The sequence below is a fragment of the Lepidochelys kempii genome, chromosome 1 (assembly GCF_965140285.1).
Source record: "Lepidochelys kempii isolate rLepKem1 chromosome 1, rLepKem1.hap1, whole genome shotgun sequence".
In the NCBI taxonomy this organism is placed as follows: Eukaryota; Metazoa; Chordata; order Testudines; family Cheloniidae; genus Lepidochelys; species Lepidochelys kempii.
Window position 1 is genome coordinate 214,478,065 of NC_136380.1, and position 69,951 is coordinate 214,548,015.

At 45.7% G+C, this 69,951-nt stretch overlaps 1 protein-coding gene across 2 annotated transcripts; it reads left to right on the plus strand.

The window, feature by feature from the left end:
• Positions 1–20,874: 20,874 nt before the first annotated feature.
• On the plus strand, positions 20,875–57,899 carry YBX3 (Y-box binding protein 3). 2 transcript variants are annotated; one of them, XM_073312907.2, is made up of 10 exons: positions 20,875–21,236; positions 27,248–27,311; positions 30,058–30,091; positions 39,775–39,864; positions 40,693–40,815; positions 48,833–49,033; positions 50,935–51,029; positions 54,078–54,249; positions 54,987–55,087; positions 57,332–57,899. In XM_073312907.2, exons 1-9 carry the CDS (start codon positions 21,011–21,013, stop codon positions 55,050–55,052), a joined length of 1,071 nt encoding a protein of 356 aa, XP_073169008.1. In that variant the 5' UTR covers positions 20,875–21,010; the 3' UTR covers positions 55,053–55,087; positions 57,332–57,899. The 2 variants fall into 2 exon arrangements, with proteins under 2 accessions (XP_073169008.1, XP_073169014.1); XM_073312913.2 differs by lacking the exon at positions 48,833–49,033 and having other exon boundaries at positions 20,876–21,236.
• The last annotated feature ends 12,052 nt before the right edge of the window (positions 57,900–69,951 follow it).

Sequence of the window (69,951 nt, forward strand, 5' to 3'; positions counted from 1 at the left end):
CTAGTGAAGATTAGAAAGAAAAAAAAAACGCACTCGTGATGAAATGTTCTCTGAGCTCATGCTGTCCTCCCACACTGAGAGCACAGACGAATGCGTGGAGGCAAATAATGTCAGAGTGCAGGAAAGTACAAAATGACCGGGAGGAGAGGTGGCGGGCTGAAGAGAGTAAGTGGCGGGCTGAAGAGAGTAAGTGGTGGGCTGAAGACAGGGCTAAAGCTCAAATGTGGCGGCAGCATAATGAGAGGAGGCAGGATTCAATGCTGAGGCTGCTGGAGGATCAAACCAGTATGCTCCAGTGTATGGTTGAGCTGCAGCAAAGGCAGCTGGAGCACAGACTGCGACTACAGCCCCTGTGTAACCAACCGCCCTGCTCCCTAAGTTCCATAGCCTCCTCACCCAGACGCCCAAGAACGCGGTGGGGGGGCCTCCGGCCAACCAGCCACTCCACCACAGAGGGTTGCCCAAAAAACAGAAGGCTGGCATTCAATAATTTTTAAAGTTGTAAACTTTTAAAGTGCTGTGTGGCATTTTCCTTCCCTCCTCCACCACCCCTCCTGGGCTACCTTGGTAGTCATCCCCCTATTTGTGTGATGAATGAATAAAGAATGCATGAATGTGAAGCAACAATGACTTTATTGCCTCTGCAAGCGGTGATCGAAGGGAGGAGGGGAGGGTGGTTAGCTTACAGGGAAGTACAGTGAACCAAGGGGCAGGGGGTTTCATCAAGGAGAAACAAACAGAACTTTCACACTGTAGCCTGGCCAGTCATGAAACTGGTTTTCAAAGCTTCTCTGATGCGTACCGCGCCCTCCTGTGCTCTTCTAACCGCCCTTGTAACCAGCAGCCAGGTGATTTGCCTCAACCTCCCACCCCGCCACAAACGTCTTCCCCCTTACTCTCACAGATATTGTGGAGCGCACAGCAAGCAGTAATAACAGTGGGAATATTGGTTTTGCTGAGGTCTAAGCGAGTCAGTAAACTGCACCAGCGCGCTTTTAAATGTCCAAATGCACTTTCTGCCACCATTCTGCACTTGCTCAGCCTGTAGCTGAACAGCTCCTGACTACTGTCCAGGCTGCGTGTGTACGGCTTCATGAGCCATGGCATTAAGGGGTAGGCTGGGTCCCCAAGGAAAACTATAGGCATTTCAACATCCCCAACAGTTATTTTCTGGTCTGGGAATAAAGTCCCTTCCCGCAGCTTTTGAAACAGACCAGAGTTCCTGAAGATGCGAGCATCATGTACCTTTCCCGGCCATCCCACGTTGATGTTGGTGAAACGTCCCTTGTGATCCACCAGAGCTTGCAGCACTATTGAAAAGTACCCCTTGCAGTTTATGTACTCGCCGGCTTGGTGCTCCGGTGCCAAGATAGGGGTATGGGTTCCATCTATGGCCCCACCACAGTTAGGGAATCCCATTGCAGCAAAGCCATCCACTATGACCTGCACATTTCCCAGGATCACTACCCTTGATATCAGCAGATCTTTGATTGCGTGGGCTACTTGCATCACAGCAGCCCCCACAGTAGATTTGCCCACTCCAAATTGATTCCCAACTGACCGGTAGCTGTCTGGCGTTGCAAGCTTCCACAGGGCTATTGCCACTCACTTCTCAACTGTGAGGGCTGCTCTCATCTTGGTATTCATGCGCTTCAGGGCAGGGGAAAGCAAGTCACAAAGTTCCATGAAAGTGCCCTTACGCATGTGAAAGTTTCGCAGCCACTGGGAATCGTCCCAGACCTGCAACACTATGTGCTCCCTCCAGTCTGTGCTTGTTTCCCAAACCCAGAATCAGCGTTCCACAGCATGAACCTGCCCCATTAGCACCATGATGCATGCATTGGCAGGGCCCATGCTTTGAGAGAAATCTGTGTCCATGTCCTGATCACTCATGTGACCGCGCTGACGTCGCCTCCTCGCTCGGTATCGCTTTGCCAGGTTCTGGTGCTGCATATACTGCTGGATAATGCGTGTGGTGTTTAATGTGCTCCTAATTGCCAAAGTGAGCTGAGCGGCCTCCATGCTTGCCTTGGCATGGCGTCCACACAGAAAAAAGGTGCGGAACGATTGTCTGCCATTTCTGTGATGGAGGGAGGGGCGACTGACAACATGGCTTACAGGGTTGGCTTACAGGGAATTAAAATCAACGAAGGGGGTGGCTTTACATCAATGAATATTTCAGGCAGGACTTCACGGAGGGTTCCAATAAGAAATGGTGCACCTAAGTAATTGTTCTTATTGGAATAAGCAGGTTGGTCTGTCCTCTGATTGATACATGGCTAGATTTACCTCACTGCACCTTCTCTGTGAGTGACTGGAGTGTGACATAGAGGTATGAGTCCTCTAGATAGGGGAGGGGGGGAAGCAAATGAGTACAAAACAAATCTGGTCTATGTCTTGTTTTGATCCACTCCATCTATCTTTTACATCTTTGGCTGGCAGCAGACGGTGCAGAAGGACTGCTAGCCATCCTCATCTCTTGCCTGCCTGGCAGAAGATGGTACAGTAGGACTGCTAGCAATCTGTATTGCCTGCCTGCTCACCATAAGATGGTTCAATAGGACTGACTGCAGGACTAAAGAGAATGACCTGGTCAAGTCACTCCAAATTTAGTCCCTGCGCCCATGTCTGCCGAGGTGCTCCTGATAGACCTCACAGAGGCGACCAGGAGCACCTCAGACATGACGATGATGGCTACCAGTCCTACTGTACCATCTGCTGCCACAAAGCAATGGGTTACTGCTGCTGTGTAGCAATGCAGTACCACGTCTGCCAGCACCCAGGAGACATATGGTGACGGTTACCTTAGCGGGCTCCATGCTTGCCGTGGTATAGCGTCTGCACAGGTAACTCAAGAAAAAAGGTGCGAAACGATTGTCTGCTGCTGCTTTCATGGAGAGAGAGAGGGAACGAGAGCCTGACGATATGTACCCAGAACCACCTGCGACAATGTTTTAGCCCCATCAGGCATTGGGATCTCAACCCAGAATTCCAATGGGCAGTGGAGACTGCGGGAACTGTGGGATAGCTACCCACAGTGCAACATTCAGGAAGTCGACGCTTGCCTCGGTACTGTGGAAGCAGTCTGCCGAGTTAATGCACTTAATGCCCTTAGAGCATTTTCTGTGGGGACACACATGCTCGAATATATAAAAATGATTTCTAAAAAACCGACTTCTATAAATTCAACCTAATTTCATAGTGTAGACATACCCTTAGAGACTAACACATTTATCTGGGCATAAGCTTTTGTGGGCTAAAACCCACTTCATCAGATGCATGGAGTGGAAAATACAGTAGGCAGGTATATATATACAATCTATTAAAAGATTGGAGTTGCCTTACCAAGTGGGGGTCAGTGCTAACAAGACAATTTAATTAAAGTGGAAGTGGGCTATTCTCAACAGTAGAATACCAAGGGAGGAAAGATCACTTTTGTAGTGGTAATGAGGCCAATGTAATCAGGGTGGCCCATTTCAGACAGTTGACAAGAAGGTGTGAGTAACAGTATGGGGAAATTAGTTTTTGTAGTGACCCATCCACTCCCAGTCTTTATTCAGGCCTAATTTGATGGTGTCCTGTTTGAAAATTAATTCCAGTTCGGCAGTTTCTCATTGGAGTCTGTTTTTGAAGTTTTTTTGTTGAGGAATTGCCACTTTTAAGTCTGTTATTGAGTGTCCTAACAGACTTAAAAGTGGCAATTCTTCAACAGAGTGAAGCAGCAGGGTTGGCCTCGGGATGGAGCAGGGATGGGGCCATGGGAGGCATGGCAGAGCATGGGATGAGCTTCAGGGGGAGGGGCAGAGTGGGGGTGTGGCCACAGTCCAGGCACCGGTGGCCCCTCCACTTCTAGGGAGCTTCCGGTGATCCTGGGCATAGCATCCCCAAATGAAAGACTCACATGCCACCTATACACCCCCTCCAGGGGCCCTAGAACCAGAACCCTCATGTTCAAGGGGACCCGAGGCTACAGAGGATGACATACACCAAAGGGTCTGGGCTTACATCCCGACTCACAAACCAACAGCACCTCAGACCTGATGACAGGCGGAGAAACCAGACCCCCATCCAGTACAAGAGAGGAAGCCCATGAATGAGCTCAGCCAACATGATAAGAAAGGGGGAGCCTAGTTGTCCTGAGGGTGACCATGCCATTTCTGCCAAGACTGCCCCTTCATGGATTGTTTGTATGAGCAGGCATGGACAGCAGACACTTGGGCCAGGAAGAAAAGAGCCGTCAAGCTGACCATCCCGGTGTGGGTCAACGGGGTGGCCATGACAGTACTAGTAGACTCTGAGTGTAGCCAGACCATGGTCTGGAGGCAGCTGGTAGGTGAGGGAGGTGACGTGGATACTGTGTCCCTACGATGTGCTCATGGGGATGTGTGCCCGTACTGTATGAAGGCTATAGAACGCAAGATAGGGGATGCATCAGGATGGTACGGGTTGGGGACACACAGACCCTTGCATACCCAATGAATCTGGGACAGGACCTAGAAGTAAAGGCTTGGGGGTGACGAACCCTTTCAGAAAGGAGAAGGTCCCAGAGGGAGGACCCAGACCACCAGAGGTGAGGAACTTGGATCAGGTAGGGGGCAACGATGACCTTGGAGAAGCCATCAGAAGGGAAGCAGGAAGATTGCAAACCCCAAGACTGGGAGGAACTGACCACAGAGGTGGAATTTATTAGTGCCCAGAAGGAGGACCTGATGCTCAGCCAGGCTTAAAAACAACTTGCCAGCATGAATGGGGAGACAGTTTCCTGTTTGGAGAAGTTATGGCCCTATTTTGAGTTGCGGGAAGAAAGGTTGTATAGGATGACCCAAGATGTACAGATGGGTGAGACCTGAGCCCCACTACTGGTGCTAAAGGCTGGCCTGCTTGCCGGGGTGCACCAGGTTCCCAGCTGCCTAGCACGAAGGGGTCCGGCTGCCTGCCGCCCAGTGCAGCGGGGTCGGCAGCGGGGCTCCTGGCCCACCTTGCGTGGTAGGAGTCCAGAGTCAGGGCTGCTGGCTGGTTCCACGGGATCGGGGCAGCTGGCCCACCCCGTGAGCTCTGAGGTCCTGGGCAGCCGCCCGGCCCCACAAGCTCCGGGCAGCCACCTGGCCCTGTGAGCTCTGGAGTCCGGCGCAGCCACCCAGCCCCAGTCTGGGGCAGCCGCACGACAGGAGTCCAGCCCACCCCACATGGTGGGGGTTTGGGGTCGGGGCAACCAGCCTGCCCTGAGCGGCAGAGATCCAGGGTTGGGGCAGCTGCCCAGTCCCGTGAGCTCTGGGATCTGGGGCAGCCGCGCAGCAGGGGTTCGGCAGGCAGCTGGCTGGCCCTGCATGGCAGGGGTCCAGGGTTGGGGTCCATGCTGCCACTTCCCTGCCACCTGGCCCCTGCTGCCCAGGTAATACACTGTGGGCCAGATATACAGCCACAATGTGTAATAAGTTGAGAACCACTGACTTAGAGTGTCTTCATTAAAGCACCACAGCGGTGCAGCTGCGCCGATGCAGCATTTTGTGTAGATTTGCTCTTAGATTGCAGCTTTGGTTGTAAATTCTTTGTGGGCAGGGACTGTCTTTTGTTCTGTGTTTGTAAAGTGCCTAGCACAATGAGGTCCTGGGCCCTGACTGGGGTTCCTAGGCACTATGGTAATACAAATAAATGAAATCTAATAATGAAGAAGAAGGCATGATGACTATCTACAAGTGTCTGATGTGTGTAAAAGCCAAAGAAAGAGAGGAAAACTTTAGATGGGAGTGAGGGGGCTAATTAGGGGTAAACGGGATGAAATTGAACTCAGTTACACATCAGAGGACACTTCCTAATGGTTATATTTCTTAAACAGTGGAATAGTCTCTTTAAGGGACATAGTGAAACTCCAGTTTGAGATGTTTGTAACTAAGACTGCTCAGTGTTAACATTACACACACAAAATAAATAAATAAATAAATAGAAGAAGCAAAGTTGAAAGAATATTATTTAGGTGGCAAACTCAAACTCTCAAAACTCAGTAAACCCTGGATTTACAGTTGCCTGTGAAACCTTAATCCTATCCCTGGTACATCCATCTTCTGCACTGGATAAATCAGGAGTCTTGTAAAAAAAAAAATACTATGTGATCATGTAATTAGTCTGTATCATAATGTATAAAAGATGAGAGTTAAGGTTGCATGGGTGTCAGGCTGGGTGATCAGGTTCTAGGTGGTCAGGCCTGGTGGTTGGAGCTGTGGTTGAAGCTGGACATAGGGTTGGAACAGGGCCCAGGCCAGCACTGAAACTGGGGTCCAGAGACAGGCTGTGGATCAGAATCGGGGTCAAAGTCTATAGAATCATACAATCATAGAATATCAGGGTTGGAAGGGACCTCAGGAGGGACCTAGTCCAACCCCCTGCTCAAAGCAGGACCAATCCCCAACTAAATCATCCCAGCCAGGGCTTTGTCAAGTCTGACCTTAAAAACTTCAAAGGAAGGAGATTCCACCACCTCCCTAGGTAATGCATTCCAGTGTTTCACCACCCTCCTAGTGAAAAAAGTTTTTCCTAATATCCAACCTAAACCTCCCCCACTGCAACTTGAGACCATTACTCCTCGTTCTGTCATCTGCTACCACTGAGAACAGTCTAGGTCCATCCTCTTTGGAACCCCCTTTCAGGTAGTTGAAAGCAGCTATCAAGTCCCCCCTCATTCTTCTCTTCCACAGACTAAACAAGCCCAGTTCCCTCAGCCTCTCCTCATAAGTCATGTGTTCCAGTCCCCTAATCATTTTCGTTGCCCTCCGCTGGACGTTTTCCCATTTTTCCACATTCTTCTTGTAGTGTGGGGCCCAAAACTGGACACAGTACTCCAGATGAGGCCTCACCAATGTCAAATAGAGGGGAATGATCACGTCCCTCCATCTCCTGGCAATGCCCCTACTTATACATCCCAAAATGCCATTGGCCTTCTTGGCAACAACGGAACACTGTTCACTCATATCCAGCTTCTTGTCCACTGTAACCCCTGGGTCCTTTTCTGCAGAACTGCTGCCTAGCCATTCAGTCCCTAGTCTGTAGCTGTGCACGGGATTCTTCTGTCCTAAGTGCAGGACTCTGCATTTGTCCTTGTTGAACCTCATCAGATTTCTTTTGGCTCAATCCTCCAATTTGTCTAGGTCCCTCTGTATCCTATCCCTACCCTCCAGCGTATCTACCTCTCCTCCCAGTTTAGTGTCATCTGCAAACTTGCTGAGGGTGCAATCCATGCCATCCTCCAGATCATTAATGAAGATATTGAACAAAACCGGCCCCAGGACCAACCCTTGGGGCATTCCACTAGATACCGGCTGCCAACTAGACATGGAGCCATTGATCAGTACCCGTTGAACCCGACAATCTAGCCAGCTTTCTATTCACCTTATCGTCCATTCATCCAGTCCATACTTCTTTAACTTGCTGGCAAGAATACTGTGGGAGACAGTGTCAAAAGTTTTGCTAAAGTCAAGGAACAACACATCCACTGCTTTCCCCTCATCCACAGAGCCAGTTATCTTGGCATAGAAGGCAATTAGATTAGTCAGGCATGACTTGCCCTTGGTGAATCCATGCTGATTGTTCCTGATCACTTTCCACTCCTCTAAGTGCTTCAGAATTGATTCCTTGAGGACCTGCTCCATGTTTTTTCCAGGGACTGAGGTGAGGCTGACTGGCCTGTAGTTCCCAGGATCCTCCTTCTTCCCTTTTTTAAAGATGGGCACTACATTAGCCTTTTTCCAGTTGTCCGGGACCTCCCCTAATCGCCATGAGTTTTCAAAGATAATGGCCAATGGCTCTGCAGTCAAATCCGCCAACTCCGTTAGCACTGTCAGATGCAGCATATCCGTCCCCATGGACTTGTGCTCATCCAGCTTTTCTAAATAGTCCCGAACCACTTCTTTCTTAACAGACGGCTGGTCACCTCCTCCCCATGCTGTGCTGTCCAGTGCAGCAATCTGGGAGCTGACCTTGTTCGTGAAGACAGAGGCAAAAAAAGCATTGAATACATTAGCTTTTTCCACATCCTCTGTCATTAGGTTGCCTCCCTCATTCAGTAAGGGGCCCACACTTTCCTTGACTTTCTTCTTGTTGCTAACATACCTGAAGAAACCCTTCTTGTTACTCTTAACATCTCTTGCTAGCTGCATCTCCAGGTGTGATTTGGCCTTCCTGACAAGCCAAATCAGATTCATAGGCAGAGTCCAGAGGCAGGCCAAATGTCGAAACCTGGTTCAAGTCAGTCCAAGAGTTGGGAAGTCAGGATGTGGGTGCACTCCTTCAGCAGGTCAGGAAAAGGACTGGAGCAGGGTCGGGGTAGGGCAGGGACAAGGCTGAAGGGAGCTGGAACAAGATGCAGGCAAGGCTCAGGCAGGAACAGGCTTGAGGGCAGCCTGGAAGCCTAGGGGGTCCGTGACAGCGGAAGGCAGCAGGAAGGTTCCTGGCAGAATATTGCTGTTGTCCAGACTAAGGTGTGGTCTACACTAGGAAGTTAGGTTAGTTTAACTGCATCGGTCAAGAGTGTGAGAAATCCACACCCCGAGCAGTGTTGCTAAGCCGACTTAAGTCCCTGCATAGACAGCGCTAGGTTGATGGAAAACCTACCTGCCACCTCTTGGGGAAGTGGATTACCTACACAGAGGGGAGAATCCCTCCTTTTGGCATAGATAGTGTCTACACTGAAGCATTAGAGCAGTCTCTGGTTGGATCAGTGAAATATCTGTGATTGCGGGTCATCTTTTCCCTGACCTGGGCCCCACTCAGGGATAAGGCTGCTGCAGTGTGCCTGAGTGCTAAGTCATGACGGCTCTGTTGGAGGGTGAGTCACAGTAGCTGAGCGAGCAGCCTTGGTCTGGCTGCGGGTTTGCCTCACAATGGGTAACCAGAAAACTGGTATTTCCTAACATTTGAGTGCTTGACTTTGCAACCTAAATGACCTTCTTTGAACATGGGCTTTTTGTATGTAATTTCCTGGTTTTGTTCTTATTCAATGAAAAACAAATTATTTTATGTGCAGCTGTAACAACCACCCTACCCCAGTGCCTCATCAGCAGGGTTTGACCCCTGAACCTTCTAGACAACATGATCCCCAGACTTGTACCTGATGAACTAGAGGTCTAGATACATTAGCTGACAGCAGGAGAAGGCTGTTATCCAACAAAAAAGCAGAACTATTCAGTCCAGGGGGTGGTCAGCAGGTGGGCCCAACCTGACCCATCACTCCCTCTGGAGCTGCGGGAGTGCCATCCCCACTTGGTGCCCTCAGGGGGCAGCATGGACTACTAGGCCATATGCTAGGTCGGGGTGGCCAAGCTGAGCCTGAGAAGGAGCCAGAATTTACCAATGTACATTGCCAAAGAGCCACAGTAATATGTCAACAGCTCCCCATCAGTTCCCCCTGCTCCCAGCGCTTCCCACTCACAGGCAGCCCCACCAATCAGCGCCTTCCCCTCCCTCCCCACACCTCCTGATCAGTTGTTTCGTGGTGTGCAGGAGGCTCGGGGGCGGGGTGGGAGGGAGAGGAGTGAGGGCATGGCAGGCTCAGGGGAGGGGGCGGGAAGGGGTGGAGTGGGGGCAGGGCCTGTGGCAGAGCCAGGGGTTGAGCAATGAGCACTCCCAGGCACACTGGAAAGTTGGCGCCTGTAGCTCCAGCCCCGGAGGTGGTGCCTGTCCAAGGAGCCGCGTATTAACTTCTGAAGAGCCACATGTGGCTCCGGAGCCACAGGTTGGCCACCCCTGTGCTAGGTCCAGGGATCCCAGCTTTCTTTCTCCCTTGCTATAGCCACTCCAGCAGCTTATGGGGCATTGCAGTACTGTGTCAGGTTTCAGAGTAACAGCCGTGTTAGTCTGTATTCGCAAAAAGAAAAGGAGGACTTGTGGCACCTTAGAGACTAACCAATTTATTTGAGCATGAGCTTTCGTGAGCTACAGCTCACTTCATCGGATGCATGCCGTGGAAACTGCAGCAGACTTTATTTATACACAGAGAATATGAAAAAATACCTCCTCCCACCCCACTGTCCTGCTGGTAATAGCTTATCTAAAGTGATCATCAGGTGGGCCATTTCCAGCACAAATCCAGGTTTTCTCACCCTCCACCCCCCCACACAAATTCACTCTCCTGCTGGTGATAGCCCATCCAAAGTGACAACTCTTTACACAATGTGCATGATAATAAAGTTGGGCCATTTCCTGCACAAATCCAGGTTCTCTCACCCCCTCACCCCCCTCCCAAAATCCACACACACAAACTTTGTGCTGGAAATGGCCCACCTGATGATCACTTTAGATAAGCTATTACCAGCAGGACAGTGGGGTGGGAGGAGGTATTTTTTCATATTCTCTGTGTATAAATAAAGTCTGCTGCAGTTTCCACGGCATGCATCTGATGAAGTGAGCTGTAGCTCACGAAAGCTCATGCTCAAGTAAATTGGTTAGTCGCTAAGGTGCCACAAGTACTCCTTTTCTTTTTGCAGTACTGTGTGTGAGGCTGCTGCTGCTGCCGTCGCTCTAATGGCAGCATGAACAGGCCTTAGAATATTTGCTGGTTTCATTACTGTTTTGACAGGCTGCCAAAATGTTTCCGAAGAATGCAAATAGAGAAAGGAAATAGTGACTTCTAACACTTTATATCTTGGGAAAAGCTGAACAGAATTTCATGGGGCAAAGAAAAGGCATTTCTGTAGCCTGAAGGAATTCCCCCAGCTGGATATCAGAGGTCTGCCACAAACAATGGAGGCATGAGAGCTTCTCAAAGAAAAGGTGGCAAGATTCCTTTGTAATGGAAAGTGTTAGACAACCTAAATGTAAGGGGATGCCTCCAGCTCCCTTTTATAATAGTATTTTTTAGAGTATGAGTTGTCCAGTTATTTCAAAGTGTTTCACGGTGGGGGAGGGTTAGGAATAATTGTCTCCATTTCAAAGATGGGGAATCTGAGGCACAGAGAAGTTCAGCAATTTGCCTAAATTCACACAAGTCAGTGACAGAGCTTAGAACCCAGTGTTCTGATTGCCCCACCTTTGAACTGACCTCCTAGACCACATTGCCGTACTGAAGCAGCAAATAACACATCTTCAGAATACATCTTTGGGGGAAAACCTGCATGACCCCCTCCCCCATTCTTGTCTTGTGTGGGGAATGAACAGCATTTGACCTAATTCACCTTCTCTGTCTCGAATTTCTGTAATACTATGAAGTACTACAATCCCAAAAATTAAATGAAGGGCTATAACTGTGTGTTATCAGACATGCCTGCACAGTGGCACCAGAACCCATGGCACACGAGAAACTACAGCAGTACTTCATACAAAGAACTGACACTGATTATTATTTATTTGAGGGTAGCACTGAAAGTCTCAGATCAGGATCAGGGCCCCACTGTACTTAGCGGTGTACAAACAGAGAGGTAGACATGGTCCCTACCCTGATGAGCTTAGATTGTAAAAAGAACTGATTAACTGGATTTCTCTTCATGATCGTTAGTTTCCCCTCAAACTTGGCAGTAGTATGTGGGACCTGGAGAGCTACTTTATTAGCAGAAAACTATCTAGATTTTTATGTCACAGTATTCCTAACCCAAAGATTTCAAAAATCATAGGCCTCAAAAAGTCATGAGATTGGTTTAAAATAATGAGATTTTAAAAATTAAATAAATTTAGGGTTCTTTTTCACTTCAAAGATTCATAGTGTTAAAGGCCAGTAGGGACCACTGGATAATCTGTATATCACAGACCCTTCAATTCCAGCAGTAATTCTCATATTCAGCCCAATAAAACTTGTGTTTGGCTAAAGCACATCTTCAAGAAAGGCATCCAATTTTTATCTGAAGACATCAAGAGATGCAGAATCCACCACTTCCCTTAGTAGTTTGTTCCAATAGTTAATCACCCTCACTGTACAAAATTTGTGCTTATTTCTGTTTTGAATTTGTCTGGCTTCCAAACACTAGCTCTTATTATGCCTGTCTTTGCTAGATTAAAGAGCCCCCTAGTACCCAGTATTTTCTCCTCAGGAAGGTACTTATACACTGCAATTAAGTCATCTCTCAATCTTCTTTCTGATCAGCTAAACAAATTTCCTAAGGCATTTTCTTGAGCCTCAAATAATTTGTATTGCTCTTCTCTGCATCCTCTCCAATTTTGCAACATCATATTTTTTTAAATGTGGACACCAGAACTGTCCACATTACATATTCCAGTATCAGTCTCATCAATGCTATATATAGAGTTAAAATCATTACTCACTACTCCATTCTTGATCATACATCCAAGGACTGCATTAGCCCTTTTTGCCATAGCATGGCACTGGGAGCTCATGCTGAGTAGCTTCTCTGCTATGACCCCTAATTGGCCCAATTTTAGTTTGCCTTTGGCTTTAAGAAAAACATCAAATGTAGAGACAGGTTTCAGATGTAGAGAGACTCACAATAAAATGGTGAGAGTTGGCCACACTGACACCAGCTCATCACCATGGTATTTGAAGGTCTGCTTGGCTCCTTTAGAAAGCAGGCTGTGTCTGTCCCCCAAATCTCTGCCTAAAGTGGGAGTGTCTCACGTTAGAGACCTAGCACTCAGTCCCCTCAAGCCTTCACTTCCCACCAGTTTGCTCTCCTCTGCTCCCTGCATAGCTGCCCCTGCAGAGTCTCCTTCATGTGGGGTGGACAACACAGCAATAGACTTTGATGTGAATTTGACCACCTTAGGTACCTTTCACTTACCTCCCTGTGTGGTAGGAACATGGGGGTCATGAGCTCTGAGGGCTGTGAAGTGAAAATAACTAAACCCAGTCCATTTCACAATGGAATCTGTTGTGGTGCTATAAACCTAGCACAAAACAGACTCTGTTGGAGCAGACTCTGTGAAAGGGAAAGCAACAGAAAAAGTAGAGAGGGAGGAGGTAAATGGGGGAGGGGAAGGGATAGCTGGGGGGGGGCGTGTGCAATAGATCAGGAAGAAGGGGGCACATGTGAGTCAGCAGAAAGAAGAAGCTGCTAAGAATATGATCTTTTTTTTTTAAAAAAAGAAGAAAACAGAAGTATTTGCAGGCAGACAATAAACTAGAGCACTGCCAGCTAGCTCTACCTAATTAATACCCAGTGTTTGCTAGTAGGGAATGTCATGATTTGAGGCTGCTGTAGAAGGAGGAATTCCCTACTACTGTGGCCTGAAACCTGCTGCTTGAGATGAACCAGTGGTAGGAAGTTCAGAGTGTGTACGGCTTTGGGTTTTCACCCTTAGAAATTCATTAGATGTTTCAGGTTTGTCTGAAACTCTGTTCTGTTTGAACCTGGCAAATTTTGATGGTTTCATATACAAAAGTGAGAGTTTTGCTCCTCCAGTCCCTTCCTCTTTTCCCCAGCTTCACCTGCCTTCCTACTTACCTTTTTATGTCTCCTTGTAGTAGGGCCAACAGTCTTTCTATGTACGTCTGTCATTGTCTTTGGAATGGGCCGGCTAGCCTCCACCCAATGCTAGATTTTCAGGTGACCGCCCCACCTGTACTTTCCAAGAAGTTGGTAAACTCACCCCAAACACAGATACACCCACTGTCTTCTAGAGGTAGTTACGTTTCAGCTCCTCTCCTCCATTCTGAAGCAGAGTGTCTGAGAAATGGATTTCCAGCCCCACTGTACTGCTTCGTTCTGACCTCTTTACTTCAGTGTTGAGATATGTACAAATGCACATGCTAATAGGTAATCCCTTCCTGAAAAGATGGAGGGATGAACTGTATCCACTACTTACTGTTAGAGAGGAACTAACTGAGAATGTGAAAATACAAGGAAGCTTGGAATCAGTGTCCACAGTGTTCTTTCATTTAGCACAGGAAGGAAAGCAGCAGCGCAAGGTATTAGATTCCTTGAAAGCTAATTCTAGAGAATTAAGAAAACCACTGAGTAAACTGCAATGGGGAAGAAGCATCTGCCAGTGTAAAAGAAAGCTAGAAAGCATCTTAGACATTGGTCCAGATCATACACACGCCCAGAGAAGACCCCTTTTATGTGGCTCACTTCAGCCTAGATGGAACTGGGGGTCAGAAGCTTCCATGATGCTATCCCCCTGGTTTCTGTGGAGGAATGGAGAAGGGAGGGAGGGTTGGGGAATGTTTATAATCCCATCCATCAACCTGCAGAATCCACTGAACAGTTAATATTCCTTGAGAAGATTTCTTCAAGGAGACTGGAGGAGTATTTGACAGTGTTGCTCCAATGGAGCTGCACTGCCAGTAAGGGGAAAGGAGGTACCTTCCCTAGAACTGTTTTAGTGGCACTTAAATGCATTTAATTAGAAAAGGAAAAATCAACAAAACAACAGAGACAGTTAAAGCTCACAAAGATGGGTGCCAAAAATAAAATGGTTTGAACCTCTTAAGGTTTGAATGAATGTTAACCAAATAATTGAAGACAAATTAAAGTATGTATATTATTTGTAAGCCTTGTGGCCTGAAGCCCTAGAGAGCAGGGAGATCACTATTGACACCTGTTGGTTAACAGGGTGAAAAGTGGCCCAGAGCTGCTTGCGAACACCAGGTTGACCAAGCCTCTGCAGGGAAGAGAGTTCTCCGCTGCCATCTATTGGCAGGCAAGGGGAAATTACTGAATGGGCCAGGCCTTATTTGCATTTCTGTTATGTGGCAGTTTGGTCAAAATTCAGTTAAGTTCTGGGTTTGAGGGTAAAAAAACATTATTATCCCTGTCAGATAACGAAAGACAAGACAACCACACAAACTGTGCCTGGGGTGGAGGGGTCACCCTGACCAAAGCCACAGACTGGTATGTTTGGGCAGGAGAGCCTGGCCAAAGCTATAAATAAATCAAGAAAAAAAATTAATTGTTTTGTTACAATAGTGTATCCTAGATGGCAAGGATTCTGTTTGGGTCCTGAATACTGCTGATTCTTCTCTGAAGATTTTATAAAGGAAGGGTATAGAGATAGTTCTTTGCTAAAGCTAAAATAGAATCTAGTAGTATAACGGAAGAATTCCATTGAGAGCCCTTTTATGTAACAATCAATAACAGCTGTGATTACTACTATTGGATTAGGTAGTAGACTAGCATTTACCTTAGGGGCTGGAGACAGACCTATCCAAATTCTGGACTCCACAAACCTTGGACAACAAACAGTGAGTGAGGGGTGGAAAGTGGCTCTTGCAGGAATGTTTTACCTGTTGAATGCTTACAATCTGAATAGATACATACAGATATTGTTGATTAATTATTATTGGTTTTCCCAAGTTTTTTCTATGCCCCTTTTCCCCCAGTGAAATGTTCTTTGTTTGTACAACATACTCAGTGCTTGTGCAGGGGAAACATTGTCTATCAAGGATGTTTGGGGAGGGGAATAGGGGTGGAGAAGATATTTAATTTTCCCAGGTTTAGGGGCCAGGGCTCAAGCCAGTGTTGTTCATTAAGTTTTCAGACAGAACTACTTGATAATTGAACCCAGTCCTTTTTGCTGTTGACAACAGCTGGCAGAAGAGTTTTAATGTCATGATAAACAAACATACAAACAACATACAGAAAAAGAACATTGTGGTTACAAAATCAGGCACTGAAAACTTAGGAAATAACAGACATAAGGTTGCCCCTGCCCTAAACCTTAATTTCCCCCCTCCCCCGTTTGTATGCATTATGATACAGTCTTTAGTTACATGCTCACATATTATTTTCTCCACAGGACTCCTACTTTATTCATTGAACGGGGGGTTCAATTTTTTTTTATCCTTAGTCAATGTGTGTGATCTCAGGACTTAATTACCACATAATATTCAAACCTTCCACAATGCAAAATTATTGATTTCCTCCTGGATGTTGCTATTGTGTTCTCACCATAGTGTCTGAGCGCTCCACAAACATTCATCAGTTTAGCTTCACAACAGTCCTATGAGAATAGCTGGTGTTATTATCCCCATTTTACTGACCATGAACTGCAGCATTGAGGGCTTGATTCACAAAGGTGCTTTGGCATCTAACTGCCTCTTCAGGGGCCTCAGTACAAAGAGAGGAAGAGATTGACTTTATAGCCCAGTGGTTATGGCCCTCACCTGGAATGTGGGAGTCAGGTTCAAATTCCTGCTCCAACTAATATGTAATTATTTATTCAAAGTGCAACAGCTCAAACAGGAGAGATTGAGCGAACGCGCCCAAGAATAGCCAAGTTTCAGAGTAGCAGCCGTGTTAGTCTGTATTCGCAAAAAGAAAAGGAGGACTTGTGGCACCTTAGAGACTAACCAATTTATCTGAGCATGAGCTTTCGTGAGCTACAGCTCACTTCATCGAGCTGTAGCTCACGAAAGCTCATGCTCAAATAAATTGGTTAGTCTCTAGAGCATGAGCTTTCGTGAGCTACAGCTCGATGAAGTGAGCTGTAGCTCACGAAAGCTCATGCTCAGATAAATTGGTTAGTCTCTAAGGTGCCACAAGTCCTCCTTTTCTTTCTTCAAGAATAGCCAGTAACTCATTCACTCACCTGGGATGTAGGAGACCTGAGTTTAAGTCCCTCCTCAAATCAGGTAAAGCAAGAATTAAAATCTAGGTCTCTCACATCTCAAGTGAGTATCGTAACTACTGTGCTATTGGCTATAATGGGGTAGGAGTCTCTCTCTGTTTATTCATGAGAAGGGACTGACCTAGCTTAAGCACCTATCCCCAGGAGAGGGGTCCCAGCTGAGAATCCCAAGCAGAGATAGTAGTCTGCCTTATGCCTGTCAGTCAGGTGTCTAAGGCCCTGATTAGTGGGAATTAGGCACTGAAGGGCCTCTGTTGATCTGGGTCCTAAGCCCCATACTTTTCTTTTGCATTTCTTACTGGTTACATTAGGCAGCTCCACACTCAGCTTGCTGGCTTCTGAGAATCCCTTTCTTGAGAGTCTAACTCTCCCCATACATTGTATAGAAAGCCTGGGCACCTAAACTGAAGCTGAGAATTCTACTGGGTATTAGGGCACCTAGAAGTTAGACTGAAGTCCCTTTGTGAATCTAGCCCAGAGAGATTAAGGCTAACTTGTTAAGTGTCCACTAATTTTGGATGCCCAATTTGAGACACCTAGTCTCTGATTTTCCAGAGTACTTAGCACCTTATGTTCAAAGCACAGCTCACATTGACTTCAGGTTTAGTTGTGAGCACTCAGCACTTTGCAAATCTCGCTCCAAGTGTCTCATGTTGGGCACTGACAAAATGACAAATAGACAATTAGTGGCCAACTGTGAACATTTTGGTTTAAGCAACCATTATTGCCAACCTCAAAGCGATCAAAATAATGAGTCAGAACTCCAGATTTTTAAATTTGGTTTTTGTTTTTATCTTTTGATTTTTGAACTCCACATGTCCATCCCTAGTGAGCTGTAGCTCACGAAAGCTCATGCTCAAATAAATTGGTTAGTCTCTAAGGTGCCACAAGTACTCCTTTTCTTTTTGCGAATACAGACTAACACGGCTGTTACTCTGAAACCCATCCCTAGTGTGCGTGTGTGACAATAAGTGTTGCCCACTTTTCCAAATGTATAGGGTAAGATGATTTTGGCCACTGCTGAAAAACCTCTCACCCTCACAACTGGCCATCCCCTGCCTAGCAATTAATCCTGTCCCCCCAGTCGCACCTACCAGTTCTGTCCCCACCCCAGTCCTCCCCTCAGTCCAACCTCCCCAGCTCCCATCACTTCAGTCCTCCCCACAGTCCCTTTCAGCCCCCTACCCAGCCTCACCTCTGCTCCTCTTAAGGTTCTTCAATGCCCCCCCAGGCTGGTGGGGCAGCAGTTGTGTCCCCTCTCCCCCTTCCCAGGCTGCTGGGCTCTTTGCTAACTCCTCGTCCTCCCCTCCCTGCTCCCATGAGAATGGGGAGTGGAGGAAAGAGACTCTGCTGGCTTCTAGCAGGGCTGAACTTCATGAGGGGGCCGGAGCTCCTCACATCATCATGAGACAAGCCCCAGCCCTGTCTGAAAACCCATTACTTACAAAAAACCAAAAAAAACCCAAAAAACAAAAAAAAAAAACCAAAACCCAACAACGCTGTGAGAGTTGGCAGTACTGAGTGACCTGCCCAGCATCACCCAGGAACTCTGTGGCCGAGGCAGAACCCAGGATGGCATTCTATTGTCTTAACCATGAGACCATCCTTTCTCTTCCTCCAAATCCCTGCCTCATTCACCTTCCAACTTCTCCAAGAAATGAGTACATACAACAGCTTCATTCATTATACAACCCTGATTAAATCCCAGATTACTGTCCATCCTCTGCACTGAATGAGGGAAGAGTCCTGTAGAAAAGAAGTATGGGATCATGTAACTGACTGTGTCACAATACACATGTACAAGGGGGCAGAATTAAGGTTGCATGGACAGCCTTAAGTCTAGCATTTCCTAACTTTCCAGCACTCGACTTTGCAACCTTCACGTTCCTTTTAAAATAAGGGTTTTTATGTAATTTCATGAAACAAACCAAAACACAGAACACAAAGCTGGGAAACGGAAATCCATCACCTGGAATGATATTAACTCCCAAATGGGGTAATCAGCAGTGTTTGCATGTTTAGCCACAACACAGAGCTCTGCTACTTGAGGTAACTGGTAGCAGTAGTAGACTGTGTATGTGGATCAATACATCTTGCCAGTGGGTTTCACAGCTATTTACTGACAGCAGAGGAATGTAAATGCTCAGCACTCCTTGGGTTCAATTCCAGGTTCCAGAGGGGAGCATGCTGTAGTGGTAATATATTATTATTAATAATTATTATTATTTTGTATTTCTGTAGCATATAGGAGCCCCAGTCATAGACCAGGACCCCACTGTGCTAGTCAATGTACAGACGCAGAAGAAGAAGATGGTCTATGCGTCCCAAGGACTTAAAATTTACTCTTTACCCCTGACCTCCACCACCTTCCAAAACTGTCTCTGTTCCTTTCTCCTCCTACCCTCCCTACCTGCACCGCAAAGTGGCAGTATATTCACAGCCAAAGACAGAAACAGTGACAGTAGGAAGCTGAGACATGAGATGGGGCAGCAAAGGGTTAAGAAGAGGCAAAGAGAAGGCAGGCAGTGAGGAGGGGCAATGAGAGGGGAAGCAACAGTGAGATAAAAAGAGATATAAGGGCAGGGAATGGGATAGAGACACCTGACACAGGAGCAGCAAGGAGGAGGGGAAGGAGAGAAGGAAAAGTAGGCAGAACATAGAGGAGAAAAAGACCTACTTATTATTACATGACAAAAAACCCTCCTATCAACATTGCCCTGAGTGCTGTACAAACACACAGGGCTTTCCCTGAATAACTTAATACATTGGCCAAACCGGACAGTCTCTATGTAAAAGAATAAATGGACACAAATCAGATGTAAAGAATTATAACATTCAAAAACCAGTGAGAGAACACTTCAAACTCTCTGGTCACTTGATTACAGACCTAAAAGTCACAATTCTTCAACAAAAAAACTTCAAAAACAGACTCCAATGAGAGACTGCTGAATTGGAATTAATTTGTGAACTGGACACCATTAAATTAGGCTTGAATAAAGACTGGGAGTGGATGGGTCATTACACAAAGTAAAACTATTTCCCCATGTTTATTTCCCCCCCTACTGTTCCTCACACGTTCTTGTCAACTGCTGGAAATGGCCCATCCTGATTATCACTACAAAAAGTTTCCACCCCCGCCCCCGTTTCCTGCTGGTAATAGCTCACCTTAACTGATCACTCTTGTTACAGTGTATATGGTAACACCCATTGTTTCATGTTCTCTGTGTATATAAAATCATCCTACTGTACTTTCCATTGCATGCATCTGATGAAGTGGGCTGTAGCTCACAAAAGCTTATGCTCAGATAAATTTGTTAGTCTCTAAGGTGCCACAAGTACTCCTGTTCTTTTTGCAGATACAGACTAACACGGCTGCTACTCTGAAATTAATCTAAACTATTTATTCTTATTTAGTGATTTCAGTCGATGCTACCACGAGCCTGTGAGAATGGTTAAAGGAGAGAACAGAAGTTGATTTTCTGAAGGACTGGGGCTCATGCAGTTCCTATTGTCCACATAGGGAGCAGCTGGGTTGACAGCATTTTTGAAAATCAGGCCACATAGTTAGGTGCATAAATGTGATCGCAGAAGTCTAACTTTATGCACCTATATTTTAAAAGCTTGGCTTTTGGGCACAGTCAGTTTCACTCTTTTCCCAGTGTAGTCAGTCAGTTTCCCCTGTTTGTGAAGGTTTTTTAAACAAACTTTTTTTTTTTTTTTAAACATAGGAAAATGCGGATGCAAATACCACAAAATTTGGCAGGACGACCCTCGGGCATGGGTAGGACATCAAAGTCCTTTTCTTCCCCCCCCCCCTTTTTTTTTTAAAAAAAACATTGATTAGATTTCAACTCGTCCTTGTTTTAAGATAGTGAAAGTTAATGTAAGTCACAGATGGTTTTTATGTTTTATCATATTCTTTTGGCAGAAAAAAATGGGCCTGGATCTGGTCTCCCACTGGTGCAAATCAGGAAAGAAGCCACTGAAATCAGTGGATTTACACTCGTGTAAAACTAGGCCCAAGTTGCCCCTGTGGTGTCAGTCAGGCAGGAGTGTGGGGGGGGTCCCTTTACCCCCAGAGGATTACAGTGGGTGTGGGGAGGGGGAGGGGCCAGTACACGAGCGCAGAACCGGGCCCCAGGTGGGGCAATAGCTCTTGTCCTCGCGGGCCCTCGGGCTGGGTCAGTTCCGCTGAGGCGCCTGGCAGGGGGGCGCGCGCGGCTCGCGCACTCCCCCCTCCGTAACTTTCCCTGCCCCGCGCGGAGCTGCCCCCACGGGAGGCGGGGCCCGGGCACTCCGGCGGCGCGGCCCCTTTAAATGCTAATGAGGCCGCCCCGGGCTCGGGGCTGGCCCTCGCTGACTGTATTAAAAACTTCGGCGGGGCCATTTTGGGGGCAGTAAGACCCAGCGCGGAGCCCGAGCGACCCAGCCCGAGCGCGAGACACCGACCCACCCGACGCGCCACGCGCCAGCACGCGGCCACCACCGACCGCCCCGGAGAGACGCAATGAGCGAGGCGGCGCAGACCAGCCCCGCGGCGGCCGCGGCAGCCCCCCCGCCTCCCACCGGCCCCCCCGCCGCCGCCGCCGCCACGGCCTCCCCGGCCCAGGACGCCAAGCCCAAGAGCCCCGCTAGCCCAAGCGCCCCGGCGGGCAGCGCCAGCGGAGACGCGGCCCCCGCCGGTGACAGCAGCAGCGCGGCCCCCGCCGCGGACACGGAGAAGAAAGTTCTGGGTGAGGCGAGGCCCGGCCCGGCCCGGCCCGGGGGGCGCGCGCGCAGGGGAGCCCGGGGCGGGGGGGCCGCTGACAGCGACAGAGCGGCCCGGCCCGGTCCGGCCCCGCCCGAGCGCTCCGCCTGGGGTGGGCGCGACCCCCCCACCCCCCAGGGCGCGACCCTCCCCCCTCCACCCGGGGCGCGGGGGTCCCTGCCCGGCCGGCCGACCCGGGGCGAGACCCGCGGCTGGGAGCTGCCCCCCCCCCCGGGGGTGAGCTGGGCCGGGCCGGGCCGGGCCGCCCTGCGCACGTGTAGCGGGCCGGGGATCCCGCCTGGCCCCCGCGGCTGCTGTGGTGTCCGGGGCTGGAGCGCGTGTCCTGCGCCCCGGCTGCGGCGGGTTCGCTGAGCGGACGGGTCAGCTGCGCTGCGCTCCGCCCCTGGGACTCGCGGCCGCGACCTGCCCCGCTGCGCGGCCAGCCAGGCCCTGTCTTCTCCGCGGCGCGGCCGCGCTTCCCGGGCGGGGGCGCTCACGAGAGCGTCGGAGAAAGTCTCCGTGTAAACAGGGCGCGTCTGAGGCTGAGCTGCGCAGCGCGCGCCGGGCCCAGAGGCCAACGCTCCGCCAAGCTGTGGGAAGCGCAGTGCCCTTCCCGGGAGCCGGCTGCTGCGCCCGCGCTGCGCTGCGGGAAGCCTCATGCTGTCAGCAGGGACCGGAGTGAACGCCACGGGGGCGGCTCTACCTGTGTCTGAGATCGGGCGGGGGGGCGGCGCTACAGTTGTTTGCTCTATTGTTGCAGCGTGTTGGTCTCAGGGTATTACAGAGGCAACGTGGGTGAGGTAATAGTTTTTTACTGAACCAACTTCTGGTGAGTGGGACAAGTTTTTGAGCTACCCAGACCTGAAAAAGAGCTCTCTGTCGCTTGAAAGCTTGTGTCTTTCACCAGCAGAGGGGTCCAGTAAAAGATATTACCTCAACACTTCAGCGTTTATAGTTGATATTAAACATCCATTTGCTAATGGAGACAGACTCCTGTAAAGGAGGTTTCATGGTGGGAGGAAAAGATTCTGGTGTTGGGAGATCTGCTACTTCCTCTCACAAGTAGCTTCTGTTGCCCATCATTCCTTTCAGGAAGATAGTAAGTGGCCTGCCAGTCACAGTGGGCATCAGAAGTGACCCTGTGGAGATGCATGCTCCTGTTTCACTTGACTCACTATGATCTGACGCTCTTGGTCACGGACTCTTGTCTGTTGTTTGTCAATGAATTCCTTAAGGACTTCTGAATGTCCTAAGTGAAGGATGGTGATTCCCTAGCACCCTAGTGCTGAGAGAGGCCAGTACTGAGAGAGGACCAGGAGCATGGCCTGGTGGGTGGGCTTTTTGAGGATATTAAATGTGGTGGTAGCAGCGGGGAGAGAAATAAGGAGCAGGTGGAATTAAAGCCAGGTCATTCGGGGGGTCAGCTACTGATATTGGTCATCAGCTTCCTAAACTTTGTTTTTCAGTATTCTGTGTTTCCTTTCATAGTACTATATTGCATCCATTTTGGGTAGATCCACAATATAGTGTGGAGGTATGTCAACAGTGTTCTAGGGGTATTTTAGCCATGCTCGCAGTAATTGTGGGATAATTCATCAGCATTCTGGAGTACAGTTGCTCTAGTAGTATTGGGTTAAGGTTCTTTTGCAATATGCTGTCATGGGCAAAGATGCACTGAAACAAGAACTCCTAGATCCAAACCCCAAACTTTGTGCAAGTTTGGGTTCTGAACTGGATTTCATGGTTCAGGCACACCTAGGATACCTGACGGGTATATCAGCAGTTATGTGTTCTGGAGTACTTCTACTGTTGCTATCTATTCCAATTTTTACTGGATAGAGTAGCTTGTAGGATGGCTTAAAAAGTACTAATGTATTTTAGGAACTACACTGTCACATGGTATGTTTGCACTAGGGAAGTAAAATGTTAACTGGTTAACTGATAAGCATCAGTCTTACCGGTAATGCATTCAGTTAATGTTTAAATGCATAATGTGCACATTAAAAACATCGTAGCAATACCATTTCATAGTGTATGTGGAACTAAGTTCTATATTGTTAGGAGTTGGGACCATTGCTATGGAACTGATGTCATATTTGCGGGGTGTGCTGCAGCACCCCCACGTTTTACGTGGCAGCTAGCTGCCGGGACCCCGGGTAAAACATAGGGGTTCTCTAGCACCCCTGGTTCCTGCACCTATGTTGTGAACTTGTTAACGGTTAAATATTTAACCGAAGCAATTTTAATAGTTTAAATGTTTACTTTTTTTTTTAAAAGCTATTTACATCCCTAGTTTGCACCTTCTCCAAAAAGAAACAAATGAGGAAACCATTCTGTTGTGAAATTACTCTGGTTCTGTGATATTGCGTTATCAGAAAGGACAGGATTGCAGCCTATAAATCCCTTAAGTAGAGCAGTTTAAATGGAAGAAGGGAGAGATGTTTTCCCAGTCTCTGATGGGAGGACGATTAACACAATAAAGCTGGGGCTATGAGACTAACTAGTAGGGAAAGGCCTTTACACTCATAGGGACTGAGACACTTGAATACGCTTCCCAAGAGAAGCTGTCAAAGTCCTATGGTTACTTACATACAGGAGCAGATTAAAAAAAATGCCCTTGGGAATGAGGGTGGAAAGAATCTTTCAAAATGCAAGGGGGAGAACATCATTGTGCATTCCCCCACTTCCCTTGCCCTCTGATTCATCAAGAGCAAGTCCATGCATATCAGTAGCCATTAGTACACTATGAAGAAGTAGCCGATAAGGTGTAATATCTTTTTATTGGCGCTTCAAAATACAGTTATAATTAAACCTTTCCTGACTGGAAAGATAACTTGTGCCTTTACTACTTATTTTTTTTCTAATAAGAATGATAAAATCTTAAATTTGGTCTGATGTCAAAACATTGCTGTTGTCTGCAAACCAGCCTTATTGCTAGGTGTTTGTGGTTTTTTTGACGCAGGGAATATAAAGATGGTGGTTTGACTGCGTTGGTTGAAATGGTCTCTTGGGCAAGTCTTTTTATTTATTTTGTTAATCTCAAATTTCCATGTTAATGGCTCTGCAAATACATATGCTAAGTTTCTGATCAAAAAGGAACCACCCAGCCAACTGCCCCTGAAAGCATATTGTAACACATGGTGAGACCACCTGAATTTGATGGACAAATAGAAAAATTAGTTACCCACCAATTATTGTTGACTCTTGAAGAAAAAAATAAAACTTTTTTCTGAAGTTCCCTGGGATAACTGGTCAGATTTGTGAAATTATTGGTTTCAGTCTGAGAGCTTTCCATGGACCTGTTGAAATGAGAGGTCTAATTCAATTCCTATTGGGACAGGTGTGCATACCACAAAAATCACCTCCATGATTGGCACTTATTGATCCCCGTTTTGTCAGACTAACTGGAAAGACCAGGGTACTGAACTCTCATCCCTAGAAATGATATCTCCATGGTGGGGATGAGATACATTTGTATGAATAATGACAACTTCCTCCGTTACATTAGACAGATTTTAAAAAAGTATAAGCAGTCTAGACCATCATGCTTTAAGACTTAAGCCCATTACTGACTGCCTAGAGTTAGGTAGAGGTATTCCCTGGTGGCAGCTTATTCCATAATTGCTAAGGCACCACTTAACTTGTGATATTGCGGAAAATACGGATTCCACAATATTAGGCTTCCATTGCAATTTTGACAGCAGGAGCCCTGCCGTGTACGTGTCAACCCTGAGTGGCCGACAGTGGAAAACTGCTGAAAAATAATAATGGACTTAATAAATCATTTATTAATAATTAATTATTAGTAGTAATAACTGAAAATGTCCGTTATTTTTTCACAATTTTGCATGGCTTGTCCACTACTCAGCTGCAATTGTTTGACAGTCATCCCACAATTCATGTAGGGCCTTAATAATTGCCCATTTTGGGGTTTCTTGTGCCTTCCTCTGAAGCATGAAGTACTGGCTTTGGCCACAAGATGGGGTGGGGTGGAGGCCTGGATATTGATAGACCCCTGCTCTGAACTAGTATGGTAATACCTGTGTTCCTATCATTCTAGTTAAGGGTTTTGGCCAATTCTCTGTCCAACTCCCTTTCTTTTCCTTGTTCTTTGAAGCAGGTATATTCAGTACAGATAAGATAAATATTAGAAATGAAATTTCAAAGTGAATTTTATCCTTTAAAAATTCTGAAATTCAAGAAAGTCTGTTACTATTTTAACATACATGTTTGTCTGTTTATTATATCTGGCAAACTTATTTGGTTGGGGGAACATACCATGCTATAGGAGAATGGATCTCAAACTTTTTTACTGGTGACCCCTTTCACACAGCAAGCCTCTGAGTGCGACCCTCCCCCAATAAATTAAACACGCTTTTTAATATATTTAACACCAGTATAAACGCTGGAGGCAAGCAGGGTTTGGGGTGGAGGTTGACCGCTCGTGACCCCCCCATGTAATAACCTTGCAACCCCCTGCGGGGTCCTGACCCCCAGTTTGAGAACCCCTGCTATAGGACCTGGTGAAACTTGTTCCTCCAAAATAGTTTAATAGAGTCCATGTGAAGGAGTGTGGTTGGGGACTGTTAGCAGAATGTTTCAGATCAAGAGCTGTGGGATTTTAGGGCTCAAGATTGTGCTGAGTTCTCAGTAACTGTGGGAGTCGGTGATCATGGAAAAAACAGAGAGAAGGAGGAAAACATCAGAGACCAATAGATGAGACTCAGGCCATCTGTTTAGAGGTTCCCTGTTTCACTGATACAATCTTCCTTTTGATTTTCTAGAAAGAAAGGAAGAATTGGCCAAGGAGCGAATATGGTTATATCTGTATCCATAGAATGTAAGAGTTAGTATAAGAAAAAAGCTGTTTAGGGAAAACCAAGAGGATCTGTAACTAGAGATAAAGGGGTGAAAAAGAGCAAAGGGTGAGCATTTCCAGTGGGATATCAGAAAATATTTCCCTAACAGTAAGAACTATCAGCCTGTGGTACAATCTCCTTAGGGAAAGTGGTAAAAGCCCCCTGCTCTAGTGATGCCAGAAAAGACCTGTCAGGTCAGGTCCTGCCTGTTACCCACACTCCAGATGATCCAGCATGAGGTTAGGTTCTCTGTGCTATTTTGCTGAGTCTACTTCTAAATGTCCTGAGCAGGCACTCCTGCCATGTTTGCTTTTTGATAGCTGAATACTAGAGTTAAACACAACTAAGTGGTGCCCCAATCTGGCAGCTGGATTCTCTGTTTGTATGTCCTGCATCTTGCCACAGCTTATGCTCAAGCTAGGGATCGCACATGGGGATCAGTACGCAGCAGCTGGATTGTAGAGGTGGGAAAGATGTGATCTAGTGGTGAGAGAATGGGGCTGGAAATCAGAAAATCTGGGTTCCATTCTTGTCTCTGCCACTGACGTGCTGTGTGACTTCAGGTCAGCGGTTCTCAGCCCATGGGCCGCATGCAGTCCACTTAGCACACAGCTGCAGCCCAGCTCAGCTGTGTTCTAAAGATACTGCCAGGTTCCTGGCTGCTCAGAGCAGAGGGGTCCAGGCTGCAAGTTCTGGGGGCTGGGGCAGCTGTCTGCCCCTGGTCCGGGGCAGTTGCGTTGTGGGGGTCCCGGGTCGGGCTCCGGGCTGTCGCTGCCCTGCCACCTGCGGGCTGTCGCTGCCTTGCAGTCCAGGTAACACATTGTGGACCACTGCTTTAGGTAAATTACTTACCCTCAGTCTCCATTCCACATCTGTGAAATGGGACTACTCATTTGTCTCCAACTGGGTAAAATAAACTGATAAAACTAAAAAAGTGCTATGTAAGTGTAAAGTATTATAAGGGAGACTTTCTTTGACTATAATAGGGCTGCGCTATGCATTGGCCTGTCCTAAATAACTCAGTATAACATTTGCAGGTGTAAAGGAAGGGGAACACACATCTGTTGCGTTTGATGCAGGAAGCTACTAGATGTGTGTTACTAGAGGGTGACTGATATTAATTTACTTTAATTTTCAGCCACTAAAGTTCTTGGCACTGTCAAGTGGTTCAACGTCAGAAACGGATATGGCTTTATCAACAGGTATGTTTCTTGTTATTGATAAATTTGTGCAACACTGCAGTTCACATGCTTAATGGATCTATTAACTCTTGAGTCTTCAAAATCAGGCTAGAAATCTCACAGGAAGAGGGGTTTTCTGAGATTTCTGGTATTTCCTGTTTCTGGTTGGGTTCAGAATACCACAAGGTTGGCCTGTGATGCCGCATTTTAGCTCTGACTGCCTGATCACCATTAAGGTTCTGAGTTAAAATCAGATGATAGGTGGATGTGGGAGGAAGTTATTGAGCCTTTCCAAACGTGTGTGTTGTGGTGGGGAGGGAAACAGACTTGAGCTTTGGAGAAAGTTTTGGTAAGGGTGTTCTTATTTTCTGTCCAAACATGTTCACTCATCCCAATTCCAATCTCCCCTAACATTCCACAGTTCTGTGTTTTATAGTTATAGCTGGTCACAGATTTGAACGTGCAGAAGTTATGGGGTATTCCAAAGCTCAAGTCCAGATCCACGTCTGAATTTTGGAAGTGGTCCCTCTCTCTCTCTAATAGGTCAAACCAGAATTCTAGCTCGACTCTCCCACATTGAATTCTAAGAAACTGCATCTTGTACTCTCAGCCCACCCTCAAAGACATCTTATCACCCGCTCATGTGGGTTTCTAAACTGTTTCTAAGTGACTTCAAGCAAAAAATGGGAGAGCTAAAAGCTAGTGGTACATGTCTTGCTCATGAAAACACTGTGATAAACTTAGTTGACAAGCTACAGAAACTTGCTTATTAATATTATTTATTTTTTAAAATAGTTTTCAAACTTTTTTTTTAAAATCCTCTGTCAGAAAATGGATATAGCAAAAGAATCCACACAAGCGTCAGTTCAGGGAGTTTGATAACTCAAGGAAATCAGAGAAGGGAGACACACAGTCTTTCTCATCATAGAAACCATTTCCAATACAACACTGTATTGTGGCAGACTCGATGTCTGTGATGAATTAGAGAATGGGGATACCGAACCTTTCAGTGCAACCACAGCTCATTGAGGCTGGCTGCTCCTCGAAAAGGGCACTGATATTGGGGAGGTGGAGAGGGGATCTGATTCATGTTGAGGGAGCTCTATATCCCCTTCTAAAGCACATTTTCCAAGGTCGTGCAAGATCAGGAGGTTAATGAATGGCTTGGAGTTAAGGAAAATAATATCAAGCCTTCCATCTCTAGGTCGTTGGTTTTACTTCAGCCCCTCAGAGGTAGTGATTGTTTCCAATTATGTTCTCTCAGTGAAGTGAATTTTCTGGGTCTCAGTCCAGTGGGAGAAGTCTCCACACAAAAAAACCATTACCAAAATTTGCACACTTAGCTCTGGTCTACGCTGGGGGGGGGCAGGTGTCAACTTAAGATATGCCATTCGCATATCTTAGGTCGACTTACCTGGCCATGAGGACAGCGGTGAGTCGACCGCTGCCGTTCCCCTGTTGACTCCGCTTCCACCTCTTGCGAGCTGGAGTTCCGGAGTCTTCGGGGAGCATGTTCGGGGATTGATTTATCGCATCTAGATGAGACGCAATAAATCGATCCCCAATAGATTGATCACAACCCACCGTTCCGGCAGGTAGTGAAGACCTGCCCTTATTCTGTTCCCCTACTTTCCCTGATCCACCCATTATCAGTCCCAGTAGGGAAGCCAAACTGTTGAATCGGCCATGGAGACTTCCCTTCCTTCCTGGGAACATAAATAATATACCCAATAGTGCTTCTAATTCAGTATCCTGACTCTGACAGTAGCCAATACCACATGCTTCAGAGGAGGGTGCAAGAAACCATGTAGTAGCCAATTATGGAACAACCAGCTTACAGAGGAAGTTTTTAACCCCTGTTAGTGCTTGACTTTTATGCCTTGAAATAAAAAGGTTTATATTCTTATACAGTTCTACCTTCCTAAGTCAGGAGGAGCATATTTGGGAGAAGGGCATGGGGGAGTCCCTCAGATTTCTTTACTGAAAACCTAGCACCTTTTCATAAGCCACAGAATTAACTTCAAGTACCTGTGTGTAAATAGTAGAGTGGAACTGAAATTGTTTTGGAGTATTTAAGAGTTCCTAGCTTCTGCATCTGTGTGTGCGCACTGGATGTGAGTTTCTCAGATATGTCAGCCTGTATCACATGCAGAATCCTGTACTGGCTGGAGGATTGTCTAGACAACCTAGAAAGTGGTTTTTTTTTTTTGTTTTTGGTTTCTTTATTTCATATGTAGCTCTCCCCCTCCCAATGAGTATTCCTAGTCCCTCCTCTCCTGGACTGTGTTGGGTTTCAGTGTAAGGGGAGCTATGTTAACAGCTGTGCCCAGTCCTGTTGACAGTCTCCCTTGACCTGTGGGATAATGTGCTGGGAGCTTGAGTTGCAGGTCCTGTGGTCATGGAGAGGAGAGGGAGAGAATATAATAGTCTTGCTGCCTATGTCAGACTACACCTTGGATGTCTGCCCACAGATTACAGGGTGGTCCCTGGGGAAGGTGGACAATCCCCTCCTGTTGGGGAAATGATACAGAGCGAATTCACAGCCAGGTCTGGATGGAGAGGCAGAGTAGGTTTGTACTGCACATGGAATCCCAGGGGGTGTGTGCCCTATGGAGGCTTCAGGAGATGTATTTCCAGGTTCTGCTCCTCCTCAGAAGAGGTGCATGGACTGGTGAGCTGAACCCCAAGGACTATCTACCGTAAAGCCGCAGGCCTAAATAATCAGATGTCCCATGATTACATCTCTCTCTTCACACTTTTTCCACAGAAATGACACAAAAGAAGATGTGTTTGTTCATCAGGTGAGTGAGAGGCAATGGACTGTCTTTTTGTACATTCTATACATTGTAAAACTTGTTGCTATGTACTGTTCATATTCATCTCTCAGCCCTAGTTTCTCCTTACGAGTGCTAAAGGGGTCATTCTGAACTGATTCAGCCCCACATGTATCACTGACAAATTTCCTTCTCTTAGCCACTCTCGTTATATGGAGTTAAAGGGGTTGTCCTACTCGGAACTCTCCCAGCTTCCTCTGTATGTAACCGTGACAGATTCCCCTCTGTCTTTCAGCTCCTTCTGTCTTCTCTTGCCCACTGTGGTTTAGGCAGGGGGCTTTTTTCTTTCCAGCAGGGTAACTGCTCAGTTGGTGTTGGGGAGGGAGTATCCGGCTCAAATGAAGTTAAATGAACCTTTTTTGCTGTTTTCTACCTCATCCTCCCACCCTCCTTTTCTGCACTAGACTCTCTCCTGTTCATACTCCAGGCTTCTTTTCCAGTCCTCTCAATCTTCTTTTCTCCTTTTCATTCTCAGCCCTGTTCCTCCTCTTGCTCTACTATCAATCTCTCTTTCTGTCCCCTTTCTTGCCATTTTCTTGAAGGAAAAGGATCCAGTCTGGTCCTTAACCAGCCTGGACATTATCAGCTGTCACAATGTGAGACAGCTGCAACCAAGAATGACAGGCAAGAGGGAATGCACCAGTTGTGACTGGGCAGGGAGTGGTCAACAAGAAGCCTGCTAGTGCACATGGGGTTCCCTGAACCATCAGCAGGTCATGCTTTTAAAGTGTTTCCACATAACCTGGAACTTCTGTTCTGAGAATTGAGGATGGCTGCCACATCCTGAGGGTTAAATGCTCAGGAGCTATCTGTATTTACATCACACTCATTACTGTAATATCTGAGAGATGCACATTTGACCAAGAGGTTGTTACCCACACAAAATTCTGTTACACACTTTAGGGGAACCCACCTTTACTCGGTTCCTAGAGCTCAAGCATAACCCTCATAATTCAGGCACCCCTACCCTTTCCCTGTTCCTAGGGCTCAGGTATAACCTTATGCTCTAGGGCACCCACCCTTCCGCCATTCCTAGGTCTCAGGAATGATCCTGTTAATTTAGGCACCCACCCGTACCCTTCCGTGGGCTCAGGGCATAACCTTACACTCTGCAGGTTTGCAGGGTCTTTTACCAGTGAAAGAGCCTTACTCAGTAATAACCTACTTAACCTCTATTTATTAACAATTCCCTCCAAAAAAGAATGCATACGCTAAGCATACAGTGCTCACTGCTTCCAGTCCCGATAAGGCAGATGAACTTTTCTTGATGGCCAGTCAGGATCAGGTCATCTGGGAGACTCCAGCTTCCTCACGGAGTGGTTGGCAAGGTGTTGAGGTCTGGCAGCTCTGATCTTGGGGTTGTGTCCTGGAGTTAGCTCCGAAGAACTTCCTTTTGGACCCCAGTTTATATAGTGAAACTTGAGTCCTGCTTAACCAATACCATAACCAGTCATTTTACTAAAATATTACAAAACAATTTTCTAACCAATCCTAGCATATTGTAAAACAATTCTTTAACCAAACATACCCCACCACCTTAATTAATTTACACCTGGCAAAATTAATTATGTAACAGACAGAAACAATCAACAGACAGAGACCCTGCAGATAAACAATAGAGAAATGGGGGACCATAAAGACAAAACAATAAAGTAGGGATTTCACAACCACAACTTGTCGATAAGTGATTTCTTGCCAGACAGAATGTCATCAAGCAAAGTTTTCTTCAACCATCTTAAGATCGGTTTCTTTGTCTGGTGATGGTGATTGCTATTAGGACAGGTTCGCCTTCTTAACAGCCCGATATTACATTGTTTTAATGTAATTTAGATGGAATGTAAGGATGTGACTTTCTGCTTCTTGGCTAATGGCTGCTGCTCTTCTAATGTGGCTGCAGAGAAAGGCCTTAGGCCTTACAGGGTTACATGCATTCCCTGTTGGGAAGCTTGTCCTAACGCCTGAAAACAACAAAATTTCAAATGCTCCCTGATGAGCTAGCATCTTGTATAGCGCCTGGAACTTTAAGCACCAAAAACACAGGCTTCTACCACTTAAAACTAAAGGAGTAACTCCATCAGCTGTAAGAGGTTATATCTTCTATGTGACCCAGCCACTAGAAGCAGATGAGACACACACACAGCCTGCATGTTAAACAATGGTTAGTGTGTATTGTATATAACATTACTGGTGCTAAGGATGCTCTGCTTAGTGGTGTGACTGTTCCTCAGGGTGATAGGAGTCAGAGTTCACCTCACAGTTTTAAGAGTTTGTGAACGTGTTAATGAGAGATGAGACACCAGGGGTGCTTGTGTGTAATTCATTACAATTTATATTGCATTAGGGTTTATAGCCTCATGTGCTAGTCATTGTACAATATCTCCCTGTCCCAAAGAGCTGACCGTCGTAAGTGCCAGGCAAAAGGCAGCAGGTGGATACAGCTAAAAGATGGGGTCAGCACAAGGGAACAGTGAGATGATATTGGTCATGGTGAAAAAGGTGATAGCAGCAAGTGAGCTGCCTAATCATTGTCAAGTTTTAATAGGCATCATGGCAGTGAAGTATTTTTAAGGGGAAATTTAAAGAAGGACAATGAGGTGGCTCTACAGCTATTTACAATGGTGTGGGAGTAGGCACAGAGGTGCTTGTTGAAAAGTTTTTAAAATGGGCAATCAAGAATGGCATTGGTAGCATTCTTGCATAAAAGATGATGGTAGATGAGGGTTCTTAAATGTGAAGAATAATAGTTTGTTTTGATGTAGCAGAGTTTCTACCCACTCTTTGTCACCTCTTTGTTCCTGTTCTTAGAGAAGGGGAGATATTTGATTCCCATATGTAGATTAAAGAGCTATAGTGGGAAGATGGGGGAGAATTTTTGTCCTTCCACAGGTCAATATATGGTAAAGTGGATGGTTAAAATCCTCTAGGAGTGTGCCCTTTTGAGCAAAAGTCAGGCCTGATGTAAGTGAGTGAAACTCTAGGATTAAATATGTCCCATTGTTTCAACATCCATAACTAGACCATTCTGGCTGGTCTGAGACTTGGTCCAGGATTTGATGTTCCCAAATTCATGCTTCCTTCCCTTTCTTCTGTTGTCCCACTACCCTGTCAGGAGCCCTAACCAAATGGCATTTGAAACTGAAGGACTGACCGCCTTCAGGCAATACTAGGCAGTTGGAGTTGGTATTGATTCAGTGGGAAGCGATATCCCCACTGCAGTAGTCTAGGTTTTCCTGGTAGGATTCCCAACCAAATACAAACTAAACCAATCCCTGCTGAATTTATGAGAGATGGGAGGGATCTTAGCATCCCCTTTGGATGGTACAGTGATTCAGTCAAGCAGATTGGGGCCTGCCTGAGTGAGAAGGAAAGGGAACAGTCAGGCAGGGAGTGTCAGTTACAAAGTCCTATCAATCACGTACACAAACATCCTGCTCTGAACTGCCTCTTTCCTCTGTGGGTAGTGACTGTTCCCTGCCACTGTGGACTCCTCCCCCAGCATTTGTGGAGTATGGAGGAGGGGCTGGATTACACATGTAATCTCTTTAGAATAAGGCTGACCTAGTTGAAGGGACACACCCACCCTCCACACGCACACAGTGGGAGGGGAGCAGGCAGATCTCATGATCAGGGTGAGGGTTAACACTCTTTATTTGCTGCTATTGGATGCTATTTATATATACACAGAGCATACAGATTAAAATGCTTCTCTCCTTAGAGCAAATGTGGCTGCTTTGTATTAACAGTTTCTCTCTTGCCATGGCTCCAAATCATGTAGAATCTGGAGCTAGAAAGACCTATTTGACCTCATCTTGCTTATCTTTCCCTGCTTTCTTGGACACAGTCTGATCATTCTTTGCTGTGTTATCTAGGTCTCTTGTCTATTACCAGTTATAAATGACCCAAGTGATGTGCCTCTACCATTCTCATTGGGAGGCTATGGCTATTCCAAAATGAAATAAACGATGAAATATTGCTTGGAACTTTCCTCCTGAAATTTCAACTAATTTCTTCTAGTTGCAGCCCCTTTAGCACCCTTAAAGGTCTCTATCCCTCTTTGGCTGTACTGGGTCAGACCATTCTTATGTTCTTAAACACCCATCATCCATCTAGCCCAGTATCCTGTCTTCAGACAGGCCAATGCCAGGTGCTTCTGAAGGAATGAACAGAATAGCAATCATTGAGTGATCCATCCCCTGTCATCCACTCCCAGTTCTGGCAATCAGAGTCTAGGGATACCCAGGGCATGAGGTTGCATCCCTGGCCATCTTGGTGAATAGCCATTGATGGACCTATCCTCCATGAATTAATCTAGTTTTTTGGCCTTCACAACATCCCCTGGTAACACGTTCCACATGTTGACTGTGCATTTTGTAAAGAACTATTTCCTTTTTGTTTGTTTTTTGTTTTTAAAACCTGCTGCCTCTTCATTTAATTGGGTGACTCCTAGTTCTTGTGTTATGAGAGGGGTAAATAACACTTCCCTATTCACTTCTTCCACACCATTCATGATATTATAGACCTCTATCATATCCCCCTAGTCATCTATTTTCCAAATTGAAAAGTCTCACTCCTTTTATTCTTTCCTCATATGGAAGCTGTTCCATAGCTCTAAACATTTTTTTTGTTGCCCTGCTCCAATTCTAACATACGATGGGACAACCAGAACTGCATGCAGTATTCAAGGTGTGTGCACTGAAATGCAGTTGCTTCTTGGATGGAGCATGGCTATTTTTTAACATGTCATAGTAACACGATATGACTGTATCATCAGAGGATACATGAAGAAGACTTCTCCAAATAGGCTTCTCTTTGGAAAAGGAAATCCTGTTGTACAAGCTTTTAACTATTGAGTGCCCAGTGTGTCTTAATTTGTAATGCTCTCACCTCTGAGATGGAAGGGCTGAGTCAATCTTGGTTTCACACATGTTGCTGATACTGCACAGCAGTAAGACAGGACAGTGCTGCTACTCATCTTTTGAGGAAGACTTCTTGCCTGTTTACATCAAATTTTAGAGCCTAGGGAAACCCTTGAACATAAGAACGGCCATACTGGGTCAGATCAAAGGTCCATCTAGCCCAGTATTCTGTCTTCTGACAGCGGCCAATGCCAGGTGCCCCAGAGGCAATGAATAGAACAAGTAATCATCAAGTGATCCAACCCCTGTCACCCTTTCCCAGCTTCTGGCAAATAGAGGCTAGGGATGCCATCCCTGCCCATTCTGGCTAATAGCCATTGATGGACCTATCCTCCATGACAGTTTATCTAGTTCTGTTTTGAACTCTGTTATAGTCTTGGCCTTCACAACATCCTCTGGCAAGGAGTTCCACAGGTTGACTGTGCATTGTGTGAAAAAATACTTCCTTTTGTTTGTTTTAAACTTCTGCCTATTAATGAATTTATATATGTAGTACTTGCATATCTGAAATCAACATGAAGCCCTTGAAGATACCTGAACATCTATAACACTTTTGTGTGAGTGTATACACAACTTCATTTTAGACAAGGAGGAAACAGTTCAGTTGGTGGTGGTGGTGTCTAACAGATAGAGCAAACATTACATTTTAATTTCATTTCCTGTAAATAAGCTAATTGTCCGATGGGATATTAGATGGGGTGGGATCTGAGTTACCCAGGAAAGAATTTTCTGTTGTATCTGGCTGGTGAATCTTGCCCGTATGCTCAGGGTTTAGCTGATTGCCATATTTGGGGTTGGGAAGGAATTTTCCTCCAGGGCAGATTGGAAGAGGCCCTGGAGGTTTTTCGCCTTCCTCTGTCGCATGGGGCACGAGTCACTTGCTGGAGGATTCTCTGCTCCTTGAAGTCTTTAAACCATGATTTGAGGACTTCAGTAGCTCAGACATAGGTGAGAGGATTTTCACAGGAGTGGGTGGGTGAAATTCTGTGGCCTGCGTTGTGCAGGAGGTCAGACTAGATGATCATGATGGTCCCTTCTGACCTTAGTATCTATGAATCTATGAATATAATTTGGTGGCCCCTAGTTCTTGTGTTATGAGGAGTAAATAACATGTCCTTATTTACTTTGTCCACACCAATCATGATTTTATAGACCTCTATCATATCCCTCTTTAGTCGTCTCTTTTCCAAGCTGAAAAGTCCAAGTCTTATTAATCTGTCCTCATATGGCAGCTGTTCCATACCTGTCATCATTTTTGTTGCCCTTTTTTGAACTTTTTCCAGTTCCAATGTATCTTTTTTTGAGATGGAGCGACCACGTCTACACGCAGTATTCAAGATGTGGGTTTTCCATGGATTTATATAGAGGCAATATGATATTTTCTGTCTTATCTGTCCCTTTCTTAATGATTCTGAACATTCAGTTATCTTTTTTGACTGTTGCTGCACATTGAGTGGATGTTTTCAGAGAACTATCCACAATGACTCCAAGATCTTTCTTGAGTGGTAACAGCTAATTTAGACCCCATAATTTTATATGTATAGTTGGGATTATGTTTTCCAATGTGCATTACTTTGCATTTATCAACATTGAGTTTCATCTGCCTTTTTGTTGCCCAGTCACCCAGTTTTGAGAGATTCTTTTGTAGCTCTTTGCAGTCTGCCTGGGACTTAATTATCTTGAGCAGTTTTGTATCATCTGCAAATTTTGCCACCTCACTGTTTACCCCTTTTTCCAGATCATTTATGAATATGTTGAATAGGACTGATCCCAGTACAGACCTCTCAGGGACACCACTATTTACCTCTCTCCATTCTGAAAACTGACCATTTATTCCTACTCTCTTTCCTATCTTTTAACCAGTTACCAATCCACGTGAGGGAACCTTCCCTCTTATCCCATGACTGCTTACTTTGCTGAAGAGCCTCTGGTGAGGGACCCATCAAAGGCTTTCTGAGAATCTAAATACACCATATCCACTGGATCCCCCTTCTCCACATACTTGTTGACCCCCTCAAAGAATTCTAGCAGATTGGCAAAGCATGATTTCGCTTTACAAAAACCATGTTGACGCTTCCCCAACAAATTATTTCATCTCTGTGTGTCATAATTTTGTTCTTTACTGTAGTTTCAACCAGTTTGCCCAGTACTAAGTACAGGCTTACCAGCTGTAATTGCTGGGGTCACCTCTGGCGCCCTTTTTAAAAATTGGTGTCACATTAGCTATCCTCCAGTCATTTGGTACAGAAGCTGATTTAAACGATAGGTTACAGATTACAGTTAGTCCTGCAATTTCACATTTGAGTTCCTTCAGAACTCTTGAGTGAATACTATCTGGTCCTGGTGACTTATTGCTTGTTTGGCTTATCAATTTGTTCCAAAACCTTTTCTAATGACACCTCAATCTGGGACAGTTCCTCATTCTTTTTAGGTGACAAATCTGGCTCAGGTTTCGTAATCTCCCTCGCATCCTCAACTGTGCAGACTAGTGCAAAGAATTCATTTAGTTTCTCTGCAATAGCCTTATCATAAATCCTTGAGTGCTCTGTTAGCATCCCTTAAGGTTATTTCAGCAGAGGTCCTGAACTGTGAACTGTTCCTTCATGTACAATCTGTGTGTTTTACTTTGTTTCAATTTTGAATTCATTCAGAATTAGTTTTGTCTCTGTGTAGTATATCTCCCGAATCTGTCCATGTATAATATATTTCTATTATCACCTTTTTCTCTAAGTGAAATATTAAGAATTGCAATCTTTCTATCCATAAATCTCATAATACCACAAACTATCCAGTCTGTCCTCAGTCACCATAGCATCTGGGCACCTCACAGATTTGAATGAATTTATTCTTATTGTACCCCTGTGATATAGGTAAATCTGATATTAGATTCCTCATTTGACAAATGGGAGTAGGCTAGGAGAGACTGAACCAGATGAAATGATGTGGCCACAGTCACACAGAAGTCTGCATCGAAGGCAGGAACTGCACCCAAATCTCCAGAGTCTAAATCCAGTGCTGGTATCAAATTTTCCTGGTTTTGATCTAATCTGTGTCCAGGTTTGTTAATTGTGATACCTAGCTCTTATATATAGCACCTTTTTTTCATGTGAAGATCTCAAAGTGCTTGACAACACTTCTAGGTATACTTAATCCTGCCTCAGCACCAGAAGAAGGCCTAGATGACCTCTTGAGGTCCCTTCCAACCCGATGTTTCTATGATAGTGCTTCAGTTAAAATCTTTGACATAAATTGCATTAACTTTAGTAGATGTAGGTGTAGCCCACTAATTGCTCAAGGAGCCTTTCAATGAATATGGGCTGAGCTTTGATAGTGGAACAGAGCCCAAAGCCAGAAGTTTTGCATAGTTTCAGATTTTGTTGCAAACATCTTGCACAGTTCTGCGTTCCCTTTGTTGAAACTTTGGGGGCACTACTGGATATGGGGGGTGGTGGTCTGGGTAGAGGGATGCACAGTTAATATTGTCATCCATCAAGAGATTTCAGTTTAATTCACATCTGCCCATCTCTCCTTTGCTGTCCACAGAGAAGAGAAATTCAAGATGCTGTCAAGGTCGTGTGGCTTTTTGGACCTCTGTCCTCTATGGTCTCTGAAAGGACGTCAGGTCTTGGGCCTCCTGCCCATTCTTGTGTCTGTGTGGAATTAGATCAGGACCTAAGTACGCTATCCCACGTATACAAAACACTTATCACCATGCAGGTCCAAGTGGGTTTCAGGCACTTGTCTCTTCCCTTTGAGGACTTGCGACCAATGATGGTGTCCAACGACCTTCTTAAGACAAAGGACCAGAGCATTAGAGGAAAAAATGGCATATGGGCATATTTAATCTAATCTAATGCTTCACCACAAGCAGTTAGGTGAACTTCCCTCCTGAGTTACAGGAACAGAACTAACTTGTATCTGTTAGCAAGTTCAGATCCTCCTGTGACTCTGAGCATCTCTCAATCTGATTCTTTCTCTGACTTACCATGTTTGAACTTTTTGGTGTGGGGGGGGCAGGGGTGGAGGATGCTGCTTAGGAAAAGGGGTGGAACCATTAATGCTACTTGGTCTGGCATTATTAATGACCTGTTAAGTGACTTTCAGAAAGGGCCTCCTCTTCTTGCCCTTGGTTCTACTACCCAGACAAACACCTAGGGTAAAATATTCCTTCCATTATATAATACAGAAACACCACTGTCATGACAGCATTAAGAGCCTTTGTCACAGATACCATGGTACTCTGAACTATATGGGGAGAAATTGCCAATGTGGATGCCAGTGGGGTTGTAGGGATGGTCTGGAGCGTAAGAGGGTAAGTTAGGACTCGGGAGACCTTGGTTTGGCTCCTGCCGTGGTTCAATCCAGCAGACTTCCTGTGTGACTTTGGGCAAGTAACTTTATCTACTTAGTGCCTCTGTTCCATGTCTAAAAAATGAGAATAATATCTCTCACTGTACTCTGAGGTAGAGGTTATGCTCTGCTAAGGATTGTATGGTACTGAGATACTAAGTTGCTCAAGGTCATTTAAATCACTAGATAGTGCCCTTTCTGAATAAAGCAGTGAGGCTGTACATGAATAGTCTGAGATTTGGCAGAGGCAAGGGATAGCAGCCACTCTGTCTGCTTGCTGCCAGCCACTAACTTGCTAACAGGGGAACTGCTCTGGGAGAATCTGATTTCTGTTGCATTCCACCTCTGACTTTTGATCAAGATGACTGTTTTGTCTCTTTAAAGACCGCAATTAAGAAGAACAACCCACGGAAATACCTGCGCAGTGTTGGTGATGGAGAGACTGTAGAATTTGACGTGGTCGAGGGAGAGAAGGTGAGAGAATCAGAGAGAGAGAGAGGCCTAAGTGGTCTTGAGTAGTCCATTTCCACCTTTCTCCCAATGGGGGTGGATGTAGGATCATTCCTTTGTATATGTCCTCTAGTGCTCTGTCCAGTCTAGTGATAAATTACTCTACTGATGGAGCTTCTGCTATTTCCCTTGGGAGACTATTGTTCTGTCTAATAAATCTTTGCAAAATATATCAGGATCTCCACTTTGAAATTGTTTCTCTTGAATGTCATCCCATTACTCTTATGGGCTATAATTTTTTCTTAAATAGGAGGGCTGTGGGTCTGTACATGCACATTTTTGTTCCCGCTGAATAATTCTCTCTGTCCTTGGTATTGGTACCCTTCAAATACTTGTAGATTCATGTTCCCTGTTAATTGTCATTTAGCTAATCTGTAGATATTCAAGGGTTGTTTTGATTTGTGGTGTGTGTGTGGCTTATTTGGTTGGTTAGGGGTGGTGTTGTTTTTGTTCCTCATAATTCAATTCAATTTTTCTGGCCCTCTGATCATTTTGCTGATCTCTTCTGAACTCCCTATAGTTTGTGAATCTCTTTCTGGAAATGAAGTTGAGAATACCTGGCCTGCTTGTGCATTCTTGCCATATGCAGCTTGTGAGGAATGGAAAAATAAGCAGCGTCAAAGAAACCTGCTATTTGGAGGGAAGACAGTCACCTCTTGCCTTAATTCTGGAAACAGGGAGGTGTTTTGATTCCCCATCTTGCTTCCTTTTTCTGGGTCTGTACACCTTCCACTTGGTTCTTGTTCTCTTGCATGTTTTTCATCACGTCCTTTCTCTCTGTTTCTGTCTCAGGGTGCAGAAGCAGCCAATGTCACTGGTCCAGATGGAGTCCCTGTGGAAGGCAGCCGTTATGCTGCAGACAGGCGCCGTTACCGACGTGGCTATTATGGCAGACGCCGTGGACCACCTCGTAATGTAAGTTGGGCTCATTTTTAGTTCCAGCACTCCCACTTCAAACCCAGATCCTGAGATTCCCTGCATGAGGAGTGGGGAATTCCAAGTTAAGCTCTATGTCATGATGAACAAATCTAGCTGAACTTGGAGGCAAGTGGTATGTTCCTCCTGATGTACCCAGAGGGGAGAGGTTAACCGGCCACTGTCTTCTACCATTATTATGTGTCCACAGTGTTGGAGCTGACATAATACACTCAGCCACTTGAGCTTTTCTGAAGAGATCCCTCTCTGGTGTCTGTCTCTAGGAGGATGTGAAAAGTGGCTTTTGGTGGTGAAAATATTTTCCGCCTTAAAAATGTGCCTGTATTTCTTTGCACAGTGAAGTGCTCACTCTATTCTCTTCACTCACTCCTTTTTGGTTCTGTCTACGCTGGCCCAAAAAGTGATGGAATGAACAGTTGCTTTCCTTGCCCGTACAGGGACCATGTTAGGCCCCTATCTGTGCAAGGGCTTCAAGCAGTGCACCTTTCGCCCGGTGATTATGCCAAAGTCTGATGCCCATGTTTGGTGCCTCCTGTGCCTGGGTAAAACCCATTCAGTAAAGCATTGTGCAGAGTGCTATACTTTCATTCCGTGGACCACATGGGAGATTGAGATGAGCCTGCAGCCTCAAATCTAAGCCTACAGCCTGGTAACCTGACAGGTCTGCCAAAGGTATTCAGTTCAGCCTTTGTGCTGAGGTCCTCTGACACAGGGTCCAAGACACACACTTGGGAGCCCTGAGGCCAGAACAACCTTCTATCATGGGCCGAAGATCGGAATTTCCTTGGCTCTGTATTGGGTGTAAATCCGTCACAGGTGCCACTTTAGATTTACACCGTGGCAATATCTGCACCAATTGTTAAGATTTCAAACCTTAGCATTGACAGAGGAGGCAGCAACAACAAAGAGAGAGGAAGCCACATCCCTCTCCTTTATTCTCTTCAATCCATGAGGGCCTTGAAGACTCTTATGGCATTGCCGTCGCCTGTTCTCCATGCTTCTCAGGAGCTGTCATAACTAATTTGGATTCCTCATTGGTTCAGGTGGCAGTGTTGCCTTTTGATATCTGTGCGCCTGAGTTGGCGGGGGGTCCACTGTCAAGGCAACTAACCACCCCACAACTTGCTTTTTTTGCTGTTTGAATTCTGTGCCTGTACTGATTTCTCTTGTCTTAATCCAGAACTGCCTTGGGGGTACCTTTTAACCCCTTCAGAGATTAACTTGGAGGGTCTCCTGACTCAGCCTCAGGACCCTGGTCATCTACCCCCACCTCAGATCAAGGTATCATGGAAGGATATCTTGCAGGGCCATCTTCAACTTGTGTTGCCCTCTGTACAAGACTCCATGAAAGCCTTGCTGGAGGTTGAGGCCAATCTCTGCACTGGCACCAGTGACCCTTCCAAAACTATATCTTCTCTCTGCACCAATGCCCTCACAGGCACCTATTCCTCATCTGCCACTGACACAGCCTGTCTTTGCTGACACGGATACCAGTAAGAAACCTCTTAGATCTATCCACATCTGTGGAATAGTATGAGATTCCTTCAGAGGAAACATTCAAGTTCCTTTTGTAGGCACATACGAATAGTGTCTCATCAGAAGAACAAATTCGTGCTTCATCTGTTTCCCTCCTTACGAACAGATACTGTTTCAGTAACTAGTGGGGAGAATGGCAAGTGTTCTCAAGCTGCAAAAAAGGTTATGGCACCAGAGATATCAATCCCCTGTTTATCAGATTCCAGATGCAGACCAGAGACAAGCTTGCTCTGCCTACAACTGTGCCTAAGGATATCTGGCTCTCTTTGCTCTCATTTCCAAGAGAGTAGACAGAGTTTATGTTAAACCACGTGAAGGACATCAGTTAGTGTTGCTTGGCAAACTCCGTGCTGTTACCTGCAGCACAGGAAAGAAGGGTCAGTAAGGTGTTCCACTCTACCCTCTCTGACAGAGGGGATATTAACTGGATATTTTGGTAGATGTTCCTACTTACCTGTCTCACTAGGATTTTGGGTGGCCAACTGTAAGCCACATGTCCCATTACAGTTATGCCCTGTGGATACCACAAGACACATCCTGGAGTTTTTTCCTGAGGAACAGAAGAAATGACCTAGGACACTGGTTGTTGAGGGTCATGTGCTTGCTAAGTGCTCCCTAAAAGCAGCATATGATGCCTTGCACAGAAGTCAAGGATGGTTGGCCATAGGAGTGTACTCCTTTGAGGGCCTGGGCTTCTTTAATGACAAAACAGATGAAGCCCTAGAGAACATTAAGGCCTCTGCCTGCTCTTGGTGGATAGCAGTCCTTTTCCTCAACTTGGAGGAGGTCTGCCCTTCCTACTTTCAAAGTCAGGTTCCCTCACAACACCAAAGCATACAGCCCCAAAGGTGATATGCTCCACCTCCTTCTAAACTTGCTACTTGCCTCAGCAGTATAGAATCAGGTTTCGTTGCCATTGGATAGAGTCAGCATTGGCCTCTATCCAAAAGTTTTGCGAGGTGTAGTTGAGAGCTGTGCACCAATTTACATCTTGTCTCCCTATCCTCTGGATCCAGTCTTTCTTTCTACAGTATCTAGTATAGGATTTCTTCCAATTTCTGGGTACTGGACACAGTCAGTGACAAATACTCCATCCAGTTCTTCATTGTGCCACCTTGCCACCTCCCTCTTCAGGGACCCATATTCTGAGACAGTTCCGTCAGAAGCGGTGGATTCTCTTCTCAAGAAGAGCTACAGGGGAGTTTCCACAAAAACGCTGAAGGGAAAAGATTTTATTTTTTCTCTTTCCTGATCCCTGAGAAGAATGATGGCCTGAGACCCATTGTGGACCTCAGAAACCTCAACAGGTACATGTAACCATTCACATTCAGGATGTTCATGATGGGGGGCATTTATGGCTTCCTTAAAGAACACCTGCTTTCATGCAGCATCCAAATGCTTGCATCAAGTTCTGAGGTTCTGTGTGGAGACAAGGCATTAGAGTCCTTCCTTTATCACAGCCCTGTGAGTGTTCACCAAGTGCTTCATAGTGGTTGCTGCACACCTCAGACACTAAGCAATATTTGTTTACACGTCTGGTTGACAGGCTCCACAGGACCTCTCCTCAGCAGTTCAGTATGTATTCAGCGTCTTCCAGTTTTTGGGATAGTTGATTAATTGGAAGAAACCCACTTTTCAACCTGCACAAAGTATCACCTTTTATCAGAGTGGTCCTGAATGCCAGTTGGGTTAGAAACTTTCAGGATGGTACCTATTGCTTCCCAACTCAGCATAGTTGCCCCGATGCCTTCGATCTTGACTAGGGTGTGTATTGCCAAGGCCATAAAAGACAAGACATATGGAACACGTGGGATTCCAGACAGTCTGTTGATGTGGGATTCCAGACAGTCTGATGTGCTCCATCCAGATACATAAACAGGACAGTGTAGTGCTCCTAAATACTAGCAGAAACCATTCAGTCTCTCATTAAATCTAGCTGCTATATGGGAGGATTGGAGGGTGACGATATATATTTTTTAAAAAACGGCTCAGTGATCTGTGAAACGATAGGTTCTATAAGCTGTACGTCTGTACCTGGTAACCTGGCTGAAACAATAACTAAAAATAATCTTCCAGATGTTTTATTACAGGGTCTACTCACTACAATTCTTGCGAAGGAAAATAGATCTAGTGCAACACTATTAAAATTCTTTGGCCTTGTCAATGAAGTAGTGGACAAAGCAGAACCAGTTGAAATAATTAATTTAGACTTTCAAAATGTCTCTGACAAAGTCTCTTACCATAGGCTACTAAAGATGCTAAGTATCATGGGGTGAGAGGCAAAGTATTGTCATTTGATCAAAAACTGGCTAGGAGACAGAAGACAAAGTAGAATGGTCAACTTTCGTTATGGCAAAAGGTTGTGGGATGACTCAAGTTTCTGTACTGGGTCTAGTGTTTAACAACAAAAAGGGCAGTTAGGTAGCAAAATCGGCAGGTAACAGTTATTTAGGTTAGTCAGAACTAGAGAGGACTGTGAGGAAGTACATAGACTCGACCAAGCTAGGTAAATGGGCAACATGAAGACAAATGTTAATTTAACTATCCTACACAAGAAAAGGGCCTGGACATCATTGTAGACAACTCAGTGTAGACCTCTGCTCAGTGTGCAGCTGCAGTCAAAGGAGAACAAGATGCATAAGAAATGGCATATAATGCCATTACATGAATCAGTGATCTGTTTAATCTGGAATTGTAGTTGCCCTGGCCCTGGGACTAGCCCCTCCTGCAGTTTCAATCAAGAGGGATAATGTTAAGGCCTGCAGCTGTGATGCAGTAGCATAGAATGCTGTCCTTGGAGAGAGACTGGCAATGAGAGAGCAGGGAGAGGGGAAGGAGTTGGAAGGTAGTTAAAGAAGGAGGAGACAAAAAGAGGCGGTGCTGGGATAAAAAGGGGATTTGCCAGAGGAAGCTAACTGTCTGAAACACAGTGTGCAAGGAGCCTGGATGTGAGGGGCATACCTCCTTGTGAATGATGAGGTTGACCACTGGGACATTGACAGGGAATACAGTTTGGGCGCCTTGGGAATGAGTGTGGCTATCAGGTAGAGGAGTGGACCTGTAGGAAAGAGATGTGGTCATTGGAGTGTCAAAGCAAAGGAGCGTCGCAAGCCAGAGAGAGGTGAAGGTGGTGGAATAACTGGGGTGAAGCTCAGGGAGAGGAGGTGCTGATTCTCTCTTGGGGTGACACAACATGGTGTTAACAAATTTCTTTTGTGATGGTAATTTACAGTTTATTTTCCTAAGCAAGTATTTGTTACTTTATATTAATGTTCTGTTATATATATCTTATTGTCCCTACCAAACTTCTGGGTGTTTCCTTTTTAAAGTTTAACATTTAAGATTATCTCCCTTGTATTAGCTTGCCTCTGTCTTTCTGCACAGTAGGAATAGCCTAGCTGAGAACTGGGTCACTTCAGAATTGTGCATGCAGTGTAGGTCACCTCACCTCTAAAATAATATTGCAAAAATACAGGGGCTCAGTGAAGAGCAATGAAAATGGATAAGCATGGAAAAGACTGTCATATGAAGAAAAATTAAAAGATTTGGATGGCTTACCTTAGAAAGAAGATGACTAAAAAAAGACATGATAAAAGTATATAAAATGGTGTGTGTGTGTGTGTGTGTGTGTAGGTTAGAGCTTCTGTTTTTCCCTGTCTCATAACAGAAAAACAAGGGAATGTTGAAATTGAAAGGTGGCAAATTCAAAACTAACAAGGAAATATATAATTGGACTTTGGAACTTGCTTTCAGGGGATGTTCTTGAGGCCAAAAACTTAAAAAAGATTCAAAGAGGGATAGCACTATAGGGATAAGCCTATTCAGAGTTATAATAATTAATGCTCAAAGGAAGGTCTTGAAAGGGATAAACAGCTTCATGATTAAAGCCAATCTCTGACTATTAGGACAAGGTCTTCATGGAGGCCCTCCCACCCCAGCTGCAGGGTTCTTAACCTTTTTTCTGAAATATCTCATACTGGCTAGTGTTAGAGACTGGATACTGGACTAGATGGACCTTGAGTCTGAAGTAACTGGTATATTCCTGCAAAGGTGGAGGAATTAGACTTGTCCGTCCGTCCCCGTCTCTCTCTCCCTCCCCCCCCACGCTTTATAATCTATAGTGGGGAGAAACCTGGAGGAATATTTTAAAATGTTTTTGTCTTTCCTGACCCCTGCACAATGTTGTTTTGTGTTTTTTTGTTTTTTTTAATATTAGAAATTCAGGTATTTTCTACTCCCTCCTGGAAGACTTTATAGATGGCTAAAGAACTGGTAGGATTATGGCATCCAGGCTTCAGTCTCCTGTGGAACTGTGAGGGGAAAGGATTTTATTTTATTGTCTAAAAACACTAATACACTTATTTCTTAACTCTGCTAAATCATTTCCATGTACTCTTCACCTTTTCTGAAGTCAGTGGAGTTACAATGGCATAAACATGGTGTAACAGAGTGGAGAATCCAAGGTGTGAACGGCTTGTTAGGAGGAAAGAAAAACCTGAGAAAAAGATCTTAGTGAAAAAACACAAACACCCAATTCCTGTCAATTGCAGGCTATAAAGGCTACCACTCCTATTCACTGGTCCTTGTAGTAGTGCTCTATCAAAAACCAGGGAAGACCTGACTTGATTGTCTTGATGTTTCAAAGCCCAAAAAAGAGAGAAAATCCACTTTGGAGAAACACACACTTTCTTTGTACTTCCACAGAGAAGGAAAAAGGAGACTTTTTTGCATGTCACTTCTAGATTATGTAGAAGAGGTAGTAGTAAGTGTTTGTAGTAAGTTTTCTGCCATTGACTTCACTGATAGTAGGAACAAACATTTAAATGGTCAACTCTTGGGGGTGAGTGTATAGGATACAGCTCATTCCCTATGGTATGTTTGTAAAGCTCCATATAAACAGTTGATGCCATGTATGTGACCATATGGTCAACTGTGTGCAAGCCACAGAAGTCAACAGACAACACAACATATGTAGGGAGACCTAGATGAAGATTCTGTGATAAAATTTTGTTTTATTTCTTTATCATTTAGTATCATGGTGTCGTGTACACCCTGATCAAGGCCCCAACATGGTCAGCTTGACCTAAACTATAGCAAAATCCTGGATTCCATGTCTAAACTAGAAATTCTCTGGAAGCTGCATTTAAATGAAAAGGGGGAGGATTTTACTGAATTAAATTCAGATGAAAAGACCAATTAGTATAGTATTCCCTCAGTTATTTATTTGGGTATTCAATTCACAGGTTTTACACTGCCCCTAAATTTTCTTTCTTCTATATGCTGCAAGAGTTTTAAATTAAATTGCATTTTGGAAGCTGCCATGGGGAAGATGGAGGCTTTGGCAGATACGTAGGCTATTGTAGGACTTTTCTGCAGTGTCAAAGGCTCAGGAAATGGTTTGGGATTGTGGGCCATGTATATTGGCTGGAAGCTATTGCTAAAATGATCAGTTGAAAAATTGGTAGCACTAGTGATATTGTCATAATGGGATTTCAGTGGCAGCCGCAGGGACGTGCTAGGGACATTGGCTGGGAATGGTGAACCGCAGCCACTGTTGCAGACGGTCAACGTTAGCAGAATGTCTCGCAGGCCACAGGTTCCCCACCACTGGCTTAGAGCGTCTTCACCAGAAGCGCTACAGCATGCAACTGCATTGGTACAGCTGTGCTGATGCAAGTGTATACCTGCCCTAAGCCTGGTAAAGGGGATTTCCTGTAGTTCAAATGGTACAGGCCTATATTGTTCAAACTGAAGGACTAGGGTTCTAGTCTTGGCTTCTCAGAGATGTGGGGGAGTGTGACTTTTCTAGTAATCATCTGTCTACAGCACACACATCCATTGCAGTGGGTACGGGAGGGGCCTGCTGATCTGCATTGGGCTTTGCAGTGCAAGGAAGTCTTGAGGAGAAATTTGGTAGGTATGCATGCTAGGATAAGGGAGTACAATGCAGGCCTGTGGCTAGCGTGGAAGAAGGCACAAAGATCAGAGTAGGCAAATACACAAAGGGAATGATGAAATGGTATTTGCTTCCAGTCATGGCCCGTGGTACCTCCCTCTCCCTAAAATCAGTTCCTGCTCCTTGATGTTCACATTATGCCCCTTCCCACTGTTGAGTTGTTCCTTAGATAGGCTGCATGTCATCTTTTGCACCTTCCCTCTTAAATCAGACCTTCCAGCCCCTTCATCATTCTTGTTTTGTTTTTGTTTTTGTTTTCTCCTCATTCCCTTCATTGTGACTGCATCTTCTGGCACTGCAGTGCCTGGAACTGGATGTTGCTGACCTGGTGCATTCGCACTGGAGTCACAGAAAGGGACTGTCTCCTCCCTGATAAGGTGCTCAAGTGTGTGCAGTCTAGAATTACATTGGTTTTGTGTAGGGGAGGCCTTGGTTTGACATCTGCCCCCTCCCTCCTCCTCCTCCTCCTCCTGGTTCTCACTCTGTGTTTCTTTGCTTCGTCAGTACCCGGGTGAGGAGGAGGAGGAGGAGGGGAGCGGGAGCAGTGAAGGATTGGATCCTCTCATCACCGAAGGGCATATCCCAGGGTCACGGAACCAGCTGCGCCGCCCACAATACCGGCAGCGCTTCTTCCCACCTTACCGCGCAGGACAGACCTTTGACCGTCGCTCACGGGTCTATTCCCATGCTGCTGATGGCACGCAGGTAAAACAGCGTCTGGAAACTATGATTACCTCCCTGCCCTGCTCCCTTCTCCCTTGCTGACCCATCTGCCTCTACGTCTGTGAACTTGCTTCTCAGTGGAGTGATTCAGACACGGTTGTGACTGAACTTCCAGGTTGATTTTCTGCTGGTACACTTCCATCCTCATTAAACAACAATATAATTGTCCCTCAAAAAGGTATAATCCAGTTACATTATTCTGACATTCAAATGGTAATTGCAGGGTTTGGAGGACTGAGGCAGCAGGATTCAGCTTTCTCTGATGAAGAGGTGATTGAGAAACCCAGTAATCTCTATTGCAATGACCTGTGGAGTTCACTGGAGCCATGGGACACTTGTTGCCTCTCTATGCATTTGTAGTATTCATATTTCAGTAGTTCTCCAACTTTTCATTCTTCGTGGACAAGCCAGTAACTCTCCATCCTTCCCGCCATCCCCTTTGCTAATTCTGAAAGATGTCACCTGTTGTGGATCATCTGCTGTTCAACGGATCTCGCTTGGAGGAAACTATTGATCTAGAGCTGTCTGTCTTAACTCAGTCTGTGCCCAGGCATTATCCACCCCATGAAACATAAGAAAGTAAAGAAAGAAAGTAGGGGGGGAGTTCTGAAACTATGGGATTATTTTACTGTCACCTGTTTTGTAGCATGTTGCAAGCCTTCTGATTCCAAAAGGATAAGAGTAATAGTTCTATCTCAAACCACTCTAAATGTCCAAGTTGTCTTTCCCTCCTGGGTGTTCACACCTTTCAGATTGTATTTGATTACCTCTACCAGTACTATCCATTTAGCCAGCATTTGATGGAGATTCCTCTGGTTACTTTTCTGTCTGTCAGTTTTTCCACCAACAAACGGCATTACCTGATGTGCTGTTTTCTTTCACATGCTCTCTCTCTGTTTGTTTTTTTTCTTTGTCTTGATTCCACTCCCTACTTTTCTCCACCCCTCCTCCACCCCAGCAGCTGCCCCTGTCAGGCTGCTAAAAATAGTTGGCATAGCTATATGCAGGCACAGCATGTGAAACTGCAAGTGTCTTTAGAGCAGCTCTGTGTCTCTAGGAAACTTTGGAGGCAGAAAAGCCCCAGGAAGGACCTGATATATATCAAACCCCCCTTCCCCCCCCCATGATGAATAATACAAGAACACACGGTGCCCAGGGTTGGGGCACTCCCAAGCATGTGTCAGAAGCAGTTTTGGTAAGGTTTCTGCCTCTCTGGAGCAGTGAATAAGCATCCTAAGGTGGCTTTTCTACCATCTGTTTCCTTTGAGGAAGGGGAGGGGCATTGCTTTCTCGTGTACTTCCAGTTTTCTTCTTTGTCAGAGTAAGAGCCTTCTGACCATGTTGTTCTTCCTTCTTTGGTACATAGGAATTGCCATACAGACCACTGGTCCATCTGCCCTGATATCTTGCTCCTGACAGTTCTGCTTGTTGGTCCATATAGTCCAGTATAGTGCCTCGCATATTAAATATTCCTTCAATTCCAAAAAAGGAAAAAACCCTATAATGCACTTGGCTAATTGTATAATGCTTTGAAAGCTTCTGTCCCCTGCAACTGATTATTTTGCACCTTGAAGTATGAGTTCTCAGTTCCTTTAATGGACAAAGTTATACGATCTTCTTTTAAAAAAAACTTGCCATATTTGTTGACTGACGCCCTGCAGCAGTGAGTTCCACAGGTCAGCCAAATGCAGCATGAACATACATTACCTTTGATTTTGTTCTAAATTTACTGGTTGTTTAATTTTACCATGTTCCCCTTTGTTCTCATATCATGTCCCATGATCAGAAGAGGAAGGACTAGCTGGCTTTCACTCCAACCGTCTGTAGTGTAGAAATCCTCCATCAGCTGCCAACATGTCCATAATCCTTTTGTTTGGTCTTAGGGTGGTGATGGGGAAATCAAGGATGGGGTCCCAGAAGGAGCACAGCTTCATCAGCAAATCCATCGGAATCCCTCCTATCGCGCGCGCTATCGCAGGTATGTACCATACACTCTCCCCTATCCAAGCTACCACTGGATTGAAGCTGTCACAGTGCCTATATAGTACCTAAGAACATTTTGGTACAGAATCCCCAGAACTCAAAATACTTTACAAAGATTTGTGTGTAAAAAGCATTCTCGCCATTTTACAGAGGGGAAGCTGAAGGAGGGGTGATGGGACTTGCCTGCGGGTATGAGAATGTGTGGAACTAGGGTATGTGATTCCTCTTCCCTAGTCTCTGGTGTCTCAACAATTGGCAACATTCTGAAATTTGTCACACATTACCTGTTTTCCTGTATGACTACACTGCACCCAAAAAACCAACCAACAGCCCAACGCAGCAGCGAAACTTGGGCTGGTGCCCAGGTTCTGAGACCCTACCCCTGTGCTGGGTTTCAGAGCTGGGCTTCAGCTCAAGCTGGAACAACTACACTTGCTGTTTTTTTTTTTTTAAGCCCTGTAGTGTGAGCTCCACAAGCCAGAGTCAGTTGACCTGGGCTCTAAAATTTGCTGACTGGGTTTTTTGCAGTGTAGACAGACTATTTGAGTCTTACCCTTCAAGATCTAAAAGGACAGTTAGAGTCCTGATTTTAATCAGAGCATTGCAATTACTCTGTAGTATCCTGCTGTTCGGACACTTTCTGCAGGAACTGGGGGGGATTGGCTAGGTTTGAGGGAGGACCTCAAGATTAAGGACTTGTCTGCATGGGGGAAATAGCTATTCCACAACAGTTTTCTAGTGTGTACACTTATTCCAAACTGAGTGCCTTCATGTGGTTTAGCTTAATCCACTTCCAAGTCTTAAATTAAGTCCACTTGGATTAAGCTAAACTGCACAAAGGCACTCTTACTGTGGAATAAGAGTCTGGAATAGCTATTGAGCTTTAAATTCACACTTCAGCTTATTCCACAGTGTCTTCTCTGTATAGGCAAGCCTAAGGGCTTGGCTGTACTTGCAAGTTAGAGCGCATTAAAGCAGCCCTGGGTGCCCTAGCTCACTACCCGTCCACACTGGCAAGGCACGTAGAGGGCACTCTGACTCCATGGCTAGAGCACTTCTGGTACTCCACCTCAGTAAGAAGGTTAACTCTTGTTGCGCCTTGGCTGAAACACCTGGGCGTCAGTGTGAACAAGATGTTGCATTCCTGCGCTCTGATCGGCCTCCGGAAATGTCCCATAATCCCCTTAAGTCAAGTGGCCACTCTTTTCATTGTTTTGAACTCGCTGTAGGAATGCGGATGTGCCCTTTGAAAGCTCCATTTCTGACAGCCGGCTGCTTATCTGCCCCAAGACAAAGCAACCATTACTGTGGAATGCTGTGTGTGAGAGAGAGGCGGGGGAGAGGTGGGGTCTGCTGCTGTCTGAAATTACAAGACAGCATGTTGACATGCTCTCAGCCCCCCAAAAACCCACTCTCTCTCCCCCCACATACACACAACACACTCCCTGTCACACTCCTCCACCCTCCCCCATTTGAAAAGCACATTGCAGCCACTTGCATACTGGGATAGCTACCACAATGCACTGCTCTCTGTGGCCGCTGCAAGAGCTGCTAACGTGGCCACGTCAGTGCGCTTGTAGCTATCAGTGTGGACAGATTGCAGCACTTTCCCTACTGTGCTCTCCAGAGGCTGGTTTAACTCAAAGCGCTCTACATCTGCAAGTGTAGCTATGCCCTAAGTTTCTTGAATGCTCAAGATAACTGGCTGGGTAAAGGAGAGTATTGCAGAGTTATTCTTGCCACTCCTGTAAGAAAATGTGGTGACTTTAAAGGGGGGGACACTCATCAGACTGCTTTTGGGAGGGGTTAGAGAACTTCTCCCTTCCTCCCCAGAAAGCAAAATGACTGGTTAGATGACTGGGATAAAAATAACACAGTGACAGGTCAGGTGGATTTCACATGAGCGCTGGTGCCTTCCAACAGCAAGTTCATGGACTCTCTTTGGGTTACATGTTTTACATCCTCCACTGGCAATATAGGATTGTTCCCTTCACTCAGCAGGAAATTCTCCAGTCCTCGTGTTAAATGACTCACAATGGAGCTTCCACCACATCGGTTGTGGAGATCTCTGACCTCTTTGGTTTCATGAGTAGGACTGGTACAAGGAACAGGTTTAGGTAAAATCAGGACTTGCCTAATTTTCATCCGAGGCTTGAACCTGGAAACCACCAAACTTTTTTTGAGACTTGGCCCCACTTCTAATGAACTAAGCCCCTCCAATTTGAAAGGACCATTCAGATGCTTGTCCTGAATGTGTCTCATTCATCCCACAAAGAGGGCATGAATGGTGAGTGTGAGATAAGGTACCCTGAACTGCATTCATCTGGAGTAAGGTCAGATCTTCTGCTCAGCTGTAATGACTCCACATTCTTCACACAGACTCTGCATAAATCACACTCATTCTGTTAGAACTGGGACTAGAATCATTATCCTTTAGTGCCATAAACACAAGCCTTGTGCACCTTGACTAAGTCCCATATCCCCTCTGTGCGCTCCTCCTATGGGGATGACATCACTCACTTGTACATTTGAAGCTAGTGAATTACATACTGTTTTCTGTGTGAGATCAGTGGGCAGGATTTTGCCCTGCTGTAAATCCAGAGAGACTGTGGCTTTGCTGTTAAACCTCTTTTTTTGGAAAGCTGTATTGGCCCCTAGCTCCTACGGTGAGGGTCAGGATGGCTTAAGCCACATAACTAATGGAAACTGGGTGGTGGGCAGTAAGTTTTTTGGTCACCGTTTTCAATTGTATTGGCTTGACACTCTCCGACAGTGTTCTTGTAGGGTAGGAAAGGAAGCCTACAAGGGGTTGGGGTGGGTATCTTGTCCTTTGTAGCTGCAGGGAGATAGATTGGATGAATTCATGGGTCTGCACCATCTCTGATTCACAGCTGAACCCAGTTCAAGTTTGGTCTGCTGGAGTTGAAAGGGAACTTGTTTGAGATGACTCTTATCACTTGGGGAGGTTCTACTGGTAGCAATTACTGATTTTTTTTTTTTTTTTTTTAAAATATCTATTTTCTCTGCATCTCCTCCTGTTCAGAGGACCCCCACGTCCACGCCCTGCACCAGTGGTCGGAGAGGCTGAAAACAAGGAGAACCAGCATGAGGCTAATGCTATGAGCCAGCAGCCATCCCGTCGTGGATACCGGCGCCCATACAATTATCGGCGACGACCCCGCCCGCCCAATGCTCCATCCCAAGATGGCAGTGAGGTGAGAGCATCCCTGGCAATGGGGAGAGGTATATTGAGTTCTGGGACTGGTGCTGCCAACATGCACACCTAAGACAGCTCTGTAGCTATTAGCTTCCCTCTCCTGCTGCCCGTGTCCCTAACCCTGTGCTGAAAGGCATGGGCAGGGGATATCATAGGTAAGTGTTGAGGCTGCCAAAACTGGTGCTATATGTGAGGGTGGTTGTATTTGATATAATCACCTGTCCTACTAGAAACTTGCTCAAGAACCAACTCATTTCACACAGGATGGTAAACAGCCATCAGATGGGAATAACTGTTGGCCATTTCTGAACTGGATCCAGTGTCCTTGAGGTGATGGAACTCCACTGCCTTTCCCCATTCCCTCTGAGCCATCCATCTCTCTTCAAACAGGGTCTGTATTGGAATCAATGCCCTGGATGTGAAGGCTTCAAATCCCATTCCTTGATTGTTTTGAACCAGTCAGTCCCAATGACCTAGTTGCAGAGTCCAGCAAGAAGCTTAGCGATGAAAGGCACTGAGTCTCATTCTGCAAACCACATGAGACAGTTGATCTCCTCCTTCCGTGCTGGAGCTGAATTGGAAGTAGTGTGCTAAAGGCAAAACTCTACTATGGTCAATGTTTGAGGATTCATTTTTCTTGGGATTTCCAAGCCTCAATTATTGATACTAATACTGAATAGAGGAAGGGGCTGGAAATCATCACTTTGCCTATTCCATGCAACTATGTTCTTTCAGACCAAGGTGGCCGAAATACCTGCTGAGAACCCTGCTCCAGTGACCGAGCAGAGCAGTGCTGAATAATGTCCGGCTCCCAAGGCACCTTTACCATCCCTCAGGTAAGGAATATAGGAAAATCCAGAGTTTGAGCGAAATTTTCTCCTTCGCTCTATGGCATTGGTTACCAACTGGTCAATCCTAGAGGATCTTCCAGTTGATCGCGATCTCCGGCAGGGCTGCCGCTAAGACAGGCTCCCTGCCTGCCCCAGCCACATGCCGCTCCTGGAAGCAGCCAGCACGGCCATGGAGGTGGCGTGGGGCTAGGGGTCTCCCTCTGAGCACTGCTCCTGCCTGAAAGCACCGCCCCGACAGTTCCCATTGGCCGGGCACGGGGAGCTGTGGCCAATGGGAGCTGCGGGGGCAGAGCTTGCAGAGGGGGCAGCGCATGGAGCCAGGTGCCACCCACCCCAGGGGCAGCAGGGTGCGCTGGCCCCTTCCGGGAGCAGCGTGGGGCTGGAGCAGACAGGGAGCCTGCCTTAGCGGTAGCCACGCTGCACCGCCAACCAAGAGCCGCTGGAGGTAAGTGCTGCCTGGTGGGAGGCCACACCCCAGCCCTGACCCCCTTCCCAGAGCCCTCACCCCCTCCTGCACCCCAACCCCCTGCCCCAGGCTCAGCCCAGAGCCTCCTCCCACACTGCAAACCCCTCGGCCCCAGCCCAGAGCCCATACCGCCTCCTGAACCCCAACCCCAGCCTGGTGAAAGTGAGTGAGGATGGGGAAGAGCGAGTGACAGAGTGTGCGGGGGATGGAGTGAGTGAGGCAGGGCTTTGGGGAAGGGGCAGGGCCTCGGGGGTGGGGCAGGGCAGATCCTGGGTTGCACTTAAATTCAAAAAGTGATCTTGGGTGTAAAAATGTTGGAGACCACTGCTCTATGGCCTAGTAATTAGCAGGCCACTACCATCTTAATTTCCCCTTTGCACATTGACAGGGCTGTCTGTCTCCATGACAGGCTCACAAAAGTCACCTGACAATATCCTCTCAGACACTGCAGCTGGAGGGAGTTGGGTTTATTTGATGGCAGCCATGGAGCCTTGGGCAGCTGGCGCCACAATTATATTCCATAGCACAGAAATGATTCTCAAATCTTCAGCAGTTCTCTTAGCTGTGTGTGCAGGGTCCACTGCCCCAGTCCCAGAGACATTTCTAGATGGAGGTTTCCTTTTCTTGACACTTGAAGTCCAACCTGTTCCTCCTTATTTTCCATTTTTTTCCCCTCCCTAAAGATTATTTTTCTCTGTTTTTTGGGGTCTGCCCCCATGCTCATATCCAACCCACACTTCATCTAGGACTTTGGTGTGGGCGGAAGACCAGACATTAGGAATAGGGGTGAGGAACATGGCTGCAAGAGAGACTTCATCTCAGAATAGAATGGATCAGGAGCAATCCTGAAGATTTTACTTGGGGCTCAGCCTTGGGGCCAGATGACATCCTGGCATAACTCCATTGATATCAAAGGAATTGCATCAGAGATGGATTAGGGCCCCTGATATTTAAAGGCCTGTGTACCATAATTGCATAACATGAGGCCATGCTTTTTCTTCCCATCCATACAAGGAATATCAAACTGTTTTTATGATTGTATTGGGATACAACTGTGTTAATCACACTGTTCCAGTAAAGTCAGTTTTCCATCAGACAATTTTTAGATGATATGCATATAAGACTCAACAGTATCTTTGTAACTAGGTCATGAGACGTGCAGCTGAGACAAACCTGGGTGAGCTGTGTCCATACAGGAGCATTTTTCATGACACAGCCATGTGTCAATGGTGTTTGTGTCTGTACTTGCTACACTACCTCACTGTGTTTGTCAGTGCATTTTGGGAATGTCTGGTACTGTCGCAGAGCACCTCAGCAGGGGGCAGAGTGCCTGGTGGACATGCACGTAGAGCAACACCAGCAACTTGGAATGCAGTACACTGCAGGATGACCACGTCCTCAAAGTTCTTGGAGGACGGTGGACCAACTGGTTATACAAGCATTGTTGGGAAGTGGGGGTCCGTCTACACTGCAAAATAAGTGAAATTTAACTGGTTACAAGTAGACAATCATGTTCCAGACAAGGTCACTGAGAAGGGAAGCACACTGTGACTGGTCACAGCTACTAGCCATGTTGTACAAGGATAAAAGCTGTTCTTAGAGCCAATAGTCTTACAGGTTTATTGTTTTATACCACATTCCTTGCTGTTGTAGCTACAAACTTGGTTAAAAGTTAGTGGAGACAAGGCCTAGGAGTTAATGGAGGGGGGATATTTGAAGAATTAAATAAAGAAATCACTTGTTCGATTTGACCTTTCCTACAGGTGTCCTAAAGTGTAATTACAAAAATAACACCAAAGAAAGATCCAAGCAATAAAATGAAAACAAGTGATGAAAACAATGAAGATTTGAAACATCGGAACTTAAGAGAAATAAAAAATATACCAGCAGCCGAGATCCAGGGAACGCCTGCAACAGACGCATAGAGAGAGAGAGAGAGAATGAGAGTCAGAGCGACCTCCCCAGCTTCCACGGCAACTGCGGGGATTTTTAAAATGTCACCATTTCGCTATTATATATATATATTTTTTTCCCCTCCAGTTTTTCTTTTGGTACCAAACTAAGAAAAGAGAAGGTGGGGGGGAAAACCCCAACCAAAGAAATGAAATTTTAAGTCAAAAGCTTTTTTACTGGACGCTGGTGCTAAAACCTCCCATGTGTGATGAGGGATTTTTTTTTTTTTTGTTTTTTGTGCCAGTCCTGCTTAATTTCAGGACACGGGGAGGAGAAATTTCTGCTTTCCTTTGTAAGATCTATAAGAAAATGTGCAGTGTGGGTGACGTTCCTCACAAATAAAAGTGATTTAACTACCAAAAAACAAAACAAATGAAAGGTAGAAGTGTCTCTTCCATGATTACTTTTAAAACAGCTGAACTACTATATTTTGATCTTTCAGCACTTAGATAACAAAATGATAGCTGCTGTTATGAATACACTTGATTTGTTTATAGTGCCCAAAAGCATGCTGGACACTACAGAAAAATTCAGACATGCTTGTGTTGTGTCAACTTTGTGCCAACACAGCCAGTGTACGGTGGTCACAAAGCACCTGTAATATCCCCTCTCTGAGACTACCCTCCTGCTTTTGCAACCAGTGTAACCAAACTGTGTGTCCCCTTCTCTGAATGATTGCACATTCCACCATTGTGTGTATATGCCCCACCTGCAGTTGTCAGAAATTTTTTTCCCTCAGTGGTATCCATCAGGGCAGTTTGAGTGCCCTCTTCTGCATGCCACTGTATGCTGGTATAAAGGGGTCCAGGCTTCCCAAAGCCGCCTCAGTTGCTTCTTACTGCCCGTGACAGTCATTGGAATTGCTTGACGTGCCTTAGTAAATGCTCTGTGTATTTTTCTTGAAAATTTATAATAATTTTCTGGTTTTATAGTAGATAGGATTAGTTTCTTTTTTGGTCCCTGGTTTGGGATTTCCATTTCTCTGTGCCAAGGGATGCTTCAGTCACCAGACTTCAACCTTGTATCTCTTGTGTTAGGCCAATGCCTGTGTGCAACGCACACTCAAGCTGCTTAAAGTGTTTAGGGGAAGCTCATATTCTGGATCGTTACCTCAAGTCAAGGGAAAAGGCTGTTCTCACAATGGTCTTTCTGCACAGATGTATCCAGATAGACCTATTTGCGACCAAAACCAACAGGAAAGGCCATCATTGTTGCTTCCTAGAAGGTCACAGTCCCAGCTCCTTGAGGCTTTCCTTCTACTCTGATCAGACAAACTCGGCTACACTTTTTCCCTGATCCCACTCCTACACAGAGTGTTAGTATAACCCGAGAGCATGGTCCCATCTGATCTTTACTAATAGCCCCAGCAGCACTAATTCTCCACTCTACTGCATCTGCCAATGGAGGTTCCAATTTTGCTTCCATTGGACCTAGACTTAATCTCTTAAAATCACAGTCAGCTGCTCCATCTGAAACTGAAGGGGCTTCATTTAACAGCTTGGAAACTCCATGGGTAAATCCTAAGGAGGAGTCTTGCTCAGAAAAAGTTTGCAGTGTCTTTTTAAATAGTAGAGAGCCCTCCACCAGGTCTACTTACATGTCAAAGTGGAAACATTTTTCCCTCTGGTCTCGTTAATCTGGAGTTTCACCAGTGCAGTCCTCAATCTTCCATAGCCTGGACTATTACACCTAAAACAGCAATGGTTGGCAGTTATTGCTTTCAAGATCCACTTGGCAGCTGTATCAGCTTTCCATCCTCATGGACAACTGTTTATGTATTTTTCTAACTATGAAAGTCAGATTTTTGAAGGGCCTGGAAAAGTTGTACCTTTAGCTAAGGCACGGGTGGGCAAACTATGGCCCGCGGTCCGGATCTAGCCCCTCAGGGCTTTGGATCCGGCCTGCGGGATTGCCCTCCGTTGGGCTGTGGGCCCCATGCCACTCTCAGAAGCAGCCAGCACCACATCCCTGCTGCCCCTGGGCGGGTGGGGCAGAGTGCTCTGTGCATTGCCCTTGCCTCCAGGCACTGCTCCCCGCAGCTCCCATTGGCTGGGAATGGGGAACCGCTGCTAATGGGAGCTTCACGGGAGGTACCTGGAGGCATGGCAAGGGCAGCATGCGGAGCCCCCCCCTGCACCCCAATCCCCTGCCACATCCCTCCTGCACCCAAGCTCCCTGCCCTGAGCCCCCTCCCACAGTCCACACCCCTGACCTAAGCTCCTTCCTGCACTCTGGACCCCTCCTGCACCCCAACCCCCTGCCCCAGCCCTGCATACAATTTCCCCACCCAGATGTGGCCCTTGGGCCGAAAAGTTTGCCCATCCCTGAGCTAAGGGAACCTGTCTCCCCTCCTCTCCCCCTGGGACTTGATCTTAGTTTAGTCAAGGTTCCTGGGGCCTCCATTTTGAACCTCTAGCAACATGTTCCTTGCTTTATCTATCACTAAAGGTGGCTTTCTTAGTAGCCATCACTTTGGCCAGGAGAGTTGCTGAGTTGCATGCTCTGACATCCACACCACCTTAAGGATAAAATACATTTGTGCTGTCATCTGAGATTCCATTCTAATGTATCTAATTTTCATATTAACCACTTGATTTACTGACCTACATTTTACCCAAAACCACATGCCAGTAGAGAGGCGCAAACTAACACACCCTAGATGTTAGAAAAGCTTTGGCATTCTATGTAGACAGGACTAAACCGGTCCATTTGTCAATCCAACTATTTGTGGTAACTGCAAACCATGAGAGTGGAATGGACATGTGAAATACATCTTGAACAACACTGGCTACATAACATTAGTAACCATTTTTTACCACAGGAGCCCCTGGTTCAAGGGGCATGCTGTGAATGGGAGGGGGAAACCAGGATACCTATTCCATCAGGCTTTGGCATTAAGGCCTAAATTTACAAGCTCGCTGTCACTTGGGAGAGGGTCTTACAACTGCAAAGGTCCCTGAAACAAGCCTCCATTCCAGAGCAGCAAGATAGGTTCTGTTAGCCCCACAGGATCTCTTTATTTGAAATCAGTATAAGATTCCTGACTGTAATGGCTTGGGACAGAAAAGTTCTCATTCTCGTGTGGGTTGGTGGTTGAACTTTATTTAGCACCTCCACCCAGCATGTGCTGATCCTGCTGCTAATGTTCTCAAAAGAGCTGCCTGATCACTGTCTGCCTGCAGCCAAGCTCAGCCACATTCCCACCCAGTGCCCGTCCTGATTGCCTGACTCCTCTCTTGCAACTGCCATGACTCCACTCCTAGCAGCCAGGCTCCTCCAGAATGTTGAATACTCCTTGAACCACTCCATCCCTCTAACTGTACCACTTTACAGTTTCCTGGCTGTTTTAGCTGGCAAGTGCTCCACCTACTCCACCCTCTGTCCCTCTTTACATATTAGACTCATAGACTTTAAGGTCAGAAGGGACCATCATGATCGTCTAGTCTGACCTGCACAACACAGGCCACAGAATCTCACCCACCCACTCCTGTAATAAACCCCTAACCTATGTCTGAGCTATTGAAGTCCTCAAATCATGGTTTAAAGACTGCAAGGTGCAGAGAATCCTCCAGCAAGTGCCCCATGCTACAGAGGAAGGCGAAAAACCTCCAGGGCCTCTGCCAATCTGCCCTGGAGGAAAATTCCTTCCCAACCACAGATATGGCGATCAGCTGAACCCTGAGCACGTGGGCAAGACTCACCAGCCAGACACCTAGGAAAGAATTCTCTGTAGTAACTCAGATCCCACCCCATCTAACATCCCATCACAGGCCAGTGGGCATATTTACTGCTAATAAACATCAATTAATTGCCAAAATTAGGCTATCCCATCATACCGTCCCCTCCACAAACTTATCAAGCTTAGTCTTGAAGCCAGGTATGTCTTTTGCCCCCACTGCTCCCCTTGGAAGGCTGTTCCAGAACTTCACTCCTCTGATGGTTAGAAACCTTCGTCTAATTTCAAGTCTAAACTTTCTGATGGCCAGTTTATATCCATTTGTTCCTGTGTCCACATTGGTACTGAGCTTAAATAATTCCTCTCCCTCCCTGGTATTTATTCCTTTGATATATTTCTAGAGAGCAATCATATTTCCCCTCAGCCTTCTTTTGGTTAGGCAAATTATTAAACTGTTTGTCTGCTTCCATGTGCTTCCTTTTGCTAGCTGCAAATCTTACCATTTCCCTTCTATAGAATGCTGTAAATAGAGAAGGGGTTAAAGGGTTAAAGTCTTACCTATGCCATCTGCACATCTATGTGATTAAGCAGCACGGAGTATTGTGGGGGGTGGTTGTCTATGTCTCCTCTTCTGGTTTCCTTGCTGTTACTGGGGCCCTGTATTGTGCAGGTAGCTTAATAATTAAAAATCACATCAAGTTCTGTGGGGACCCACTTCTTTGGTTTACCCACCTCCCAGCACACATTTGCAGTACAGTAAGATGCAGGGTGTCAGATGGGAAAGCTGAGATCCAAGGCATCTTGTTTCCAGCTGCAGTGCAGGTAAGTTAATGGTATTCTATATTTTCTCTGCCCCACTTGCTCCTTCTGTCACTTCCTGTGTGTGTGAATGTGATGGAATCTAAATTGGAACTGAAAAGCCAGCTGCCCTCTGCTGATTGCAATGGAAATTCCCTGTTCACTTTTGGGATTTATTATTAAGTCTCATGTTGAAACACCCTAAAAAGGAAAACTGCAGGCTCAGTGCAGGGAAGCGCTGGAACTCTTGTTTCATCCTTCTGATGAATCTCCTTCCTTAGAAGTTTTTAAGGTCAGGCTTGACAAAGCCCTGGCTGGGATGATTTAATTGGGGATTGGTCCTGCTTTGAGCAGGGGGTTGGACTAGATGACCTCCTGAGGTCCCTTCCAACCCTGATATTCTATGATTCTATGATAGTTTTCCCAGTTTACCGCAGTCCTGACCTGTAGCACTTAATGCTGTTCAATTATATTAGAATCCCTCGCTCTGTCAGTGCTCCCACATACTGACCTGCAGAGCCTCATGCCACTTACCTCTGGGGGAAAATGCACCTTAATCTTTGACCTGTATACATCATCATGGCACCGCTGCCTGTGGGCTGCATTTTAGGGCTGTCGATTAATCACAGTTAACTCACGCGATTAACTCAAAAAAATCATGATTAAAATTAATCGCTATTAATTTCAGTTTTAATCGCACTGCTAAACAAGAGACTACCAATTGCAATTTATTAAATATTTTGGATGTTTTTCTGCATTTTCATACATATCTTGTATTTTGTGTTGTAATTGAAGTCAAAGTGTATATTTTGATTACAAATATTTGCACTGTAAAAATGATAGAAGAAATAGTATTTACCAATTCACCTTATACAAATACTGTAGTGCAATCTTTGTCCTGAAACTTGAACTTACAAATGTAGATTTTTTTTGTTACGTGCACTCAAAAACAAAACAATGTAAAACTTCAGAGCCTACAAGTCCACTCAATCCTATTTCTTCAGCCAATTGCAAAGACAAACAAGTTTGTTTACATTTGCAGGAGATAATGCTGCCCTCTTCTTATTTACAATATCACCAGAAAGTGAGAACAGGCATTTGCATGGCACTTTTGTAGCCAGCATTGCCAGGTATTTACGTGCCAGATATGCTAAACATTCGTAGGCCCCTTCATGCTTCGGCCACCATTCCAGAGGACGTGCTTCCATGCTGATGAGGCTCATTAAAAAAATAATGGGTTAATTAAAGTTGTGACTGAACTCCTTGTGGGAGAATTATACGTCCCCTGCTCTGTTTTACCCGCGTTCTGCCATAGATTTCATGTTATAGCAGTCTCGGATGATGACCCAGCACACACTGTTGTTCGTTTTAAGAACACTTTCACTGCAGATTTGACAAAACGCAAAGAAGGTACCAATGTGAGATTTGTAAGGACCGCTACAGCACTTGACCCGAGGTTTAAGAATCTGAAGTGCCTTCCCAAATCTGAGAGGGAGGAGGTGTGGAGCATGCTTTCAGAAGTCTTAAAAGAGCAACACTCTGCTGTGGATACTACAGAATCTAAACACCAAAAAAGAAAATCAACCTTCTGCTGGTGCCCGCTAACTGTGGGGGGAGGGAAGAGGGATTGTTCAGTGGTTTGAGCATTGGCCTGCTAAACCCAGGGTTGTGAGTTCAATCCTTGAGGGGGCCATTTAGCTATCTGGGGCAAAAATTGGGGATTGGTTCTGCTTTGAGCAGGAGATTGGACTAGATGACCTCCTGAGGTCCCTTCCAACCCTGATATTCTATGATTCAGATAATGAAAATGAACATGTGTCAGTCTGCACTGTTTGGGATGGTTTTCGAGCAGAACTCATCATCAACATGGACGCATATCCCCTGGAATGGTGGTTGACATATGTGCATCTGGCACAAAAATATCTTGCGATGCGGGCTACAACAGTGCAATGAGAATGCCTGTTTTCACTTTCAGGTGACATTGTAAATAAGAAGCAGGCAGCATTATCTCCTGCAAATGTAAACAAACTTGTTTGAGTGATTGGTTGAACAAGAAGTAGGACTGAGTGGATTTGCAAGGTCTAAAATTTTACATTGTTTTATTTTTGAATGCAGTATTTTTGTACATAATTCTATATTTGTAAGTTCAGCTTTCATGATTAAGAGATTGCACTATAGTGCTTGTATTGGGGGAATTGAAAAATACTATTTCTTTTGTCTTTTTACAGTGCAGACACTTGTAATCAAAAATAAATATAAAGTGAGCATTTACACTTTGTATTCTGTGTTGCAATTGAAATCAATATATTTGAAAATGTAAAAAAGCATCCAAAATATTTAAATACATGGTATTCTATTATTGATTAACAGTGCGATTAATTGTGATTAATTTTTTTAATTGTGCAATTAATCACAATTAATTTTTTAATTGCTTGACAGCCCCACTGCATTTACATGTCTGTTCGGTGTAGTGTTTCTCCCTGCACTTCTTGCATGCTAGGGCCAGAGTCTTGCATTAATTAAGATAAAAATATTCTTACTGATTTCTAAAATCTAATTTTAAGGACTGATCCTATGAGATGCTGAATGTCCTTAACTTCCATCAACCTCAATGGGAGTTTGTTCTGTGGCTCATATGGTCAGGTCCTTGGCCTATAACTTCTCCCAGGTCACATAGTGAGTCAGTGGCAAAACCAGGAATAGAATCCAGGTATTTGAACTTACGGTCCCCCCAGTCTAGGATATACCCTGTGACTGACTCAGTTGTAGGGTTGTCATTTTCCTGCTGTTTCAACAGACAGATTTATCCCAGTGGGCCATCTCCTTGTTAGGACCCCTGCTGTGGAATGAGGCACAGACTGAGTTACTTGCCCATGGTCTCACAGGCGGTCCACGGTCGAGCTAGGAAATGAATGTGGGTCTCCCATATCCCAGGCTAATGCCCCAAGCACTGGGCCATCCTAAGTGACTCATAAGACTTCGTGCTTTATCACCTTCTATCTAAGGATCAAAAATGCTTTAGAGCCACTAATGAACTAGGCCCTGATTCAGCAGTGCACTTAAGCATGTTCTGAAATTTTAAGCATTAGCGTCCTCTCCCTGAAGCCAATAGGATTACTCATATATTTGAAGTTATGCATATGCTTTGCTGGACTGGAACCATAGGGGAGTGGTGTCAACTTCACAACAGCCCCATGACGTGGGTACCACTTCCTCTGTTGCTTTGGGCAGGGGCAGATATATTTGGGCACCTAATGACTTTACCAGCAGAAATTTCAGGTACCCAGGAACTTCAGGTGCCTATAGAGTTAGGTGACAGTCGAGTGTGGGGTACCTAGCTGAGGATCTCATGGGTACCTAGTGTTAACCTTAGGGGCCTAAATGGCACTTTGGCACCTCTGTCCCTTTGTAACAAGGTATTCTCTCCCCTTGCCCCTTATATAGAATACTTTGCAATAATTCTGTACATACCTCATGCCTAAATAGCCAGGATATCAGCCCTGTTCAGAGAGTCAAATGTATGCTTCATGCAGATGAAGACAGGGCAATCAGAATGAAGATGTAATTGAGGTTTCAAATGCATTAATGAAATGCGCAAAACAAAATCTTTCATCAGAAAAAGGAGAGACTTTGAAAATTTCCTTAAAATTAATTCTGAATAAAGAACTCCCTCCAAGTCAGAAAAACTTGACAGGTCACTGGGGAAAGATTTCTGGGTCTCTCAAAAACATTCCAGTCAGTCAGAGGCTGAATAAGTAACAACACTTTTCTTCTATAGATTTCAAAAGTGTTTTATAAAGGTGGCTATATGAAATTATCTCTGTTTTACAGAGGTGGAAATTGAGGCACAAAGCCTCAGTTCCACACATGGATATAGGTATTGCAACACCTAACTTTTAGGTGCCCAGAAAATCACTGGAACAACATAGCAATCCACAAAGCCTGAGTTAGGTGCCTTGGCTCCCTACACAATGAATGGGGAGAGACAGGTGCATTACGCTGTAATTCACGAAGTTCAGCACCATAAGCGGGGAGCTGCCTAAGGTAGCCAATGGGAGAAGTTGATGAGATGGGTTTGTCTTAAGCCCCATGCCTCAGTTAGATATAAGGGCCAAAGGCCTTGTCTACACTAAAGAGTTTTGTCGACAAAAGGCAGCTTTTGTTGACCAAACAGTGGAGGTGTACACACTACAAAGCTGCTTTTGCCGACAAAATAAAACCACCTTGACAAGAGGCATGGAGCTTTTTGCAGCAAAGTTAGATTGATGCAGTGTCCGTGCAGACACCACGCTTGGGTTTATTGCTGTAAATGACCTCCAGGTACACAGGCATCCAGCCTGCCCCTTCTAAAGGCTCAGGAATTTTTAAAATTCCACTTCCTGTTTGCTTGGTGTGGAGAGCTCACATTGCATCTTCCCAGGTGACCATGGTGGCTCTACACAGCAAATGCTCTCCCGCTTGGACCACAGCTGAGTTGTTGGATCTGCTGAGTTATAGGGGGAAAGTAGGCTGTCCAGTCCCAGCTGCGCTCCTGCCATAGGAACTTTGATACCTGTGGGCAGAGAACTACAAATGCAACACGAAGTGCCGAGCTCAGATAAAGTCGCTGAGGCAGGCATACCAGAAGGCAAGGGAAGCAGACGGTCACTCTGGTGCTGAACTGAAGACCTGCCACTTCTATATGGAGCTGGACATCATCCTGGGCAGTGACCCCCACTTCCATTATCAAGAGCCTGTGGATACTTCAGCAGGGCTGGACGGGGCAGACAGTGGACCTGACCCCAAGGATGAAGTCATGGATGAGGAGGTGAAGTTGGAGGACTACGTGGAGCACACAGCAGAGTCATCCAGTGGCGCAGTGAGTCAGGACCTCTTTTCCACTCCAGAGGGATCTAGTCCATCTTGGTGAGACAACAAACATGTCACAGCACTGAGTGCTCCTTTACTGCATTGCATCCTACAGAGCTCAAAAGGTCAGGACTAGCTACAAGCTCCATTCGGGTACACCTTGCCGGCATTGCGGCATTCCATCATAAGACTGATGATTGTTCAGTATTTACCTACATGATAACAAAAAGATTTCTCAAGGGCCTTCAAAACCTGTATCCTGAAGTCTGAGATTCCACCCCACCTTGGGTTCTCAGCATAGTCTTATGCCTCATCAGCTCCCCATTTGAACCCACGGTGACCTGTTCCTATGTACAGCTATCCATGAAGACACACTTTCTCATAGCCGTCACATCTGCCCGACGGGTAGGGGAAATAGAGGCCCTCCTGGTGTACCCCTCCCCCCCATACACAATCTTCTTCAAGGATAAGGTCACATTACAACCACACCCAAAATTCCTACCCAAAGTACTGTTTCATCTGAACCAGCCTGTTCACCTTTCAGCCTTCTTCCCCAAACCACAAGAAAATAAGTGAGCAGCCACATTTCACATCTTAGATGTTAGAAGGGCATTGATCTTCTATGTCAAAAAACTAAATCATTCAGCAAGTTGCCATGATTATTCCTGTCTACAGAAAGATCAAGAGGATCTGCCATATCCAAACAAAGGCTTTCAAAATGGATTTCTGAGTACCTTCATCTTTGCAACCGGCCACATAATCTACAGCACCCACCACAAATTCAAACACATTCTACTCGATTGTTTTCCACTTTGATAGCCTTCCTGAACAATGTGCAATTACAGACATTTGTAAAGCAGTCACCGTGGGCATCAACGGACATATTCACACAACATTACGCGATCATCCAGGACTCAGCATCAGATACTCTACTGGGACAGACTGTTCTATCCTCTTTAACAAATCCAACTCCGAAGCCCTAGGGCACTGCTCTACAGTCACCTAAAATGGAGCACCCACAGGGACACTACTCAAAGAAGAAGGAAATGTTACTCACCCTGTACAGTAACTGAGGTTCTTCCAGATGTGTGTCCCTATGGATGCTCCACAACCTGACCTCCTCCCCTCTACTTTGGAGTTCAAACATGTACTGTGTGGTAGAGAAGGAACTGAAGGTGGTCAGACCGCACAGTACGATATAGCTGCTGCTCGCAGCACAAGACAGGGAGGAACACATAGCAGTGGGCACTGCTACTGAAGATCTCCGGTCCTAGATGCAGGGACACAAGCACATCTAAAGTGGAGCACCCATGGGAATGCACACCTCAAAGAATCTCCATTACTGCACTGTGTAATAGGCTGACCAGATAGCAAGTGTGAAAAATCGGAACCGGGGGTGGCGGGTAATAGGAGCCTATATAAGAAAAAGCCCCAAATATTGGGACAGTCTCTATAAAATCGGGACATCTGGTCACCCTACTGAGTAACCTTCTTTTCATTCCCCCTTGAGACTGTGATGCTTCTATGTACATGGCTATGGCTCATTATCCCCTGATGCAGCACGGGAGTTTCACACATGAACATGTGCTTAATTTTCATTTCTCCCAAAATCCAGCTATGAATCTGCTGGATTTTCAATGTAATTAATTTTTCATATCTTGTCTCATCTCTTGAAGCCTGCTTTTTCTCTAAAAGTTGCCTTTGTATCATGCAATGCACTTCACTGCATGGTATTAACTACTTTCCAGATAGAACCTCCTTGCCTGCCATTTTTACTTCTGGTGCCTGTTTTAATGTTTTCTAGGGTCTTACATGGCAGAAATTCTTCTTACCTTAACTGATTCCACAGCCAGGCTTCTTACTTGCAGAAGGTGCAGTCTAGTGCTTCTCAGCTGGAGGAATGTTCATTAGGATTTGGGGTCTTTTGATGTTGGTGAGGCAGGGGAGAGAAAACAAAGTTCCTGTAGGAGTTCAAGTACTGCTCAGACACAATCAAATGCAATTCACTCACACATACACATGACTGGGAGAACCACATGGTGACTTGCCTGCCTGGTGCAAAGGTAGTGGATCTCTTGAGACCTCTAGATAGGCTTATGGGTAGTGCTGGGGAGGAGCCGGTGGTCGTGGTACATGTAGGTACCAATGACATAGGGGAGGATAGGAGAGAGGTCCTGGAGGCCAAATTTAGGCGGCTAGGTAAGAGATTGAACTCCAGGACCTGCATGGTAGCATTCTCTGAAAGGCTTCCAGTTCTACGTGCAGGGCCAGTTAGACAGGCAGAACTGCAGGGTCTCAATGTGTGGATGAGTGATGGTCTAGGGAGGAGGGGTTTAAATTTATTAGGAACTGGGGACATTTTTTGGGAAAGGGGGAGCCGATACAGGAAGGATGGGCTCCACCTAAACCAAAATGGAACCAGATTGCTGGCACTTAAAATTACAAAGGTTATAGAGTAGTTTTTAAACTAAGGGCTGGGGGAAAGCCGACAGGTGCAGAGGAGCATGTGGTTCAGACAGAGACATCCCTTAGAGGAGGATCTATTAATGGAGACTCTCTATGTCCTAGTGAGGAGGAGAGGATGAAAGATGATAAAATACGGGTAGGATATGTGAAAGAAAGCATAGAAACAAATGAAGTGCAGGGTCCTGCACTTAGGATGGAAGAACCCAATGCACAGCTACAGACTAGGGACCGAATGGCTAGGCAGCAGTTCTGCGGAAAAGGACCTAGGGGTGACAGTGGACAAGAAGCTGGATATGAGTCAGCAGTGTGCCCTTGTTGCCAAGAAGGCCAATGGCATTTTGGGATGTATAAGTAGGGGCATAGCGAGCAGATCGAGGGACGTGATCGTTCCCCTCTATTCGACATTGGTGAGGCCTCATCTGGAGTACTGTGTCCAGTTTTGGGCCCCACACTTCAAGAAGGATGTGGATAAATTGGAGAGAGTCCAGCGAAGGGCAACAAAAATGATTAGGGGACTGGAACACATGAGTTATGAGGAGAGGCTGAGGGAGCTGGGATTGTTTAGCCTGCAGAAGAGAAGAATGAGGGGGGATTTGATAGTTGCTTTCAACTACCTGAAAGGGGGTTCCAAAGAGGATGGCT

Bases quoted from the DNA above. Each gene is read 5' to 3' on its own strand.
- YBX3 (XM_073312907.2), top strand. From the start codon at position 21,011: ATGAGCGAGGCGGCGCAGACCAGCCCCGCGGCGGCCGCGGCAGCCCCC. The intron at 51,030-54,077 runs GTATGTACCATA...CCTCCTGTTCAG, and splicing joins TATCGCGCGCGCTATCGCAG to AGGACCCCCACGTCCACGCC. The intron at 54,250-54,986 runs GTGAGAGCATCC...ATGTTCTTTCAG, and splicing joins CATCCCAAGATGGCAGTGAG to ACCAAGGTGGCCGAAATACC.